This window comes from Silene latifolia, chromosome 1 (assembly GCF_048544455.1).
Source record: "Silene latifolia isolate original U9 population chromosome 1, ASM4854445v1, whole genome shotgun sequence".
In the NCBI taxonomy this organism is placed as follows: domain Eukaryota; kingdom Viridiplantae; phylum Streptophyta; class Magnoliopsida; order Caryophyllales; family Caryophyllaceae; genus Silene; species Silene latifolia.
Genome location: NC_133526.1, coordinates 162545582 through 162617670, shown reverse-complemented (window position 1 = coordinate 162617670; position 72089 = coordinate 162545582). Strand labels below are relative to the sequence as shown.

At 36.5% G+C, this 72089-nt stretch overlaps 2 protein-coding genes across 5 annotated transcripts; one reads left to right on the top strand and one right to left on the bottom strand.

Moving 5' to 3' along the window:
• Window positions 1-17878: 17878 nt before the first annotated feature.
• LOC141611109 (protein KINASE OF THE OUTER CHLOROPLAST MEMBRANE 1) lies at window positions 17879-24265 on the top strand. 2 transcript variants are annotated; one of them, XM_074429530.1, is made up of 5 exons: window positions 17879-17966; window positions 19635-19999; window positions 20462-20553; window positions 20658-21131; window positions 23030-24265. In XM_074429530.1, exons 2-5 carry the CDS (start codon window positions 19640-19642, stop codon window positions 23970-23972), a joined length of 1869 nt encoding a protein of 622 aa, XP_074285631.1. In that variant the 5' UTR covers window positions 17879-17966; window positions 19635-19639; the 3' UTR covers window positions 23973-24265. The 2 variants fall into 2 exon arrangements, with proteins under 2 accessions (XP_074285631.1, XP_074285642.1); XM_074429541.1 differs by having other exon boundaries at window positions 17892-18066.
• A 7515-nt stretch (window positions 24266-31780) lies between these two features.
• On the bottom strand, window positions 31781-43850 carry LOC141611088 (protein transport protein SEC24 A-like). 3 transcript variants are annotated; one of them, XM_074429505.1, is made up of 14 exons: window positions 43527-43850; window positions 41922-42890; window positions 41687-41825; window positions 40985-41175; window positions 40304-40411; window positions 40005-40208; window positions 38079-38310; window positions 36918-37067; window positions 36663-36819; window positions 36328-36455; window positions 35933-36255; window positions 35642-35836; window positions 34714-34963; window positions 31781-32231 (listed from the first exon to the last, which is right to left on the bottom strand). In XM_074429505.1, the coding sequence occupies exons 2-13, from the start codon at window positions 42834-42836 to the stop codon at window positions 34730-34732; spliced, it is 2976 nt and encodes a 991-aa protein (XP_074285606.1). In that variant the 5' UTR covers window positions 42837-42890; window positions 43527-43850; the 3' UTR covers window positions 31781-32231; window positions 34714-34729. The 3 variants fall into 3 exon arrangements, with proteins under 3 accessions (XP_074285606.1, XP_074285621.1, XP_074285614.1); XM_074429520.1 differs by having other exon boundaries at window positions 41922-42995; window positions 43479-43786; XM_074429513.1 differs by having other exon boundaries at window positions 41922-42921; window positions 43527-43786.
• Window positions 43851-72089: the final 28239 nt, after the last annotated feature.

The following is a 72089-nucleotide window of genomic DNA, read 5'->3' as shown; positions in this document are numbered from 1 at the left end:
TGGTCAGTGGTGGCGGTATAGGCGGCTGTGGGTGGCGAAAATCGAAGGGAAAGGAGGGGTGGTTGAGTCGCGTATGTTGTATGTTGTGGTTGGTGTTTGTTGGTCGTGTGTCGTTGTTATGGTCGCTGATTGATGGGTCCACCGTGGTCAGGGGAGACCACGGTGGTGGATGGTGTCGGCAGGAGGGGGAGCCGGTGGTGACTGGTGGTTAGGTGTTGGTGGTGTTTGGTGTGTGTCGTGTGTGTTATCGGGTTGTTGCCGTGGCTGTTGCGGGTGGCGGGAGCTGCTGGTCGTGGCCCACCATGGCCGGTGGTGGTGTCCACGGTGGCGGCGGTGGCTGCCGTGGTGAACAAGGGAGTATGGGTGTGAGTGAGTCGGGTTTTTTTTATCGTATAATTAATGGGTTATGAGCCGAGATTCGGATTTAATTATATAATTGTATTATTAATTTGATTAGTTAGTAATTATATTTAATTATCGTAATTAGGCGCCGACTTTATGGAAGTGCACATTTGTATCCGGTTGCTTTATTGTTTAGCGGGATTTGCTAAAAGGTAGGTTAATCCTACTTAGCTTTAATATATTTGAATGGTCATGTAAGTCGTGTTTTAGTAGTTAGTGCATTATAACATGTTGTCGTGAATTCATATATTACGGGAAATGCATTATGACATGGTATTGGTTAAGATGACTTGATGAGTCGGTAATTGGTATATTGTGTGGTATCTTGCATTTATTGTATCTGTCATGTGTATTGGAGGATATGACAGTTGTGATTGTTTGGTTGTTATTGAGGAGATGACGGTTGGGAGACCGTCTTCCACTTGAGTCGCCTCTTAGAGCTTTCCACTCCAAGAGAGATGTGCACATTAATGACTTGAGTTTGGAGGGACTCGTGTAGTTGAGACAAGACGTTTGGCAGGGGACCCGGTTGGCTTCCGGGCCCGGTACGTCTGGGCATGTCCCGGTACCTATTTGTGAGTTGTGGTGTCCTGGGCTTGTCCCTAGCACCGGTGGTTCTGGGCACGTCTTGGCGTGTCCCGGTACCGGAGTTGTGGTTGTTTGATAGTGTTTCATTCATGTCATAGTCATGTTGCATATTCACACACTTGTGTCATGTCTCATTTTATTTATTGAAACTGACGTGTTGTGTGTCTGTGTAATTGTCACCTCTTTCCGGGGTGGCCTGTGTCGATCCATATGATATTTCCGATCATATGGGGAGAAGGTTGAGTACATGTTTTGCTTGTTGACGTGATCGGGATTTGGGCCGCGCCTTGGACTCGGAGTCGAGTAGCGTAGCATAGATGGCATAGATGGTAGTCGACTTGTAATTTGTATAGTTCACATTTATCATTTGTTTACGTTTATGTAATCACTAAACTTGTTATTTATAAAAAGAGTTTCTTAATTGTAATTACGATTTAAGGCTAACTTTTAAAATGCACTAACTTTTAAAATAAAATTTTTTATTCAAAGTAGGTTTTTTTTTTCATTTATTAGCTTAAAATAAAATCTCATATGTTATTTTATTTTCTAAACTAATATTTGAATAACATTATTGATAAAGATTAAGTTACATTAGCTAAAAAAAACGACCTTAAACAAGCTTCTGAGTTAAGGCTTACAATAAGTATTGCTTGTGAGTTGTGACGGGTCGGATAGTACCGTATTATTGGAAATGATAGGGACCGTATGGGAGGTGTGGACCGTATATGAGGGGTATATAATATAAAAAGTGTGAGTTGACATATTGAGATTTAAATATGCATTGGCGGTTTCCCATGCAACTTATTAACCACATAGTCTCCCAACCTCCTTTCTCCCTCTCCCATTTACTGTCACTAACTGCATCATTTCTCATCTTCACACTTTTCAACTGCTCCTTCTCTCTCTAATTTGAAATTTGCATTTCCAATTTCTAATCCTTCTTCACATACCCAAGCAAATTACCCAGAAAGTCATACATTAACACAAAATTTGGCGACATGGTAAAGAAACAAGCAGTAAGGAGGGCGGCACCTAAACAGACCACTACAAGGAAAAATGCAAGGGACGATGTCATAGAAGGTGGTATCATTTTCATAGATCTGTATTTGTTTCAATTTATGTGTTGTTTTTGTTTTTGTTTACGGATAGTACCGTATTATTGCAAATTTATCTGTATATTTTACTTTTTGTTTGATTTTGATTTTCGTTTATGGACACATGTAAGTGATTTGTTCTTTTTGTCGTTATTTATTTGTGGTTTAATAAACGACACATGCTAAATTTTTTTCAGTTTATTTGTTTATTTGTGTATTTTTTAATTTTTGTTTGATTTTGATTTTTGTTTATGGAACATGCAAAGTGATTTGTTCTTTTTGTCGTTGTTAGATGCTGACGAATTGGTGACAACTGAGCCGATTGAGCAGTCAAAGCCTCAAGGAAAGAAAAAAGTGGTGGATGCAAGGATGGGTGGTCCGTGAAATGGTCACTGTTTAGCCATGTTTGTGGGTGGTCCGTGAAAGGGTCCCTTTTGGGGCATAAACTTTTGCACAATTGTTCCCACAATTTGTCAATATGTAACCTGCTATTGAATGGTTACATTTCCATTAAGAATATAAACTAATTGGCAATATATCTTGGTTATTGAGGAATATTAGAATGATTACATATTAAAACACAAGTGTTCATAAATTTAATAATTATGTTATCATTTTGTGTATGGTAACATATTTTTCAATAATGGCAACGTATTTGTGTACATATTACAAATATATTAAGCATGCATGTCAATTCTTTACATATTGTATTCAAGAATATGAACACAATTGTTTTTAATTTTAACAATTATGTTACCAACTTGTATATGGTAACATTATTTTCAATAATGGCAACAGTTAAAGTTCATAGCCATAAGAAGTACATCTCGTAAATAAGTTTCCACTTTTCTGCTTTCATTCCCAATAGTTACTTTGAATAATCTGCCACAAGTTGACAGAGTGACATTAGTACAGAAAATATAGACATTCATTAGATATACAACAACATGTGGCTTCAAATAGACTGTACCTACACTAGTTGAAAGGGTCACATTAGAACTAAAAGTAAAGACATTGTTGAGATATACAAGTGCATTTACATAATCTGTCCCACTGGTTGACAGGGTGACATTAGCAGAAAAAATGGAGAGATTAAAGAGATGTACAATAATATGTGTATTTAAATAATCTGTCCCAATATGTAACGTCCTTTGAGATGGTGACATATTCTACAAGAATGTTAACATAATGGGCATATGTATTGCCAAAGAAGATACGGCACAAATGATAATTTGTTTACATTTTTATCTGTTATGTTACCAATTGCAATATGGTAACATATTGGGTGATAATGAATACATTCCTTAACATATGTAGTACCATATATGATTCACTTCTTAAAAAAAAGGTCATATATAGAATGCTATAGTTGTTTACGTGTTTCAAGACAATGTTACCAATTTCAATATGGCAACAGTTTGTACAAGAATTATAACATTAATTGTAAAATACACTGCCATGAGAGATATACCAATAATGTCCAATGTTCACATATTTACCCAGTATTTTACCAAAATGTAAATGGCAACGTATTATGCAAGGATGAAAATGTTACTTGTAAAATACATTGTCATAAGAAATACACTAAGAATGTCAATTGTTTATATATTTATCCATTATGGTCGTAAATTGTATATGGTGACATATTGTGCAAAAATGAGAACATTACTTGTAAAATACACCGCCATAAGAAATACGCCAAGGATGTCAATTGTTTACATATTTATCCATTGTGTTACCAAATTTAATATGGTAACATATTGTGCAAGAATGAAAATATTCATTTACTGGCCCTCCCCATATAATATGTTCCCATTTTTCTGCTTTTATTCTCAATAGTGATTTTGAATAATTTGTACCTGCACAAGTTGACATGATGACATTAGGGCCAAATAAAAGTAGAAACATTCATCAGACATACGAGAACATGTGACTTTGAATTAATTACGCAAGTTAACAGGGTGACATTAGGGCCAAAAGCAAAGACATGCTTTACATATACGAGAACATGTGACAATGAATTAACTACGCAAGTTGACAGAGCGACATTAGGACCAAAAATATGGACATTCATTAGATATACGACAACATAAGCTAGCAAACAGACATATTAGATATATGACAACTAATGTGTTCTACTCTAGTTGACAAGGTGACATTAGAATTAAAAATATAAACATTCATTAGATATTCAACATGTGATGACAACTAGTTAACAAAGTGACATTAGCACCAAAAACTATACTCCATAAGATCTAAACATATTTACTACATTTCAAACCGTTACAACAATATTCAACTTCGGATCAATTGATGAAAACACTCTTTAATGTTGCATTTTTTAAAACTTAACATCTTATGAAAAGTTTTTTAAAACTTAATACCTTAATGTGCATTTCATTCACATTTTTGTACCTTAAGTGGATTTAAACCAAAAAAATGGAATATTTCGGCCATTTTTTAAAGACATGACGACGTATTTATGATGCACTATGTTCACATTTTTAACCTCTTCCCTTCCCTCTTATAATTACAAGTCACGGTTGATTCAATCTCGACAGTATTTCACATTTTTTTTTGGCCTAAATCCACTTAAGGTACTAAAATGTGAATAAAGTGCACATTAAGGTATTAAGTTTTAAAAAACTTTTCATAAGGTGTTAAGTTTTAAAAAGTGTAACATCAAAGGGTGTTTTCATCAATTGATCCTTCAACATATGAATAATCAAACACCATACTCCAAGTTCATATTTACTTCATTGATCAATATGTTATCATCTCCCAAGTTCCGTAAAATCTCTAAAATTGGTTTCAAAGTATTTTAATATATAAACAAGCTAAGTGAACTCGATATGGTAACATTATCTTCTGTTCTTTAATCAAAATTTCATAGCAACTAAAAATGGGAACAATTTTGGAATTTGATAAAAAAAACATTTAACAGTAAAAATAAAAATATAAAGCAAACTCAATGTTTACATTCAAATTTCATCATGTTAAATCTAAACATTCAAGGACAATAAAAAGAAAACCCAATGTTTACCTTTAATCTAGTACTAGTTTTAAACCCGTGTATTCTAATAGTAGAAATATATTTACATGTAAGACTATATTTAAGATATGAATATTAGATAATAACCTCTATGTTTTGTAATAGATTGCTTCTAAATTTTATGAATAATGGCAATCAAGTTATTATTATTTCTATGTTATTAGAGTTTTATTAAATACTCCAATCCCTCCGTTTTTGTTTATGACCTTTTTTTTCGAGGTGATCCATTTGACTTTAATTTTTAAAAAATATAATATTTTAAATGATATGGAAGAGGGAGAGAGTGTTTGAAAAGTGAGAATGACATATATGAAAAAATAGGGATGTAAAATTTTGACATGTTAAACGCAAACATTGATAATAAAAATATTTTGACATGCTACATACAATAATGTTAATTAATAATTACGTTAAGACTAATTAGTGTTACATAATGCAAATAATTCATTATCAAAGAACACAAATCTCGGCCATTTGCTTTTTTTTTTTTTGTGCGAAAGAGGGGCATAGCCCCGAATCTCGGCCATCCATAAGAGTAATATAAATGCAAATAATGCATTATCAAAGAACACAAATCTCGGCCATATATTTTCTTTTTGTGCGAATGAGGGGCATAGCTCCGAACTCGGCCATCCATAAGAGTAATACAAAGCAGTCCGTTTTATATAAAACAGTGCAAAGGGGTCTCGAGTTAAATACTTCTATTGTGTGTGCGTTCATTTGTGTGTTCATATCCGGATTATATATTCATCCAGTCATCCTCCTCTATCATCCACCTTATACTAAAAGAATAAGAGATCTCCAATATTTTCTCGCCTAAATGAAAACTACTCTACAATTGGGCTTCATTATGTCGTATCTAAAATTGGGCCATATTATTTAATTTCATATACGGAGTAATAAATATATAATTCTAGCCCATTTAAAAGGGATAATATTTTCAATTTGATTAGACATATTAACATAATATTCTTATTATGTTACATAAATAAAATTGTACTGATTATAAGTATGATGTGAAAGTAATATTTTATTATTATTATTTCTAAAACGAAACTTGATGACTACAATAATTACTTAACGGTTATATTACGCCTTTAGTGGATATAATAATATAATAATAATAATAATAATAATAATAATAATAATAATAATAATAATAATAATAATAATAATATTGTTTTAAAACAAAGTTAACAAAATAGTTCGAGTAAAATCGGCAATCTTATACGGATTAAAAGTGTTAAAACTACTCTTTTCTACCTTTTAATACAAAACATTAATATACTAATTTAAATTTTATAATTAAATGTGAACCGGAGTTAAATACTATTAATAACATTATTATTTTCTCTAATTTTCCCATCTACAAAACCGCGCATTCGCGCGGGATCTATACTAGTTAATACATTAACCTATATACTAACCCTAATTTTGCCGCTCAAGTTAATAATGTCACAAACTTTCACATCCTGCCTTTACTTCTCTCTACATGCTTCACTATCTCTCTCAATACCTCACATCTCTGCCACAGCCTCATTCTCACTCGCATCTCACAATCCGCTTAAGTTAAAGTATTCTCCCTTGACATGTTATCCCTTCAAACATTATCCTCAAGTACATCTCTACCGTCGCCTCCTCTCCGTAAGTTTTAATTGCCTCCATGCTACGTCACTAAGGATCGACACAGCTCTATTCAAATTACAACATTTTTGACTACGAAGAAAGTCATACTCGGTAATTATATTGATTTAGTTATAGGAATATGACGATAATTATTTCATATTGTAACAAAATTTAAAAAATATGTGTATTGTATTTTTTTTCTTAGTTTCAATTTTTTTAGCACGATACTATTTTTTTAAAATTTTAGGTGACGGCTGAAATTGAAATCAAAGGGTGATAATGTAATACTACGGTTTAATGAGTCTTTGGGTACTCTATCGAGTGGGGCTTACTCTGTCGAGTAAGTAGTTTTTGACGCAAAACAGTAGTCTGCCTGTAGGGTACTCGATCGAGTAAGTTGGGTACTCGATCGAGTAGGGGGCACTCGATCGAGTAAGTGTGTTTTACGGGTTGTTTTATCCGGGTTTTGTTAATAACGCGAGATTTATATAAAAGGCTTCCGTCATTGTTCTTAATCATTTTTACTTCTTAAAACCTTTTAAGAGAAGAGAAAAGAGTTACGTAGTTCGCTTTCGTCACGTTATTAACAAGTCTCAAAGGCTAAAGTGGTCGGATCGTCGTGTTCTTTACGTCGTTGAGTTCGTCGTGTCGAGGGTAAGATCCTTGTATAGTTTTTATGTTGTTTCTTTAAGTTTGATTAAAACCCTAATTTGGTAGATTTGGGGGTTTTGGGTATGTTGTATGGATTGGGTGATAATTATGTGAATATGTGTTGTAGGAGGAGGATTCGTAGAGGGACATTGTTGTTTAGCTGCTGTGACGGTCTTGTGGCTGCTATTCTAGGTAGGGTTTCCCTACTCAGCATTAGTTATATGATGTGTGTGGTGATTGTGTTGTAGATGGTAATTATTGGTTGTTTCAGACGGTTGTGATATTGTGTTGTTGATTGTTTCAGACGGTTGTGATATTGTACTGTTGGTAATTGTTGGTGTTGGGACGGTTGTTGTTTATTTGTCGTGCGTTTTGTTGTTGTATCTGTCTGTGTTCTTGGGGTGCGTCCCTGGGCTGAGTGGAGTCACTTGGGAGTGGCTTCACGCCCTTGATTCGCCTCTGTGGAACCCGCCACAGGAGGGATGTGCACATTAATGAACATGGGTTTATCGCTCGATGGAGATGAGCGAGGCTTAGGTGGGAACGGCTGCGGTCCCCCACTGGCGGCGAGGAGTAACCTGTTGTGATGGGTACTCTAGCAGGGCTACACACTTTAGTGTGTAGTCGATTGTGTGGAGATTGGAGATGGAGACCGGGGGGTTGTGTTGAAATTGTTTGAATTTGTTTGTGTACTTGTTTCATTGTGGCATTGTTTTTGTGTAATTAGTACTGACCCCGTTTAAATGTTTTAAAAACTGTGGTGATCCATTCGGGGGTGATGAGCAGTTATTGAGCAGGTATGATATGACGCGTATGGGATAGCTGGGATGAGTCATCACGTGGCGATTAGAAGTCTTCATTGTGTCGACGATGTTTTATAGCTTTGATAGTTTTATCGATGAGACCGTCCCGAGAACCTTGTATTTCGGTTTAATGATTTTGGTTTTGATCATATAATCACTTTAAACTATATTGTTATTTAAATTATGTTTCTTCATTGTCATTTGATTATCATTGCCTCGGGTAACCGAGATGGTAGCACTTCCATGCCTTGAGTGGTCCTGGTAAGGCACTTGGAGTATGGGGGTGTTACAAAATGGTATCAGAGCGACGATCCTGAAACCTGTAACCAATGAATCCAATGAACATAGGGAGTCAAATAAAATGAACCCGGGGTAGAAGTTTTAGGAGCTAATGCAAAGACTTGGGAGACGTCCTAAAGTCGCGAACTCGCCCTACAATTTTGAACCGGTCACCATGGGATATGTGTCGGGATCGTTATGTGTTTATTGTGTGCTTTGTGTATCTATATAGTAGTATGTTGTATAAATTGATGGATGCATGCATGTTGAGGATGGGAGATCTGAGTTGAAAGATGATGATGACGTGAATTGTATGTTGGTTGATTGTAAAGCATGAAAGTATAATGATTGATATATATAATTTGGCATGTTATAATTATGAAAGGAAAAGTGTTTTGTTTATATATATATATATATATATATATAAAGCGATGCGTAAGTATATATGTTGTTGTAGTCGTTTTGAGTAAGAGTATAGAAAGTTGGGAGTGTGAATTGAACATGTGTTGGGTAAATATGTTGAACGAATATGGTGGATAAATATGTGGCATGATGGATGAATTATTGGAAAAAGATGAATAATCGTTGTGTGATAATATGATTTATGATTAAGCATGTTATATAATAGAAGTTATTTTATAATGTTGTTATGCTAGTAACATGTGAATAGGGGACTTGATGTCATGTATTTGTGATTTTGTTTACGAAAAGTGATAGAATAAAAGCATGTGGGTAAGTCATGATTGGCAAGTTAAATAAATTATGTGCATGATGAATGTTGTTGCTTTGCTTTCGAAAATAGTAACATGTGATTGGGACTACTGGTTTTATGAGTATTGGGTTGTTTTTGTTTACCTTGTTGTCGTTTAAGTTGTTTGGAAGTAAAATCAAGTAGTTGTGTTTTTCGATTATAAAGAGGTTGTCTTTAAACTGTTATAACTTGAGATGTATAAATGATTTTAATGTGATTCCAATTGGAGGTGATAGCTTGTTCTTTTACAATTCTAACGATAGGTCACACGCCCAAAACGACCAAGAAATGAGTGAGTTATGACCGTTTTACGAAAATTGGACAGTGCTGAGAAATGCGTAGGGTACTCGATCGAGTGGCCCTCACTCGATCGAGTGCACCTTGGTACTCGATCGATTAGCCCTGGTAATTTTTTTATACGTCTCTGACTTTAACCTACTCGATCGAGTAAGTCATTTACTCGATCGAGTAAGTCATTTACTCGATCGAGTGGCCTGTACTCGATCTAGTGACCTCTATTTTGGGTCATATGCTTATCTTTGACTTCGTTGCATATTATGTTTAATTCAAAGGTGTTATTTTGCTTCTTTATGCATTGTTTTATATCTATGTTGAGCCTGATGCGTAAGTTACCCAATCTTATGATGTAAGGAGTGGCACCTGTGGTGAGTATGAGTTCGGTGGGAGGACATGAGTTATATGTGGTTGTGATAGATAGTGGAAAAAGAAAAGGAAGATCGTTATGGCTTAATTGAGACATAGAGCATGTTTTCTGAGATGAGATGAGTGATATGATTGTGTGTTGAGTAACGTAAAAGCAAGTGAATATGGACAAGGGATGATGTGAGTCTAAGGAACGTGAGAATAAAAAGATTGAAATTAAGGATGTGGATAGTGGCAGCTTGAGATGTGTAAAGAATTATGGAGGGAGAAGGTTAGGAGTCGTGTGGGTTAAGGATATATGTAGTGAAAGTTCGTTTTAAAGGGGTTGAGAAGAATGGTATATAGTGAACTTTATGGAGACATGTCGCGAGGTAGATTTGTACACAGTGAGTGAGTTTGGGAGATTTGGTTTATTAAGAGATGAAACTACTGTGTGATTTCCTTGGGCAATTAACGGTATGAAATGAATTCTGATTTCTAGAGAGGTACAAAGGAGATGCAATTGTTTGAACAGTGAACGTTGATTTTATGGATAGATTAGTGGCAAGTGTGAGTGATAGCATAATAAGAGAAGATCCATGGTAAGAAAGAGTGAGATGATATCGATATAAAATAATGGGATTTGAGTTTTGGAGCGATGAGAAAGTAATTGGAGCACTAAAGAGTTAGGTAGAAGTAATAAGGAGTTGAGCTATTAAATGGTATTGTTGAGTATAAAGAGAAAAGAAGGATAAAAGTAAGCTGAGGAAAATGTTCACCGGAGTTATGTGACATAAAAGTAAGGAATCGTCGAGATGTATGATACTATCAAGAGTAAGTAAGTTAATGGTGATACAGAAGTTTCAGGACAACATGATTAATCATGAGTTTCGAGGAATTAAGGGAGTATGAAGTTGGTGGAGTATTTGCACGATACGAGATTTTTGGTGGAGAGTTAGATGATGATACAATTAAGGATAGTATTGGGAAGACTGTTGAGGTAATTTTGTTGATGGATTCGATGTTCGTTATTTGGGATGTTAACCAAAGATAAGAAAGAAATCGTGATGTTTAGAAATGAGTGTAAGAGGTTTAATGTCCGGGCAGTAGTAGTGTTATGGTTTGTGACTAGTGGTTAAGGGTGATGGTATATTAGAAAGGTAGCAATTCTAAAGAGGTTGATTTTGTAGAGACCAGATTGATATGTATGGTTGTGAGAGAGTATAAGATGTGGTTATATGAGGCGGTTGTTAGTAGTTGAGTATTAATGGTATGGTTACAATTGGCAGGGGGTGATGGATATGCGAATGGGAGAATATGTTATGAGGGGTATACGAGTTAAGCTCGGGTGAGAGGTAACTTTTATCAGGTGGTAACTTACGTGATCAGGATTGACTAATTGGATGTGATTACGTGTCTATGATGTGTATAAATGTTTATGTGGGGTTCTGACCTCACGGGAAGTGGTATGGTGTGATAGTTATAAAGCTGTTATCTGAATGTTCTGTAATATATGTTGGATACGGTAACCTAGTGGAATGATGATTAAAAAGGTAATAATTTGAGTGATCTGGCATGACTGGTTATACTTGTATGTATTCATGATACATGTTAATCTGTGATATGGTAAGGGGATGATATTCATGAGGTTATTATCTGTTTAATTCATATAATATGTTGCGTTGTGATTTAGTAAAGTGGATTTGAGTAAGTTTTTCTTGTCTGAGAAGTTATTCTGAGTCAGTGTTTATGCGAATTGTATGTAGTTGTGATGTCTATCGATGTGGTTGTTGTGCCTCGGGTGGTGATCCAGGCACGGTACTTAGTGTTGTGATGCGGATATTTTCGCACTCTGGTGTGGCTGTTGGTGACGATGTTGCGATGCCGTTACCGGTTGTGGTGGAGTAGGCGGGATGATTATGATTCGAGTTTCGAAAGTACATACCAGTCATACATAGATTGTTGTTTTGTTTGATGTTGCTTCCTGTGAGTTTCAGTTTGTACAGATAGACAGTTGTTTTGTTTATTGATGGGTCTTACCAGTTTAAGTTTGGGAATGAGGGTAAAGTATGATATGAAAGAGAGTTGTGTCTGTTTTCGTCGTTGTCGTGGTATAGTGATATTCTGTTGATGGGACACAGTTGTGAGAAGTTGTTACAGTACATGTGATCTTGTTGTAGATGAGGCATTAGTGCACATAGTCATGGCAAGTGATTTGTGGAACATGTGTTGTCGATATGGACGCCGCAGAGGGTTCATAATCGATTTTGGGACGATGAGTGTAGGGTGTTTGGAATTAGTGACATGTTAAGTTATGTATGAGTTTTGCGAAGAATGAAAGAAAGGAACTTGAGGATCTAGTGTGAGTGTACGTAACAGATGTGGATCGTGAGTTATGCTTTTGGTGATAGGAGTTTTATATAGTTTATATAGAGAGGTATGTCGTGTTGCGGTAATGTGGAAGAGTTAGAGTGTCTCTTATGATCAGGATTTTGTGGTATTGGTTAGATGGCATGCAGAATGAGTTGAGGTATGAGAACTGTTTAAGTAAGAGAGCCTTGGAAATAGGAATGGTTATAAGTGTGAGGGTATAGGCGGTTATCTTTGACATGTGGTGGTGATGGAGATAATGAGAGGATATAGCTAAGGATCTGGTATTAGTGAGTTACGAGGACGTAACATGTGTCTTAAGAGGAGTAGGATGCATCAAAGAGCATTTGAGGGTTGTGCTTGTCGTAGTATAATTGGAAGTAGAGTGTTGGTGTAGCATAAAGTATGGATTTGTATATATTGTGGTTGATAGTGTTAAAAGGTCATGGACGTGCTTGTAGTAGTTCGATGTTTAGGAATGGGAGAATACTTCGATAGTGTTGACAGTTGGATGATGATGTTTAGGAGTTCGAGAGTGTTGACAGTGGGATGATGATGATGTTTATGAGTGTGGGTAAACTTCGAGGACGAAGTTTCTTTTAAGGGTAGTAGAATGTAACATTCCGTTTGATGTTTATGAGTGTCTTGATATTGGATTTTAAGGTGGATAATATGTTAGTGAAACGGAGGTAGCAACGTTTGTGGATGGTAGTTGGTAGTGTATGGAGTTAGTGTCGAGGGAGACTATGATGTAGTTGATACTATATCGTGAGCCATGTTGTGGAGGTAAACATAGTTGGTGGAGTTGGTGTTAAGAGTTCATGTTTTATAGGGTGAGGTTTTGTTTTGAGTTCTTAGTTGCGTTGTTGTGTCTTAGTTAAGTTGGTAGGTTTGTTTTTATGTATGGGTTGAACTTCAGGGACGAAGTTCCTTTTAAGGAGGGAAGACTGTAATACTACGGTTTTATGAGTCTTTGGGTACTCTATCGAGTGAGGCTTACTCTGTCGAGTAAGTAGTTTTTGACGCAAAACAGTAGTCTGTCTGTAGGGTACTCGATCGAGTAAGTTGGGTACTCGATCGAGTAGGGGGCACTCGATCGAGTAAGTGCCTTACTCGATCGAGTAAGTGTGTTTTACGGGTTGTTTTAGCCGGGTTTTGTTAATAACGCGATATTTATATAAAAGGCTTCCGTCATTGTTCTTAATCATTTTTACTTCTTAAAACCTTTTAAGAGAAGAGAAAAGAGTTACGTAGTTCGCTTTCGTCACGTTATTAACAAATCCCAAAGGCTAAGGTGGTCGGATCGTCGTGTTCTTTACGCCGTTGAGTTCGTCGTGTCGAGGGTAAGATCCCTGTATAGTTTTTATGTTGTTTCTTTAAGTTTGGTTAAAACCCTAATTTGGTAGATTTGGGGGTTTTGGGTATGTTGTATGGATTGGGTGATAATTATGTGAATATGTGTTGTAGGAGGAGGATTCGTAGAGGGACATTGTTGTTTAGCTGTTGTGACGGTCTTGTGGCTGCTATTCCAGGTAGGGTTTCCCTACTCAGTATTAGTTACATGATGTGTGTGGTGATTGTGCTGTAGATGGTAATTGTTGGTTGTTTCAGACGGTTGTGATATTGTGTTGTTGATTGGTTCAGACGGTTGTGATATTGTACTGTTGGTAATTGTTGGTGTTGTGACGGTTGTTGTTTATAGTCGTTGACTGTTGTTGTATCTGTCTGTGTTCCTCGGGGTGCGTCCCTGGCTGAGTGGAGTTACTTGCGGGAGTGGCTTCACGCCCTTGATTCGCCTCCTGTGGAACCCGCCACAGGAGGGATGTGCACATTAATGAACATGGGTTTATCGCTCGATGGAGATGAGCGGGGCTTAGGTGGGAACGGCTGCGGTCCCCCACTGGCGGCGAGGAGTAACTTGTTGCGATGGGTACTCTGGCAGGGCTACACACTTTAGTGTGTAGTCAATTGTGTGGAGATTGGAGATGGAGACTGGGGTTGTGTTGAGCTGTTTGTGTACTTGTTTCATTGTGGCATTGTTTTTGTGTAATTAGTACTGACCCCGTTTAAATGTTTTAAAAACTGTGGTGATCCATTCGGGGGTGGTGAACAGTTATTGAGCAGGTATGATATGACGCGTATGGGATAGCTGGGATGAGTCATCACGTGGCAGTTAGAAGTCTTCCGCTGTGTCAGACGATGTTTTATAGCTTTGATAGTTTTATCATGAGACCGTCCGAGAACCTTGTATTTCGATTTAACGATTTTGGTTTTGATCATGTAATCACTTTAAACTATATTGTTATTTAAATTATGTTTCTTCATTGTCATTTGATTATCATTGCCTCGGGTAACCGAGATGGTAGCACTTCCATGCCTTGAGCGGTCCTGGTAAGGCACTTGGAATATGGGGGTGTTACAGATAATGATTTACATTATATTTGTATTTGTTTTAGTTGATTCTATTTGTAATTTTTTTTATGTTTACAATTTATTTGTAACATCATTTATGGATTTGTATAGGTGAGGGTATGTTTTTGTATAGTTGATATTAAAGAAAATGTAGAAGTGGTATATTAGTAGAGCAATATGAATAGAAATTAATTAAAGTTCCGATAAAATGTGAAGAGAGAGGGAAAGCATGAGATGGGTAATTAAATGTCTACTAGTTTTTAAACCGTGCAAAATTGCAGGGGTATGTAATTCAATATTGTAAATTAGCAAGATTTATAGAAAAAAACATAATTACATTTTCTCTGTAGATTTGAATTATAAATTACATTTGTAATTATCAAACGGGACGTAAAATACACGACGTTTTAAGTTTATTGTCCGAGGACGGATTAAATTATGATTTGTTCTCTTGATAGTTAACGTATGAATACCTACTTAACATAATAATCGAGAGACTGAGTAAAAGCCGAGAAAAAATGAAAGGAGATTTTTTTATGAAGATTAACATCTTTTAATGAATTTATGTGAATATGCGTGAAAATTAATTAGTGATTTTGTTTATTAAATATTTATAATTGACAAAGTTAAAAAACAAAGTATGTACTTGTTAATATTTAACCCAACTGAATCTATTTTTCCTTGGTCTTGACTCGTGAAGGTTGAATGCTTGATATGTCGATTAACTCGAAGTAACTCATTAACTTAGGTCGAAATCCGATCCACTATATGACTATAACTGCCAGATTAAATATAAGTTTATCTTAATATAAAATATAGTATAAGTCACAACTATTATTAAAGTATTAATAGGAAATTATTATGTTTTCATAAAAATAGCTTCTCTATTTAAAAATGGGATTTTGTTTTTACAGTAAAAATAAAATGGCAAAATAAAAGTGCCATAAACTTAATTAACTTATTTACTGACTGTAACCCGTCCCCGTCATGTAACTCATGTGACAAATTTGCCTCATGTTATAGAGTTCCCAAATTTTGAGTTTTCACCCACCCGAACCGTTTATATTTGAGTCTAAATAAACTAATTAATTATTTATATTTGTGTTTATTCATTATGTAGACCTATAAAAATTTGATTGACCCGAATTAACCTAACCTGTTAGTTCCAAGGTCAAAACCCGTAAACCTTAACTCACAACTCGACACGGACGTAAAATAATTCGTTATTTTAGGGTCGAAACCCTGTCCAGCCTGACCTACTCGACCCGATACGTCATTAATAAGTTGATGTTAAATATGAATCCAAAAAAAATATTAAATTTAGTACTGTAAATTTAACAACAATTTATATAACTTTGATATTATTTGATGATAAAATAACTATTTTTTTTTTAGAAAAAAAGATAATTCACTTGCAAAACTCAAAACGAACCGTTCCCATTTTAACACAAACTATTATGTAACTCTGTTTTTTTTTTCCTTTTTTTATTATTCTTTTCAAGAATTGATGAAAAAAGATTTGTATCTGATTTAATGTAATTCAAATATTTAATAAATATAATAACAACTTTTAGTGGGTAATTATTATCAAATTTAATGTAATTTAGATGTATAATGGCAATAAATAATGAAAGCACATATATTTTTAGTAATATTGACCGTATGTTTAGTAATATTGACTTTCTTTATTAATGAAAGGCCATAAGTTCAATCGCATTTCAATTTCAATTTTCTTCAATTTATTTTTGATATGTATTTTTATGATCTTTAATGTCTTTATTTGGTAGTTGCTACTTGCATTATATAAAAGTTAATGAATTTTTTTTTATTTAATTATTAATTATTCGTTATTCATTAATATTTATATATGTATAAAACATAAACGTAAACATTTACGTACAAAATATAAACATGGTGGTTTTTCAGAAATTAAATCCAAATTATTTGCTTCGGGTCTCACATTTATTGTTTTTTTTTTAAAAAAATGTATGTGATGATGTGGCTTCATGAGGATGGGTTAAATGTTCTTACTTTCATAAAGATAAGATTGTGAACGTGGGGTTCCTCACTAAAAAAAAGATTTCACAACCCCTAAATTTAAGGAACCAATAAAATCAAGCTAAATGTTTTAGCTTTTATAGATAGGGGATTCCTTCCTAGATTTTGCTTCATTTGGTTATGAAGATGATATGTTTCTAGTTTTTGTTGGATCTTGAATATGATGTTTTTCTAGTTTTTAAATTTTGGATGAAGTCATGAAGATTCATGTCAGCCGACCCCAAATCATTTTGGGATTAAGGCTCTGATGTTGTTGTTGTATGAAGTCATGAAGATGAGTATAGAGAGATTTTTTTTTTGTTAAGCTTTTCTATGGAAATGAGAAAGAGCAAATAAAATGAGTGTGGTTCAAATTGTCTTGAAGCTATAAATAAATATCATTTTTTTAATATGGTGTAAGTATAAAGTAGTGATTAGAATATTGTAGATATTTGACACCCAACTTCTATCTGTTACACTAATGGACCCGGTACCAATTTTAAACAATATGCTATATATGCGACGGGTATCTTCGTCGCAAATAAGAATTTTGTGTAAGGCTTAATGTGCTTGGACTTAGTTAGGTTTGAGCTCAGCTTGGCTCGAGCACAAACTCGAGCTCAGTTGACCGATCTCGCCTACCTAAATTTGACCAATCTCGAGCTCAGTTTACTCTTAAGTCGTTTGCTTTAACCCAATTGATTACGAGTACTTATCAAACGGGATTAGCTTACTTACGTCCCCAAGGACCCTAACTAGCACAAATAACCCGATTATCACTCTTAGGTAGATCTGAAAAAATTGACCTAAGCGGAATAACTTGATCGAACACCCGAACTTAACCCAACACGAATGTTTATTGTTGTAAACTGATTATTATCCACAATAAACCTGGTAATGATTAACTAAAATGACCCGAATCCGACCTAATTGACCTGTTTATCAATTTTTCTCTTAAGTGAGCCTCAGCACAGTGATATCTAAGCTTACTCTATAGGTCAAACATTTGAAAACCTGAATGGAAAAATCAAAGCAAGTTGTAGAACCAACGTGGTTTATGAATATGGTGCCACCCAAAGCCAAAAGCCACCACCTGATTATGATTATCTACGTATCTGCGAGTAAGAGTCGTACGTGAAAGAGTAATACCTTTATTTAATCCCTTGTTTTTCCACTTCTTTCCTTTTCCAATTGATTCCATACATTCAGGACTCCCTACTTGTCGTCATTTCTTCAACCTTATTATTTCAACTCCACATGTAACTTCTCCTACACCCTTTTTCTTCTTTCTTTTAATCATACCTTCTCACTTTTCTTACGTTTCTCCATTGAATTTGCTGTCATCACTTGCCGATTCCCGTGAGTTTTCTCTCTTTTCTTCTAAACTATTACCCGCAAATTGCGGGGTACCCTTGTGCTAGCAATACAAAGCCATTTACTGTTTTCTAATGACCCAATATGGAAAAAAAAAACATATGGGTTTTTTCAACTAATGATGATGTATTCTCATATGGGTTTGGGTTATTTCTTATAATTTCTTCATGTATTATCTGCTTACTTTGAATCTTGGCTGAAATTTAGGGATTTTCTGAAGCTTACCTTGACTGTTTTCTACGGAATAATATACTATCTAGTTATTTATATTAGACTCAGTGTGGTTGTGGACTATTTGCTGGCTTGTTCATCTTATTGTATTCTGTAAATGGTAAAACAATCGGACAGTAATTCAATTGGGTAATTCCAAGTCTAGTAATTTGGCATACCCACAACATAGGATTGTCCTTTGTGCAGGATATTACTTCATCTTGATGATTTAATTGAGCTCCTAAATTGTGCCATTTTTACAGCCTGCTGGTTAATGTAGGATTTTGTGTATGTCCAAGTGTTTTAGGCCCTGTTTGCTTGCTACTCAACAGATTATTATTTGGACATATTAGATTGACATGTTTGACTAGTATTTTTAATTAGCATATTTAATAGAAGTGCTTGGTAGTTAGGAGATTTAGGTTAGTAGATTGTTGTATCTATGTGTAAATGGTTGACAGATTTATTTTTTACAATCTACTAAAGTGAATATGCTGCCGGGGGAGCATCATATTGTAAAATAGTAGATTGCATCTCAATCTACTATTTCAATATGTTATTTACCAAACACCCCAAACAGCACATTGACGAGTCAAATATGCTAAATGTCCTCGATATGCTAAAAATTCATCAATCCGTTGTTTACTAAATACGCCCAAGTGGTACACCTCATTATATTACTTCTTGTTCGTAATGAAGCAGATCACATCAGTTAGTTGTTGCTGGTAACCACATGACTGAAAACATCATGTATTTTTAGATTAGAAGTGAAGCCAATCAGAGCACCTTTTTTAGAAGTAGAACTGTTTTACAAAAAAATACGGCACTAGGAAATTTAAGGTGTTTTTGGAAAGTCTAGTAAATGTCAGCTTTGACAGTAGATGTCTCAAGTTTTTGTGTTTTTTATTTGTGTTGTTTCCTTCTTCCAGTTAAGTCTCCTGTCCTCAAAATCGTTACATATTTCACTTTAAAATACTCCCTCCCAGTCGTCATAATGTTCCCCTTTGATAATGGCACGATACTTAAGGAAAAGTATTAAAATAGGAGTAAAAGAGATGTGTGGGGTTGGTGATAGGAGAGAGGGATGGATTATTAGTAGTTAAATAAAGAATTGTGGGGCCAAAACATAAAGGAAAGTAATAAAATAGGAGTAAAAGAGTTGTGTGGGGTTTGGTGATAGGAGAGAGAAATGAATAAAATAAGTGTAAAAGTTACTAAAAAAGGAAAGGGGAACATTACCTGAATAATCCGTTTCGGGAAAGAGGGAACATTATAACGACTGGGAGGGAGTATAAGATTGTGACTTGGCTTTTTGCAAGTAACGAAATGCTTTCTGTTTTCAGGAGATATGGCAGATCAGCTTGTAGCAAAACCAGCCCCTTTTGAATTTGTGTTATACGAGGGCGATGCTGAAAACATGAGAACTGTTACTGTGACACCAAATGAAGCTAGCCCATGGATTGATCCTTCATCTTTGAGACTTAATCACAGAATTGGAAGAGGCCCATTCGGTGATGTTTGGTTGGCAACTCATCACCAGTCAGCTAAAGATTATGATGAGAATCATGAAGTGGCTATTAAGATGCTGAACTTGATGAAAGAAGACAACATCAAAATTGTTTTGGACAAATTTGCTAATATATTCCCCAAGTGTCAGGCAGTGAAAGGGCTTTGTTGGCTGCATGGGATATCAGTTATAAACGGGAAGGTAAATTTATAATATATTCCATCTTTAGCATATGTTACTTGGGATTTGGTAAAAGTGCTGTACACAAGTGCATATTTTGATGCCAAATTCACCATGACTCGATTATTTAGCCTATGGAAGTCTATTCCAAAATGAGGAATGGGTGCACATCGTTAAAAGTCAAAAACATAAATATAGTTATATATTTGATATTTTCAAAAATAATTAAAGTGAAGTATAGTTAACAACCACATTATCACGTGGTCTCCCCTTTTGCCTTTTATAGATATAGAAGTAACATGATGGTAAGACCTGGGTAAGGATTCCACACCCATATCCTTGAGTGTCGTGTTGTGTCGTACCAGACACACGTAAAAGTGCGGTCATAAAGTGAAGAATCTATGTAAATAGTCTGTAGATATGTTTGACTTGGTCTTCTGGTTCATAACCATTGCTTTCTTGACCCATGGAACACTTGAACAGATTGGCATTGTCATGAAATTTTACGAGGGATCAGTTGGGGACAAGATGGCACGTTCTAAAGGGGGAAAAGTTTCCATACCAGATATCTTGAGGTACTATAATGCTAAAGTTGCCAGTTCACAGTACTAATGATTTGCCTTCATTTTACAGAAAGCATGTTCATGTTTATTGATTGTGGCACTATTCCTGATTACAGGTTCGTCATTGATCTGGCACAAGCAATCATAGAGTTGCACTCACAAGACATTCTTGTTCTCAACCTTAAGCCTTCTAACTTTCTTATAGATGATGATAATCAAGCTATATTAGGGGATTTTGGAGTTCCCTATCTTCTTCTTGGATTGCCATTATCAGACTCTAATATATTAGTAACACAGGGAACTCCACACTATATGTCTCCAGAACAATGGGACCCAAAAGTAAGAGGCCCAATATCTTTTGAGAGTGACACGTGGGGATTGGGGTGTAGTATCTTGGAGATGCTGACCGGTGATCAGCCTTGGTCAGGGAAGTCAGTTCAGGAGATTTACGAGTCAGTTGTTTTGAATCAAGAAAAACCACAACTTCCAAGTGGTCTCCCTGCTGTGATTGAGAATATACTGTCTGGTTGCTTTGAATTTGACTTCAGAAATCGTCCTTTGATGACAGACCTATTGCAGGCTTTCATGAGGTAATTCATTCTGTTCCATTATTCTCTTTATGAAATGACCCTTATTCCTCAGTCCCTTACCCCAATGTGAATATGTAATTCCTGCAATTATCCCTTATTTCCTTATCTGAACTTTGAAAAATATATGGAAAACATTTAGAAGTCGTATAACGTCGACATGTAGAGTAAACTAGTTAGCATAAGTTATGGAATATAACTGTCCGTGTCTTACGACCTGTTATTAGCTCTCTTTGATTTTTTTGCCCCCCTGTAATTCCTAGATACACTGAATAGAAGTAAGCTTTTAGTGTTTGTATGCTGTGAAATATCTCCGAAGGAATTATCTAGAGTAAAGAGAAATGCTTCGAAAGGGAATTCATAACTTGGACTAAAATAGTGGCACTAGTTGTACCCTCCATTTATTATGATGCGACAAACTATTGAGTTTCAAAGAACCATCTCAAACTCCTGTTCCTTTATCTTAGGTGTATATCATGGTTATGGTAGAGGATATAGGGTTAAAAATTGTGGATAGTTAATTTGTCACATTGATGAATTATGACAAAATTGGAGGATATACTTTAACTAATACTCCGTTATAGCCTACCATCTTAGTAAGATGGGAACTTCCTAGTGAAGTAATATGAGGAGTTCCCTGGTGAGCCTTTTCATCGTACCATTATTAGACAACTCATGGTTATTCCGATGGCAAAGATTCTTCGATTCTTAATATTTTTAGTGGGTTCCAATATATAAACAATGGAATTATTTCTCATTTGCGGAATCGAACAATAGGATTATGGGTGAGATATGGATGAATCATCTTAAATTCTTAATGTTTTGACTATTATTTTGAGTTAAGTTAAATTTAGGGTGTTGAGAATTGAAAGTTTGTAAGTGGGGACTATGGGTGTTTGTAGGCATTTTGGTGGGTATATTTGACTAACGTATTTATATACTACAGTATATTACTATTGTATTTCGATTAAGTAATTGGTGACCATGTTACTTCATGACTGCCTTTATCTCTGTCGAGTCATGTAACTTTGTTACGTAGGAATTATAAGATGCCCAAAGATCCCTAGAATCTCATTCTGAAGGTTGTTATGCCAATAATGGGAAAGTAGGCAATGGTCCATTTGTGGAGCCCTTCAGATAGCTGTTCTAATTGGCCAATGATTCCCTGTTTCTTGGATGTTTGAGGGGCTCTATAGTATGCAACCATTTGCGATAATAGATAGATCTAGAAGTTGCAGGCAGTGTAAACTTCTGCTGTGTATCCTGTAAAATTGGTATTTCTCAAGTTTGTAGGATGCTTAATCCCACTACCCTTACTTACACAGGATCTAAAGAGTAAAGGATGCTTAATCCCATGTTGCATTATTCATGGTTTCATCTCTTCCACCATAAAAGATTGATTTATGCACATTAGTTAGTTAGTTGGTAAAGTCACGAGAGATGGTACTCTTGGCCTGCGTTTGAATCCAGTCAACATCAAGACTGCCCTCGTGACACTCCCTTCACACCAAAATAGTAATGATACATCTATTGAAGCATAAAACTGAAGGATTGAATGGAAAAGGCTACTAGCTAATCAGCTAATCCTTAATCTTGTTAATTTCTTTTTGTCCTGTAAAGCTGTAAGCCACATGCCTTAGAAGTGTCTTGTATTCAGTCTGTCTTCTGATTCCTTGGTACTTCTGCAATATCAATACTTGCCCAGATGCACATCACCCCTTAACATTTTATGTTAAGGAGTGATGTCCCAAAAGAAAAAGTTAATGGAACATTCAATAGGACATAAGATCCGCTCTTGGAATCAAATGCTTTACTTAAACAGAAGATCGTCGTGCCTGCAAACGACTAACATTGTTTTATTAATATTCCTGATGTTTGGTTCCCTTGAAAATATCTGGCAGCTATAAGGATGCGGCTTCAAATGAGGAGGTGCCTTTTGTTATGGGTCCCAAACTGAGTATTGATAGACCAAAAAAACTTTACTATACAGAGTGGTATCTTTCCAAGGATACCCTCCAAGAGGGGGACATAGTGCGTTCTCGGAAGTCACCAAATTCGTCCAAATTGGAAAACATGCTTGTTCCTGAGGGGAAAGTTGTCGGTCAGGAAGGCAGTGATGGGCGAAATGGATGGGCCTTAGTAAGAGTCCATGGGATTCATGATCCATTGAGAGTCCGGACATCTACCCTAGAGCGGGTCACCAATGGCTTTGCTGCTGGAGATTGGGTGCGCCTAAGGGGAGAGCAAAAGCATCATTCAGCAATCGGGATCCTTCACACCATTCACCGTGATGGAACTGTAGTTGCTGGCTTTATCGGGTTAGAAGCATTATGGAAAGGGACCCACGCGGAACTCCAGTTAGCCGAGCCATATCATGTCGGTCAATTTGTACGACTAAAACCCAACATCTTTAGTCCTCGCTTTGAATGGCCCCAAAAGAGAGGAGGGTGGGCCGCGGGTAAGATTGCCCATATTTATCCAAATGGATGCCTTACCGTCAGTTTTCCCGGTCAACTGCCGTTTGGTCAAACACGAGATAAATTTTTGGCTGACCCGGCTGAAGTGGAAGTAGTCTCTTTCAATACTTGTCCTGGAATTCTGAAGAAGTATCAACATCTAGAGGATTTTCACTGGGCAGTTAGGCCGCTACTTGTAGCATTAGGTCTATTCACAGCCATGAAAATGGGACTTCTTGTGGGAAAGAAGATAGCTAAACCTAAAATGAAGAAAGAGCAGGATGTTATTGCACCAAAAGACGGTCAGCCAACTGATGGTACCGCCAATTCAGTGTGGCTTCCGCCTTCTGTTGCCACAATGATTTTCCGAGAAGGTACTTCTCGTTAATTTGTCGACTTTACCAAGAAATGTGTTCTTAGCATCCATGTGTGATAGCTACTTACGTAATGTTTTAAGCTACGATAAGCTGGATTTCTATGCTTAAAGAAGTTGTTTAAAGTGCTGCTTTGTTATATAGCTTCCATGGCTCGATGTGGTCTAAGGATGTTAAATGGGCATATTTGCTTTCCGGTTGTATTCAGCAATGTAAATATACTGCTTGATTCCAGGTCTATATTGGCACATGCATTTGAACGTATCTCGAGTTAAGTAAAACTTGCTTGTGTAGTGTTTTTTGTATGAAACATAGAATGGATAGCTATCTTCAATGGGAGAACTTTCTATTTTTCAATATTCCGCTTTGAATGGCTATAGAGCATGAGTCGAACTATAGAAGCTAGGGCAAACAAGTTCGATCCAGCAGAAAACAGTTCCGCAGACATCATAGCAAGGTCTCCTTGTGATGCCAGATGAAAAATACAACCAGCAGCAGGGATGCGCCCTGTAGATATCAATTATCATATTCAGGATCCATCATATACCAAAGCGTTAAAACTCAGGTTGCTATGCCGGAACCATCATACGCCAAAAGTTGGGTAGGGGACTGGCAGTATGAAGCTCCATTGCACCGATTTGAAGCCTGATACCAGGTATCTCAATAGTAGGATGCTAATATCAGCAGAGCATCCTTGCTCGCCAATTAGCCTAATCATACCGGTCTGGGATATTATTAATCCCCAAGTATTATTGCACAGGAGTATAAGACCACCCTAAACTACCAAACCTAACATCATTAGTCCAGGACTATAGCAGCAAGTCAGCAACGTGAAGATCCGAATTGGGCTTCAACCAATGTCATTTCAAATAAGTCTACCCTTAAGACGGTCTAAACTTAAGACAAGAATGTAAACATTTTATAATAAAAAGTGGTCATTTAATGATAAAATGTTATAACCCAATTGTCACTTTTTAATAATAAACTGATGGTAACATTTTATCAAGAAATATTTGCATTTTATCGTAAAATGGTCGTATTTTGTCCCGTCTTTATTTCGGACGGAAAAATTCAGTCTAAAGTCTGTTTGAAATGAGAATTTGTTATTGTCGAGATATTGGAGGAAATGACCATTGTTTAAGATAAGGCAAGGAGGATGGACTGCGGCGCCGGATGGTTGGTTAAAGTGAATGTAGATGCGGGTGTGAAAGATGGAGATGGGGTGGGTGTCGGTGCGGTGTGTAGGGATGGCCGGATGGGAGTGGGAGGTTGCTTTGGGGCGTGGCAAGGGCGTGGAAGGAGGAGTGGGAGGCAAATGTGGCGGAAGTGGTGGCCATGCTAGAAGGTCTAGAAGAAGCGCATAGGAGGGAGATTGCAAATGTGGTGATCGAAAGCACCGTCTTTAAGTGATCGAGGCGTTAAGCAAGAAGAAGAAAGGAACGAGTAGCTTCTATTTAGTTCTCGATGATATTTTGTTTTTAGCTAATTCATTTAGTCTGTTATTTGGTCGTGTTTTTTGGTCGTATACTCGTAGACAAAACAATAGCGTAGCACACGCTTTAGCTCATTTATTTCCTAGAGATTTTGATGTCGTGTGTAGTCGACTGTTTTACCTCTGATTGTGAACAAGGCTGCTTTGGCTGATTTATTATTAATATATAGTGTATCCTTTGGGTGCTTTTCTAAAAAAAAAAAAAAAAGTTGCTCTCTTCATTTTGTTTTTGTTTCGTTTGAGGTTCTGTCTGCTTACCGATTTTAGAACCAACACTTAAGATGGCAGTGGGCTGTGCTGGGCCGGCCCATCGTGCCACCAACAAAATTTGGCCCGGCCCAGGCACGGTTAATGGGCCCATCGTGCCGTGCTTGGCCCATCTTCTCCATCCCTAGCCGCGGCCCGTCTGTGGCACGCCCATTTTCGTGCTGGACCGTGCCTGGCCCATGGGCTGGTCGTGCCTTGTTCATGGGCCGGCCCATCGTGCTATTTTCCTTTTTTTTAAAAAAAAAAAAAAACAAAGAACTTTTTATAATAATTGTATGATTTTGTACTTTTTGTTTATTAATATAATAATTTAACTAAAATATATATTTTATTAAATATTAATGTACTTGATTACTTGTATTTTTAATATATTCGATTTAATCAAATAATTAAGAAACGATGAAAAAAAGAGTTTTTTATTAAACGATTAAGAAACAATGTTTAAAAAAAATACCTCAATCTTTTATTAAAAAAGCATGAAACGATGTAAGTACACGTCTACAAGTTTATTCAATTAAAAAAACGATGAAACGATATTAATCTAATATAATAATAAGAAAAAATACAAAATACAAGTTTATTTAATATGATATGCAAATATGCAACTATGAATCTGACGAGGTGCTTGTTTCGTCGGAATCAAGCTCGTGCTCATGATCGACAAAGTCTTGTTGCCGATTTTCGGCATCCATCCAATCCTTATAGCACACTAACATTTTAAGTGTATCGGATCTTAGACGAGTTCGTTTTTCATCCAATACCCTTTTTGCTCCACTAAAGCAACTTTCGGATGCAACGGAAGACACTTGAATGCTTAAGAAGTCCCTTGCTATTGCCGACATCACCGGAAGCGACCTCCTTTGATTTCGCCACCATTGCAAAAGGTCAAGGTTGTTGGACTCTTCTTCGGTCATACCTCGCATATAATCGTAGCTAGTGTACATTTGATACTCGGCCAAGTTGGATGTTGGAGTAGATTGTTGTCGACTCGGCCTTACTCGACTCATCAAACCTTTAAGAGCGGTCAAGCTCGCTCCTTGAATAGCACCACCACTAGTACCTGCACTAGAAGTAGGATGAGAAGAAACACGAGTGAAGTTGCCAATAACAGACTCGTAATGATTATATACAGTAAAAAATTGCGAACTAATTCTTTCTCTATATTGAGCTTCGTCAAACTGTAAACGTAATAGACTCCTATAAACACCAACTAATTGTATAGTTTCCTCTAATTTTCACCTAGGGTCTAAAATCATACAAAAAACGTAAACAATGGGAATATAGGACCAATACTTGAGCCACTTTTGCTCCATTTTTGGAAGAAACCCGCTAAACATAGCATTTTGACGATAATTGTTAAAAAGTTGCGCAATAGGAATAACATTACCAACGAAATAAGGAGCGGTAGGTTTATAAACATGTGAAAAAGAGAGAGTTGCAAAGTTAAAAGCACCTAATAAATCAATATACAATGAAATTTTCGTCCAATCCTCCTCTAATAACAAGTTATCGGGAAAGGATCGGTTCCAAAAAGTAATAAGAGGTTCTTTATAGGGAATCATAGCACTCAACATAATGTACATAGAATTTCACCTAGAGTTATTTTCGTCGGGAAATTTTATGCATTTATATCCTACGGGCTACGGCCTCGCAAAAATCTTTCCATTGTTTAAATCTCCACTTTGCCGAGTTAAAATACATAACAATATTTTTAAATTTCGCATGATAAGTTTTAATGCCTTCAAGACCATCTTTAACACATAAGTTTAAAACATGACATGCACATCTAACATGCAACAAATCACCATCTAAAATAACATCATTTAAACTAGCTTTTAACTTGTTAGCAACAGAATTCATGGTAGATGCATTATCAAAAGTACAAGTTAAAATTTTAGATGCAAGTCCGTAATCATTAATACCGTTCATGATAATTGCATGTGTATTTTCGGCATTATGAGCGTATTCTAATTTAGCAAAGTCAATGATTTGTTTTTGCATAGTCCAAGTGTCATCCAACCAATGAGCGGTAATGCATATATACGAATACTCGACGCCCGAATCCCACCCATCGGCAGTTATACTAAATTTACATTTAGTCTTTTCAAACTCAGAAATAAGGTTTTGTCTTGCCGTCAAAAATAATACCATGCCTTTATTTCTAACGGCCCGTCTACTTGTTTCTTTGTGGCGGGGTTGATTTGTTTTAACATATTCGTTAAAAGCACGATGTTCAACTAGTGCAAACGGTTTTTCCGTTTGAATAATCATTCTAGCCAATTGGGTGGAACATTCATCATAATTATAATTGGACGATTGGTTATCGGGGTGAGTCACGAATTGGTCCATTGTAGGTTGGTCACTTTGGATTCGTTTAGTGCAACTTTTCAAATGTCGATTTAGATGACCGGTACCACCCGTAGTAGCACAACTAAATATGTGATCACAATATCTACATTTGCAAACCGGTCTAGTTTTACACTTAAAAAAATGACTCCATGCTTCACTAGAATGACCCTTTTTATGTATTTCGTCCATTTCTTGTTCGGTACACCATACATCTACTACGGGTTGTTCAGGTTGTGTTTGGGGTAGTGATGTCTCGGTAGATGACCCATGTTCGGACGGTGGTCTTATCCCCCCGTCACAAAAGGTGGTAAAATAGGCATTGTACTAGGTCCTTCAAAAGCTTGATTTTCGAAAATAGTATTTGTAAAATGCATGTTTTCAAGTGGTGACGGATTAAAATTCATATATTGGTTCATGTTTAATGGTGGTTCGGGGTTTGGTGAATCCGACTCACTAATATGATGTGGCCTCTTAGACGAGTTTTGTGAGTCCATAATTATAATTAAATTTTTAAAAGACAAACTAATATTTAAATAGAATTAATTAACTAAATTTAACTCAACAAACAAAAATTAAAACAATATAATAAAAAGTAGAGTTAGAAAATGCAAACAAAGCTATCAGAATTCGGAATATCGAAATGAAGAATTGAACCCTTGCTTGAACCGAATACCCGATTCAACAAACCTGATGTTATAAAACCCAATTGAACCCTTGCTTGAACTTCCGATTCAACAAACCCGATTAACTAATTACTTTATATAACTAATTATTTTATATTACTAATTATTTTATATAAGATTTTTATATATTTATAAGTTATATTGTAAAATTATAAGAAGTATATAAGAATAAAGATAAGTAGAAGAGAATAAGAGATGGATTGAATTGTGAAGAAATGAATTGAATTAAGGTAGTATTTATAGAGTTTGTAATTATAAAAAAAAAAAAATAAAAAAAAAAAAAAAAAAAAAAAAAAAGATGAAATTATAACCGTTCAGCAGACTAGCAGTAGAAGAGCAACGGTACAAAAGTACCAAAACAGAGCAACGACTATAATTCCATCAGCTGCCAAGGCCGTCGTCTATAATTCCATCTGCCACCGTGCCGCCCATCGTGCCTGGTGCGTGCCGTGCCTGGGCACGATGATTTCGAAATTCGGACGTCGGAGCCCGGTTCTAGCACGAACGGGCTGGGCTCGTGCGATCTCGATTCTGCCACCGTGCCGGGCCGTGCTCGTGCCGACTGCCGTGCCTGGCCGTGCCGCCCACCGTGCCGAGCCCGAACTGCCAACTCTACCAACACTACACAAATACACAGTACACATGCAAAGAAGCCCACTTATGAAGTGTACACATATTTCCACACGAGGATTGTATATTTGTGTGCCTTCATACTTTTTGGTTGAGATAAGTATGCTTTTATCATTTGAGTTAATTCTTGTTCTCACCCAAATTCTACCGTTAAGAATAACATGCAAACTCTTTACATGCAACTTCACTACTCGTACTACTTCCTGCCTTTAATTTCATATGCATTTCTGTTCGTCCGAGGTTGTCTTTTTTTTTTTTTTTTTTTTTTTTTTTTTTTTTTTGATATATTACCTAGTACTAAAAATCTATCAGTCCGTTTTTCTTAAGACCATTGTTTTTGGTCTGAAATAAGACGGGTAACATGTCATCATTTTACAATAAAATGTTGTTAGCTTTTGATAACATGTTACCATTATTGTTCACATCATTTTCAGGGTAGTAAATAACACCTCTAGTCATAACATTTTATGAATTAATTGGTTACATTTTCTTAAAAAATGGCAACATTTTATCCGTCTGACAAATAAGACCAAAAGTATCGGTCTGAAACAAGAATTTGTGAAAATCTATATGGTATCCCTCTGCTTTTCAAAATTCTGCTGCATGCCCCTCAGTAATAATTCCGTTGATTATTCCGTAAAGTATTTGAAGTTTCACCATCTTCATCATCATCACTTACAATCTTCCTCGTCTTCACCCTCTACCTTCATCATCTTCATTATTTTAGGACACCATCCTCATCATGATCCACCACCACCACCACCATTTTCACCCTCCAACGAGTTCCATCATCTAAACTTTTATTTTTGACCTAGGCCGGCACCTAGCATATTCGCACATGACATCTCCTTCGCTCCGAACCCAAGCATTCTCAATTTCACAATGAGATATCAAATGTAAAACACAAATTCTCATTGAAAACGGACACTATCCGTCACAAGCTGAAGACGGATAATGCCCCTCTCACAACATGCAAGTGACACTATTCATAAGGTGCTCCATTTCCCTCCCACTTGCCCTCTCACTTGCCTTATTGTGAGAGAGACACTAACCGTCTTCAGCTTGTGACAGATAGGTATCCGTCACAAGCAAGACTTATTGAATGTAAAAATAAGCCTTGAAAAAGCAATTGTTGAAACATTTGTTGTTGACGATGCTTGTGGTGGTTCCCAGATGAAGAGGCCACAAAGACGGCTCCAATTAATGTTGAACTTTTGACTAAGGGTATGATTATTGGTAAGACTCAACAAAATTTTAAAACACCGTCACATCAGCTTTCTACTAATTTTTATTATTTTTTTATTATTTAGACTCTATACATTATCAGTCAAATTCACCTCAGACTCAACTTTTCACTTCAAATGAGAAAATGTGGGGTTTAAATAAAAAAAAATATATAACACGTGAAATCCACTCATTGGATAAATTCCCCTTGAAAGTGGAATCGAGACTATGGTAGATTATTGAGAGTCTTGAGTGAATCTTATCTCAAGACTCACCAATAATCTTACCCTAATACGTCTGAAGTGATTGGTAGTTCACAGCTATCAGGATAGTCATGTTGGTTAAAGGTGGGCATGAGCAACATACGTAGTCGATCACAGGTAGACCTGTCAAACGGGTCGGGTCCCAAGTCAGGTCATATGGGTTGGGTCAGAATATGGATTGGGTCGAATACGGGTCGGGTCATAGGGGTCACGGATCGGGTTAGGGTCAGAATACGAGTCAAGAAATAATTTCTAACGCCTTTTTTAACGATTTTTGTGATCAAATGTTTTTTTTTTTTAAATGTAACATATTTAAAATCAATATTTTATCATATTCAATGTTTACATTAATTGTATTGAGTCATTGACATAATTATTGAAATAAAGTTTTTTTAATAATTATTTTATTATTAAATATTATAAAAATTATATAAAATTGACTTTTTAATTATGTTTGTATTTTTAAGTAATAAAAAAATAATTTTTTTAACTATTTTTTCAAATATAATATATAAATATTAATATTTTAATAAAATTATGGATTTACATCTGCCCCAACGGGTCGGGTCTCGATCCTAAAATAACGGGTCATTTAAGGTTTGGGTCAAACGGATCGCCTGGTCGAATTTTTCGGGTCTTGACCCTGAAAAACGGGTCGGTGGGGTCGGGTTTACCGATGGGCCAGAATTTGACAGCTAAAATCGTAGATTCTTCATAAATTTGATGATACAGGGGCTATGGAGGTGGTACTTAACTTTAATAGAAGTCAACAGAAAATTTGAGCATGTGACATAACCTGTGTTACCCCAACTCTCCGATCAAGTGTCGTGTCGGTGTCGACACGGTAGGTATCAGGCACGTGACACGGTAGCTAAGTGAAATGTCGAAGTAACATAGGACATAACTGAGGGGTATTTTAGAGAATATAAGGTTATCATATAGAATTTCCAAAAATGAGGGGTATTTTGTATGACTGCAAAAGATACAGGGGGACCATGCCGTAGTCCAAAAAATAAAATGTCCACCTAAAAAATGTCACACCTGACCAACATTTCCAGATATCACACAAAAATATGATCCCTAGTCTCTACCTAATAAATGAAAAGAAACGTTTGCTAACAAAATTTTTAGATAAAACACAATATAAGATGATCACTGGTAAGAAGTACACCTCCGTAATTGGTATCATAATTAGAGGGAAAACAGAAAGAAAGAAGAAGAATTTGTGCACCAGTATCTCAGCAGCTAATCACAATGGTGTTGGACCCCTTGGAGACAATGGCGGTACAATTCCAATATATTCACACTTTAAATCTCGAGTGCTCATATGCTATCTTGGGAGTCCATTGCAGAAGAAGCAAGCCACTACAATTCCATAAGAAAAATAATTTGGTCATTGAAATTTAGTCACACCGAAGAGGGCACAACATCAGAACTAAAATACGCTCAAGCACAAAAGACAGGGAGGAAAATGTTGTCCAAGGCTACCGAATGCGCTATTTACTTGATTATTTAGTACTAATAACTTCAAAAGTCATAAGAAGTGGGAGTGGAACATCTATCTCATTGCGAGTCCCATTCACCTCTCCTCTCAACACGTTACCAACAAAAATATAGGAGTATTTTACTACAGCTTATTTCATGCAAACAGAAGTGTCAAACGAGAAAAACAGAAGGTAGAACACAAAATGAGACCGAGATACTTATTATCAGAAAGTCAGAAACTAAATAGCCAGAAGGACCCTAAGGGCAGATCTAACCAGTAATGCAAGAAAAAGTTATTATGTCAACAAGACAGCTAGTGGTCAAGTACTCCGTACATAAGATAGCATCATGCAAAGAATAACTCAAATAACCAATAGTTTCCTTGTTGCGGAAGCACTTGCTTTAAAAGAAGGTATTTTAGCAGCTAAATACTTAGGAATCTCAAAGTTAATTGTGGAGGGTGATAACTTATGTGTTATTAACTCGATTCGAGGTACTTGGCAAATTCCATGGGAAATTTCTAGTATTATCAAGGATGTGAAATTAGATCTTCATTTTTTCGATGAAGTGATAATTAAACATTGCTTTCGTGAAGCCAACAAGGTTGCTGACTTCATGGCTTCTGTTGGACATTCATGTCCAACTCTTTCGAGGTGGTTTGATAGCCGGTGGCTTCAACTTACCTCCCTCATTCGAAAGGATGAGATAGGTTGGTCCTACCCTAGAGGATCAATCTAGTTTTCTTACCTAATCAAAAAAAAAAAAAAAAAAAAAAGAATAACTCAAATAAGAGTAGCTTCACAAACAGCCACAAATATATCTTCAAACTTGGAGGCATGTTTGGGTTGTCAAATTATGCTGCTATAATATCAAATCCAAGAGATCGCCTCACAGAATATCCACTAAATACTACTCCCTTTGACCCTGCAATACCTTCCATTACACTATTTGGTTGTCTCTGAATTACTTTCCAATGCCCCCCTTGCATTTCATCTCAGCCACACATTTACCCCACTTGCATCACTATATGTGGTCCTTATTAGTTACATTTATACTCCTTAAATCGTACAACTTTCGTATTTTCGAAAATAATTGTGAGTTGGAGGGAGTACATGGTACAATAAAAACTACCAACTGTTCCACTGCCATGGCATAAAAAAAGACGCGGAGGAGTAAAGTAGTGCGTGAAGGTTACGGTATCCCATAACATTGATGTTTAAGAACTTCAACATCATCCGATCACTCAAAAAAGGTTACACTCAAAAAAGGTTACAGGATAATTTCGATAATTTTAACTCAAATGACGACAAAGGGGTAACACCACAGGATATAGCAGGACGTCCAAATATCTCATAGAAGGTGCTAGCAAGCTAGGTAGCACAGACACTTCTCTTAATCAGCCGTCCCGTGTCGGACACCGAGAGTCGTCGGACACACGCCTAAACGTGTCGGATACTTATAAAGTCGTGTCCAACTTTCTACTTTTATTTGGGCACGTGTCCGACGCGTGTCCTTGGTATTTAGGCACGTGTCCGACGCGTGTCCATGATATTTGGACATCATTTGGGGTGAATGATGTTCTTTAGACGAAAAATGAGTTGTCGAAAGAGATTGATTAGAAGATGAGATTGGCTGGGAAATGAAAATGAGTTATAATCAAGGCCAAGTTTTACCTTCACTTACTTAAATTTAATATCAAATACTTTTACAAAAATAAAATCGAACGTTTTTAACTATAAAATATATTTTTTATTAAATTTAAATAACGTGTCCCGTGTCCTAAATTTCATGGGATGCCGCGTTACGCGTCCGTGTCCGTTTTGGTGCTACCTAGCTAGCAAGTTTGTACTTCCTTGATATTACTGGAACATGGCTAATGGTTTTCTGGATCTTATACCCCCAGTATGCAAGTAGTGTCAGGAGAAGAGCCATCATTAATTAACTTGCTTTTAACTTACTTTCCAAAAAGGCCGAAAGCATGTACGGCCATCAAATAGGTCTGGACTCTGGACAGGATTAAATAAATTTCCAAGCCTCAAATTTATGGCTAATCTGAGAAAAACAGTATGAAAAAAAAAATTGAGTTTGTTACAAAGGTTTAGGGCTAGGTTTGGTGGCAGTGACAGGAATGAAGTGTGGACACTTTCAAAATATGCTTCTAAAAACTACAAGCTTCATGGAGACAGGGCACAAATTAAATGACATGTCCATGAAAATTACAGATCAATCAATCAAAAAAATTGTATTATCACACTGGACTTGTCTCGAAAATGGAGCACAAAAGCGTTGACCGAGAAATCTAGGGACAAATAGGCAAAAGATGAAAAACAGGCAATTTTACATTTACAAAAATATTGCTAACCTTAACTTCCCGTTAATCACGCATTTTGCTGGACCTGGCGATGAATTTGCATAACCCAATCAGCATAGCCACTTGTACCTCCTGTTTGATCCTCGATGAGATTTGCTAGAAGATAGAAACCTTCCCTAGGTTGTTCCCCCTGCCTCACAAGATGACAAAGTTGATAGAAGACTGGGTTACTCTCTCTCAGCTTATTAATTAGACCCATTAGCCTCCTTGACATTTCGTGCTCACTTTCACAAAGGTTGACCTGACAATTCAAAAAAACAATTGTTGAAAGAACTGTCAGACTCCCATTATCTCCTTAGTGTGCAATTGGATAACACTAAAGAACGACAAACTAGCAGCACAGAATCTTCATTGTCGGCAGCATATATTCAAACAACAGTTGGCAAAAATAGTCTCAGCAACTCAGAAATCGGTGATAATGGATTTGGAATTTGCAGGAGCAATTCATTTCGATTTTCGAGACAAACATAAAAAAAACATTTGCTGGGCAGAAAAATTTATCCAGAAAATGTCATCACAATAGAGTGCCTCAACGACACTTATCGGCACATTTGAAGGAAGAAGAGTAAAATAGAATGCATCCAACCAGTAGAGAAAAATTTGAGCATCAAAGCAAAGGAAAAATAAGAGATAATAATAAGGTGGACTGGTCCTGTGACGGTGCTCTTAACTCTTAATGATTAGCCAGCAACATAGCAATAACTAACAATTTAACAAGACTACTGTTATCCTGTGGATGTGAGTCGACTTCATCACTTTCGCACCACTAACCAAGTTACCAAGAAATGGCAACTTGATGAAACATTCTAGTGCCAGTAATGCATAGCAAGCACAAAACAAGATGATTTATAAAACTAAATGGACCAAATAAACTTGCTAGTTACATTTAAGGACAATGAGCAATTATTCAAGGAACTACCTGTGAGAGATCTGAAGAATAGTCAACGTTCAAACTCCTGACAACATCGGGAGGTAGCATTCTGCCAATCCATATGACAAAACGAAAACCATCATCAAAAATATAAAGGCCTCTAGGATCCAAGCTGTCAGCTGTTAAGGGTAACCAGGGTAAGCTCTTCTCAACATCCTTAAAATCAATTGCCGGAGAAGACACCTAAAGAAAATAAACATATGTGAAAACTCAGATACGTGTTGACCACATAAATATATCTGTGCAGTGTTCTTAACCGCAAGAAATCGTTTAAAATACCTTCAGTAGGAACTCATCCACACGAAATAAACTGGGATACAAAAAATTCAATAGACTTTTAACAGGCAATGTCATCAATGTTGACCCAGCTGCACAGCGTTCATCTAGCTGAACATCTGCATATCCTCCACGAAGAGGTGTTGATTTACAAAGTGCTAAAGCATACAAAGGCAGAAACTTCAATGATTCTGGATATATCATCCTTCCAGCTAAACGATGTTGTACCGCATGGAGATTTCGATATTCTCTAAGCGCTTTCACTATTGTCTTTAGCAAATAAGTCCGTGCATCATCCAACTTACTGGTTAAAGTTTTCTCGATTGCTGTCAGAATATATTATGTTTAGTAAATTGTACTTAGCTCCAAATAAGAATCATAAGGGGTGAAAAAAATACCTAGCCGGCCTAGCACTGAAACAATAGCACCAGTGTCAGCTTGACGATACATCTCTCCTAGATCTGCAACCACTGGTGCAGCAGCTGTGTGAACTCTAATACGTCTTTCTCCACATGATGCCGTATATCTATAACTTGTCAAGGAGAAGTATGGCATCAATCCCTTTCCATAAGTCCTATTTCCTACCAACAGTGTACTTAAGACATTAATATCAAATGATCAAGAGAGTGAAAGACTCCTCTTCCTTCACGAATTTATCAGTCTGTGTCAAAATCTGTAAACCCTTCTACAACATATTTAGCAGAAAACACCTAATCCCAATAATAAAGGATACAACAATGCAACTTGGAAGTACACAGTTTGGGTCGTCAGTAACGTTTCTTCCAGGGTTAACTGCATGGCAAAGGCCTTATCACAGTCCACAGCTGGAAGTGCTAGCAAATCCGTGGACCGCAACATGAAGTTACCATGGTAAGAGCTGAATCTGACACCTGCAGTCATAATTATATCAGAAATGAGAATGCCATAATAGTTAACAAGTGGAAAAACAAACAAGAGGTCATGACAAGTATATAGAGTATAGAACAACCTTTTCCACATCTGATGCGCATAACAGCCTCCCATGCAGTCTCTCTAGTGAGGTCCCTTGCCAATTCATGCCTCAACTTGTCTTTCTGAAGTGCTGATTTGAAACTGGGATAAAAATAAACCTGCCCGCCAGTGTATTTTGAAAGAGTTCCTAGAGGAGAGTTTAAGTGAAGTTGTTTAAAAAAAATCACAGCAAAATAACAAACAATAAACTGATCTGATTTCCATAAATATATATACTCCAAATATCCCAACCACTAACTTTTAACGTGCTCGACTCAACACTACCTTTTAAACCATTTCTTGCAAATTGCTCTCTAGCAAACAGCTTCAAAATGTCTTAACACTCCAGTTTAGCCAAAATGTCAATTTTCTGGTATTTAACACCAGAATACATGTGAAACTTGTTTCGCCTCCTTTTTTCTGATTTCCATCCAACCATTTTTGTTTCCCCTTTCATATTACATCCTAAATTTGGGTTAATTACTAACAAGATATAGATAAAAGTCTCTATTTGATGGTTTGCTAAATACATGGTGCAGACTATGTGCTAAAAAAGAGTAGTTCATACCAATTATTCCATTACAAGGTGGTATTAACCAAATAATCGAGGCAAACTAACAAGAGTCACATTTTTATGGTATTCAAAGCCAGAAAGTTGGCTTCTTTTTTATTAAATAGAGGATCTGGTCAGCTGGGGACTTGGGGAGTGTTTCACAATAACAATAACAATAACAATAACAATAACAATAATAATAATAATAATAATAAATTATTATTATTATTATTATTATTATTATTATTATTATTATTATTAAAATAAATGTTTTTAAAGGAAGGAGTTTGCAAGAAATGGACAAAAATGGGAATGTTCCGCAAATTTCATGTTTTAAAAGGTATTCCCTCCAATACTTTGCAATTGCTCCATTTTCTTTTGCACAAATATTAACGATTGTCAACGGGTGTGAGTGGATGGTGGGTCTCACCATACCAACGTTGAATTTCAGTGGGCTGAAGACAAGTTCAAAATAGAAATGGAGCAATTCATGAATAGGTCTAAAGTAGAAATGGGTCAATTCCTACAAATTAGACTACTAGAGGGAGTAGAATAATTGATACCTATAGATATTTCATAAGGTGAACATGATTGATAAGCACCTACCTAATGAGGCTACATCGGTGAACTTATCGCTAAATGCATACACATTCACTCCTATCTGGTACTTTGTAAAATCAGCAGCCATTTGCTTGTAGAATGGATCTTCAGCTACTCTCAAAGAATGTTCTTTATCAGTTCCATAAACCCGAACGTCCTCACCACGCAATCTTAACCGACCAACTCCAATCGATGGGAGTGAGTTTTGGAAAATCATCAGTTTACCCCCTAGTTGCCCCTGTGAACGAGCAATTTTAGATCTCGTTAGACATCACCAACGTATTACAGAAATGATGATTGTATCCCAGAACATAGTTTTATTCAGTACTAGGTAGTATCCCGCGCTTTGCGCGGCCTGTTTTATAATTTTATTATTATAATTGATGAAAAATAATATAATTCATATATAAGCTTTATTATTTTACTTTATAAATAAAAATAAATTATTTTTTCTCAAATTATTTCTTTTAGGTTTAATTTCAATGTTTTAAAATAAAATACATAAAATTTTAATTAAAACTAATATGTGATAATTAATTATGCATGATCAACGTTTTATAAGTAAATTTGTGACTGATCAAATATCATATTAATTAAAATAAAATTTACTCGAATAATGCAACAATCAACACTAAGTTCTCAAATTATATCATTTCATGATACATTATGATCAAAATCAATTAAAATTGTTCAAAATTATGTGAATAGAATTTTATGTAATTTTTAATTTTTTATGTATAAAGTGTATGTGATATTTATGTATCAAATATATAGGGTCCAAACTCAACTTATTCAAATTTTTTGATTGTGTCTTGCATGTGATATGTGTCAAACATATCTGCAAGAAATTTGCACCTTTTATTTTTTTAAAACAACTTATATAATGATGTTTAAGAGTTTACCTATAAATAAAATAGGTTGAAATTTCTCAAATAATATTATTTTTTGAGGTTTAACTTCAAAGTATTTAAAAGATAATAACATATAATATATTTAACTAAAAGTAATATTTTAGTTAGTCATAATCAATATTTTATACTTGACGTATACATATTTAATTGAAAATATTAAAGAAAATTGTAAAAGTGTGTTCTACTTTTTCATGTCGTTTATAATACTATATTACTTAATAATTATTATTTTGTTTTGATTATTCAAATGCAACCGCGATCACTGTATACATACATACATACTCGTACACATACTCGTTATCACACTATATAAACCTACCAAAATCTCGATCATGTGTATTCAATTTCTCGCAATATAATTTTTTTCATTCCCACACTATAAAAAAAACATACTCCCTCCATTCAACAATTATCACCCCATTTAGTATTATATTGAAGTGGGGTGATAAAAGTTGAATGGAGGGAGTATCTCTTAGTAGGTTTCTTTAAGTTCTGTTTTTAATAAATACAATGACTCTTACAAATATATTTTTCTTAATGGATTTAATGGTCTAAGTTTTATAACTTTCACAAAATATTTTTTTTACGTAAATGTAAAACATTGTGAGACACTCACGTTAATCATCTCTACATATCAAAATATTTCAATAAATGTAGTGAAAATTATACTCATATGAAAGCATTTTTAGGAATGAACTTATTTATTTGCATTTTAGAATTTTTATCAAAAAATTTTTTATATAAATTTAAAATCAAATCACCATAATTGTTATATCTAATTTTATAATACATTTATTAAACTCTAATTAATACTTTGCTGAGATTTATATAGCATTTATTATGTTTATATTTAATGTTGAGTTGTAATTAATACTTGTAGTTAATGCTGGGTTGACACGTGGTGCATCCACAATGCTTCAACACGGTTTTTTATATATATATATATATATATATATATATATATATATATATATATATATATATATATATATATATATATATATATGACAAAGTAACACACCATAACCATCGAAGCAGCTTTGAGAGCTGGGCCGAAAGCAGATTCCACATTTGTAGTGTCTTGAAACATGGACGGTAGACTATCCAAAAATGATTCAACCACGATTCTTGATTCAGAAAGGTTTACAAGGAGATCGTCAGGTAAAGGAAGAAATACATCATCAACATCAGACATCACCATCATTTGGGGTTGCGTCAAAGTTGACTGAAAAGGGTATACAAAGATGGTAAGCAAACGAAAATTAAAAAAGGAAAAGTAGAAAAAAAAGACAAACTTCTATATGAGAAAACTTCACTTGCCTTCATGTTATAGAAGTGTATAGCGCTGTCAAATGTTATAAAGCCAATTTGTGTTCTAGGGAACCCAGGTAAATTATCCAGACAGGACTTGATAGTCTGAGCCACAACCTGTAGGAATCAAAATTCAAAGCTTGCTAAAATGGACTTCACCAAGCAATACATGAAAAGAAACGAAAAATCTGGAATAGACAAGTTTACGCTCTCAAGCTAGACAGACTAATACTAAAAGATACCCCCAACCAAGAGTTCACATATGACTGATGATTCACATGATTTTTCCAAACTATGCGTTTACCAAAATGTGAGAGCACTATTTTCTAGCCAAAAGTCCATGCTTCACTGAACAACATAGTTTTCAACAGGATTGACAATCAATACAATAGCAAGATAAAGAACCACTACAGGGAAGAGAAGAAAAAGATAGAAAAACCAGGAGAGAGAAGTGAAAAACTGAGGTAAGGAGAAAGGGTGAGAAAGGAAAGAACAGGAAGGAAGAGCGAGAACTAGAAATAGAGTAGCCAAGTAGTACATTTAAGGAATTGCACAATTGTAGGCAAAAATATCAATTATGATACAATGCCAGTTTACAATGGCCCAACTTAGGGATAGAGATAAGAGGTCAACTTCAAAAGCAACTAACTCACATGAAAACAACGATTACTCTCGGTGATGAAAGCTTACCTCAAGCATACCACTCTTGACTGCTGATACTGACACATCGATGAGGAAAAAGTACAGAGGTGGCATTGGTGGACGCACCATGTATTCGGTTGGTGCAACAAATTCAACACTACCTTTGTTAAGCTCGGGTCGTTGATCTGCATCAATTCTTCTGCCAGTGGCGTCGAGTTGGGCAAAATAATCACCAGAAACTACAGAAAAACCTTGAATGTAACATATTGCGCATGACAGATTGACAGATATACTCTTCCGCTAAAAGAAGTAACTCCAGACCCTCATATGAATGGAATCTCCTTATACACAAAAGTGGAGGTAGATACATCTACAGATAGGTTACAGTTTCGTTCATTCCCTAGCAAATTGCGAACTCACTCACACATATTTCATATTTGTATTACAGTGGAAAAATATTTTGTTTAAAACCCATCATATACGACGTTATTATTGCGTATTGTGCGTATAGTTTATGCTTATTACTTACTCGTATCGGGGCATATTACGAATTAAGCATCCTACGATAGATAACTAAGAAGTGCTACCATTATAGACATGCTAGAAGTAAGCAGTTAAAGCATCAAGTGATCATTTATCAGATCACAAAAGACTTCAAAGGAGACACCATGTCATCAGAGGAAGGGTTCGACAGTGTACAATCTTAAATTACATTGGTAGGTAAAATATATTACTAATTTCAAGTATTACCATCATTAAGAAGAGCGCACAAGTTGCAGCGCCACTTTCTTCCACCATCTGTGAATGTGACGTATGGATTTACATATGTGCGACACCTTCTGCAGCGAACAACACCTGCATTGCCAAAATTCACTATCGGTACTTCTTCCTGAAAACAAATATAGGACTCCATGTCAAGCATTAGCAAGAAAATAAGTTGACACAAAAATTGCCGAATAAAACATATATTAACAAAAGCACTAACCCCTTCAGAAGCTTGAGCAAGGGGGCAAACAACGGCTCCAAGTGGTAGATGCCACCTTGAGGCTAGTGACCGAGAATTTGGAATGCCACCAGTAGTAAACCGCAAGTATTTTGAGCTACAATTAAATGGATACATTTCAGTAAAGGCTCTTGGCTCCACATCCCCCTCTAGAGGCCTCGGCAATGCTTTAGGATCAAGTGCACTATCCATTGATCCAGGAACAGCACCCAAGGCCAGAGAGCTGAAATCTTCAATCAAATCTTGCATAGAGCTTGAAGGAGGAGCAGAGAAGGCTTGTTGCATCCCATGCATGGCTGGCATACCTTGATGTGCATTAGGCTGGATATAGCCTGGCTGAGGTGAATAATATGATGGAGGTTGTGCTGGTGGGGCCTGAGCATAAGTTTGAGGAGGGGGTGCCATTTGAACAGGTGGTGTCTGAGACGGAGGGCGAAAATTAACAGGTGGACTTGGACCGGTGACACTGGGCCATTGGATTGGTGGGCCCATAAAAGGTTGTACTGGTGGTTGGGCCATATTAGGCGGCCCAACAGGAGGCGGACCGGCAAGAGAAGCTTGAGGTGGCCCAGGATATTGTGGGGATGAGAAACGCTGGAACTGGTTCAATGTAGGTGGAACCTGTGACGGTGGTGGCCCAGGTGGTGCAAGTGGTGATGGATTAACAAAACCGCCAGGTGGGCCAGGCCTGAATGTTGGAGGTGTTGGAGATCCCACCAAAGGACCATTTGACGAGAAAGGCTTTGTGGGTGTGGGACCTGAGATTGGAGGAGGTCTAACACTAACGCCATCTGGTCTACTCGCCACATGACCAGATGCTACAAATGGACTCGCAGCAGGAGGTGGTGCTGCCGCAAACGGGCTAGCAGCTGGTCGGCCTGGATTTCCAGTTGCCATTTTAGACCAATCCTCTTCCCCTCTTCCACGAATTACACACGTTTAATCAGTAACCTAACCAACAAATAAGCAAAAAGCTGAGAACCTGCTTGAACACAACACGACACATATTCAACATTTGCTTCCGGTTTTCAACTATTACATAATCATCCCAATCATCTATAAAGTTAGGCATACACCTAAAGTTTCAATCTTTCACCACAAATTTCCAACTTCACACTAATCATCTCTCTAATTCAGTTGCTCAAATCTTCAAAAGCCAATGCATTTAGGTATTAGACCAAAACTAGTCTAATCACATAGCGATACAATTCGCATTAAACAACTCTCTTTGTCCCACTCATTTGTCTACCTTTGATTAAAATACCCTTCACATAGAATATGAAAGGATAACAAATGATTGGGACAGAGGGGGTATTACATATCATATGAATCATCAAATAAATGTATAACTCAAACTCGATTGCAAATTATCTAATCAATGATGGTACTAGATTGCATCAACTATATGATTTCCAGAATCAAGCATCACAATTGTGATCAAATTAAGCTCAATTCCTTTAAGATCACGTAGTCCGTTTAGATCATTAGTGGTATACAGTTCGGGAGCTGTGATCGGCGAAACAAAACCCTAAATCTTACATCAATATAATTTTTTTTTTTTTGGAGAATTAGGGAAAAATTAATTACCTGAGAATTGTACAGAAGAAGAGGGGGAACAAAAAACAGAGATCAGTGATGCATCTACGGCGAAACGAGGAGGGAGATCGACAAATCTAATGTGTAAGTTGCCGAAAGTCGCAATTTAATTTTAGGGGAGTAATTGCATCTGTATCTGTATCCGAGAAAAAACAAATCAGTATAATTATTTCCAGGGTGTAATTATTAGGGTTTTCTTTTTAATTTGGGGATTTACTTTGATTCTAGCTGGAATTAGGACGTGAGAGGGTGAAATAACTAACTGTACCTAGAATTGTTTTATTTAGTTCAGTTCAATTGAGGTTCGTTCAGGTCACAATTCAATGTAGTTTACTTCACTTTACTTTACTTCAGCTTGCTTTTTTCTTCACAAATTAATTCTTTATTTCAGTTCAGATTCATTCAGTTCAGTTCAGCTCTAAGTTCAGTTTAATTCAATTCAGACGGTTTCAGTCCAAAAGCATAGGGCCTTCAACCGGGTAAAAAATGCACGGATTACTTCTAGAATTTTATTTTTCAAAATTACTTTGCTCAATAAAATTTGCGTTTATAATAATAATAATAATAATAATAATAATAATAATAATAATAATAATAATAATAATAATAATAATAATAAAATGCACGGATTACTTCTAGAATTTTAGACTTAGTTTTGCTATTGCTAAGCGAGTGGGCGCCCAGATTGTATCTTGACTGCCCACCAATTTCTTGTAAACTTTTGATTGATTAATAAAAGTTTGCATTTTTAAAAATAATAATAATAATAATAATAATAATAATAATAATAATAATAATAATAATAATAATAATAATAATAATAACATATGCTCATTAGGCAAATGTTAAGAAAACAGAAAAGGAAAGAATAAATTATGTTTTTGTGGGAAATTGAAACCATAATAATAATTTTTTGGTGAAAGGTAAGCTCTTCTCATTAAAACCATTAACAAGCTATTACAAACTACCAACATTCGGTACAATTACAAATGGGTCATTAATCTAAATATTTTGATCCAAATCTTATCACGACTTGATTTGGTATAGTTGAGCCAAAAGATCATGCTTCTCACTTCCTCCATAAGTCTGTTAGGAGAGTAAGATATCCCGACCCTCCAATCTTACCGTGTTCCTTTGCTGATCATGGTTTAGCTTGAATTCAGTCCAGAGTATTTTCAGCAGGTAGCATAATATTCAGAATTCGACTTAGCCAGCATACCAACATTAGAGTATAGAGGCATTGCTGAAACACGTGATCATGTGATTCAAGTGAACTGCCACAAAGCAAACAGGTATCATCTTGGCGAACCCCCAACTGCATTAATTTGTCTTTCATTAATAAAGATTTCCTAGCAATAAACCAATTAGTGAAATTATGTTTAGGAATGCACCATGAATTCCAAATGATTTTATCCCAATGAACAGAGGGTTACACCTTCCTACACTAGTTATAAACATTAGAAACAGAATACCCAGCAGGGTGAGGCAACCATTGACCAACATTATAACCATGATGTAGTTTGCCCTTGACCTTGCAAATGGTCTTCTAACCCCAGGTGACATCAATCTTTGGTGAGTAGGTGCTCCAATCTTCCCCTTTTATATATAAGTGATTCACGCATTTGACCCAAAGACTATCTAAAGATACCCAGTATCTGTTGATTCCCCAATAAACACCCGATGATTATCGGACTACAACATGCTTAGGAATCGCTACGTTTAATCGACAGTTTGTATAACTATACGCCGGAAAACGCAAAACGATTTCGAAAACAAAACATTTTCAAAACTTTTCAAAATTACCTGGAGTGTTTTATGCACGACGACGGGGTCACAATAACACTAACTAGAGTCAAAACCGACATCGGACCAAAAACCGACTCAAAAATTCAAATCTCGACTCCAACAACGAGTTAAACCGAGTCAAACACAAACAACAAACATCACAAAGCTTTCGTGTTAAGTATGCACGCTATACTTGAATGGTCAAGTACAACAATCATACCATCCAAAACCTAGGATAGAACAAATGATGATTTCAAATGCGTGATAGTGACAAGACAGCTCGAAGACCCGCGAAATGGCTCGCGCCTCTTCGAGTAGCCCATGCGGCCACGTCTCTCAAAACTGATAGGCTATCGTACACCTATGCAAAGATAATATTTATACTCCAGGTAACAAATTAATGTAGTACTTAGAGGTCGAACCCAAAGGAGACGGGAGTTTATAATTTAGTTGTTATGGATTGAATTTTACCTTGGTAGATTAACGTTTGCTTTGGTTGATTGGTTTGATGTTACGTAAAAACAATAATAAAAAGAATGTCTAGGGAGGTCGGGTCACACACGCAAACTACGTAAATGCTCATGTCAATTTAGGAAGTTGATTTTACGATAAATGTTTAGGCTTAAAGACACCCACCTTACGGTATTATTGTCAACCATAGACCGAGTCCTAGAGAAACTCTCGTCCATGACTAGGTCGTCCTACTACACATGCTTAATCTAATTCAATTCTGTGTCTCTCGACTTTTAGAATGAATGAACAAACTTAATCAATGAATAAGGCCTTTAAACATAGATTAAACGTGACAATGCAAACATGTGATAGAAATAATTTATCAATTTAACTTAGCCTTATTTTAACATTTACAATTTACTTAGTCATGCATGGTTTCCCTTACTCCTTAGACAAATGTAACTACTCAAACATGATAAAGATGTAAACTACACTAATGATAATTAAAATGATAAATATAATGGAAATGTAAATCGAAATTACCTTGCAATATGGAAATGAACTAGAAATGGAAGAACAATGCTTGTAATGAAATAACTTGAAATGAAACTTTGGAATATAACTTGAATGAAAATTGTATTGAAATGTTTATAACATAAAGTAAATCTAAACTAAGCTAAGCTAATAACTAAACTAATCTAACTACTAAACTTAGAGAGAATTATGAGAAATTGTGTATGTGAATGGTGTGTATTGAAGTGTTGAAGTCTACACCTTTTATATAGAAAATGAGGGGTGAAACTTAGAGTAAATACAAGGGGTCAACCCCAAATATTTTCTCTTAATTGCTTGAGTAATTGCCTAGAGAATCTCATATGAGCCATTAATCCCATCTTTAAACCTTTGGTTAATCACACAATTTAGCATCCCATGAGCATCCAAAGTTGAGCATCCCATGTTGAGTTTGTGTGGACTTCTTAATTTAGGCTTCATTTGTGATTTCATTTGTGCATCAACCCACTTCACAATTCTTCATACTTGGACTTGTCATTTTCATAATATCCTACCATGGTCCATCTTGCTTCCACAGTACACTTAGCCTTGATTCTAGTTACTTGCAAATTTGTTAGAAATAAGCTCCTAAAAGCTCAAGTTCCTACAAAATGTGACAAACCATGCAAAGATAACTAGAATACAATATTAGCTCATAAAATCACTAAGGTTAGTGCAATAATCAAATATATTAGAGCTAAAGTAAGGAGACAAAGTCTATATAAAATGGACTTATCAAAAACGCACACAACCACTTAATCCTCTATAAATACCCCTCAAATACCACCATTTGAAGGTACGCGAGTGTCTGCCCCTTCATTTCTCCCTTAAAATTCTAGACTCGACTTCTCAAGTCACAAACCGACACGTATTTTCAACCTACCGATAAAAAATACAAGCCATACACATTGTTTGGTACCGTCATCGTGCATTAAATCACTTGACCAACCATTTCGACCAACTACACAATCACTAAACTAAACAAAACACTCTTTACCTTGCTAAAACGGTTTTCAACCGAGTTTTCCGACCTAACAAGTTTTTACACTTCCGTCGATTTCTCGTCTTCAACCTAGCATGTAAGTATGAGGGTGTAATTGTAATACCCGCCCTTTTAGAGACCTTTTGACCGGTGTTGACTGACCCTGGGTGCGGGAATAGTCTTAGAAATGCGTGCCAAAACTATCTTGAGTTACGTGTTAGGAGTGGTACTCGATAGAGTAGAGGCTACTCGATCGAGTAGCTAGGTTACTCGATCGAGTAGGGGGTCACTCGATCGAGTATGTTGGGTACTCGATCGAGTACCGAGTTTTCAGAGAGGGTTTTTAATCGCGTTTTGTTAAATCCGCAATTCATTTCCGCCTCATTCTTCCCATCCATCAGTCGCCTCTTTCCCTTCCCTTCACCACAAAACCTCCATGGAAGTCCTTTGAAGGTCCTTGTGCCTTAGGAGAGCGTAGCTTTAGTCGGGTAGCGGTTTTTTGACGGGTTTCTCCTTATAGGTATGTCATAATCATCATCACTATCCTCATCTTTGCAATTAGGGTTTGCTTGGTAGTAATATATGGTCGTATTGTGCTTATAGGCTTTGCTTGGTTGCTGGTTATGGCATGTGTTGGCATGGATTGGTTGCAGTTGCTTAAAGGTAGGGTTTTCCTACTCAGTATTAGTTACATAATGTGTGGTGATTGTGCTGTAATTAGTGCTTGTTGTTTGGTTTCGTGACGGTTGTTGATTGATTGTTGTTGATGGATGTGATTGTTTGTCTCTGGTTCTCGAGATGCGTTCTCGGCTGAGTGGAGTCACTTGCGGGAGTGGCTTCACGCCCTAGTTTCGCCCTCCGTGGAACCCGCCACGGGAGGGGATGTGCACATTAATGGGACATGGTTATCGCTCGGTATGATGAGCGGGGCTTAGGTGGGAACGGCTGCGGTCCCCCTGGCGGGTGGTCCGGTGGACGATCGGTGACGGAGATTGTTTGGAGTGGGTGCGATTGTGTGTGTGACTGATTGTGTTGAGTTGTGTTAATAGTTGTTGTTGATATTGTTGTATCTTATCTCAGTACTGACCTTGTGTGATTGTCTTGTTTGTTTATGTGTCTGCCGTGATCCCTTATGGTGAGCAGTATGTCTTAACAGGTGTTGATATGGTTGATAGCTGGAGTTCGGGCAGGGATGAGTCTTCACGAGATTAGATAGTTATAGCGAGTAGACTTGAGTTGTATCTTTATATCATCAGTTGGTTTTAAATCACTTGTAAAGTAACATAATAGTTCTTTTATCGACATTTGATTATTACTTCCTCGGGCAACCGAGATGGTAACGCCCTTATATGCTAAGGAAGGCCTAGTTAAGGCTCCTCTGAATATGGGGGTGTTACAGTAATTAATCTTCTTCTTTCATGTCTTTTTATCTGTATTTATGACCTTAACATGCTAAAACATGCATAACATGGTCCAAAATACGGATCGAATGAGCCAAAATCGAGTTTTGATTGGAAACAGAAGCCCCTAGTCACAACTAGGTGGCTCGCGCCTCAATGGGCTACCCAAGTCAGAACTTAAACGTGTTTGAGTCCATCCTTTCCATTTCCATTTCATTTTACAACCGGTTTTTTACCATTTCAAATCATTTTTATGATAAATATTTTTAACCATAAAATGTATTCACCATTGGTTCCATATACCATGACGGTTTAATCCGTGTTTTGGTGATAATATTTGGTTAATTACATTTTAAAAGATATTTTAAAACCCTTTATTCATTTGTTTACACTTTCAAAAACAACCATATTAGTCATGCATGCATAATCATCCTTGGTTCCACATACCATGTCGGTTTAAACCCGAGTACGATGATGAACATTGACTAATTACAAACAATGAACTTAACACAATTAGTTCATAATAAATGTTTTTCAAAACTATTCATGTCAAGCTTGCAAAATCGAACCCGACATCGAATATCGTCAATACAATGATGATTATTCAAGTCCCGTTCTTCATATTGACACAAAAGCGGTCTAAACGACCTTTTCAAATGGAAACGGGTTCAAATACCCTCTTACAAGCCGTTTCACAAACATCTTCAACAGTCAGGAGACGTCCCTTTGGATCGTCTGTTGCCTCGCGCCTAAACAGGCTAACTGACTTCCAGTTTTCAAACCTGGACAGGGCCATATGCATCGCCCTAAGGCTCGCGCCTCAATAGGCAGCCTAATGCAGGTCTTGCTTCCTTTTCAGCACTTGCCTAGGATGATCCCGACTTCGGTTAACCCGAATACAGGACGGATAAGATGGCAGGCCTGCCCTTTTACTTTGTATTTGTGAAACGCCTTTCTAAGACAAATGGATCACGTTATGCACCATAAACCTAACTCGATAAATGGATGTTTAATTTCCGTCTTGCATGCAAATCAACTTTAAATCCAACTTGATATCAATTACTTGATATTTGGATAAACAACCGCCATAGAAAGCTCACATGTTAGGTTTAAACTTGTGGATGCGCATTCATGCATTTACCCGTTTTATCAACTTTTGCATGTAACCAACCAAGATCGATCAATAGAGGCCGCTACCGCAGGCGGGATTGGGTGTCCGATTAAAGGGCTTCCCAATACGTACCTTCACGTCTTACTCAGAAACTTTGGATAGTGAATGACCTTATCCAGGGCGAACGAGAGTCATTCTAGAGATATGATGCTAAAGAGGGACGACTCCCTATCTTTAGTACCTATGTCAAACACTGCTTTTTGCCTTGGTTACCTAGGTATAAAGTGGATTCGAACGGTTTCCAAGCATCCCAAAATTTCTTGGTGGCGACTTCGAATATCTCTTGCATCGTTTCGATACCCTTGCCGAGAAGAAACCAACCGATCTAAAGCGATCCGGTCGAAAGCATCTTTACGCCACCGACAGATTAGCTTGGCGCGCAGGTGGCCCATGTCCACAGATTGGCGACTCCGCTGGAGATAGTTAGGACACTTGTGTCTTTATGATCCCTAGATGGTGAGACACGAACGAGGTCTTGGTTGAAATGCATTAATTGATATTACGGTCATAAGTCAGGTTCCTTTCCGGGCCCACAACCTAACCTTTATCGACCAATTGGCTCGTCCCGTCGGCGTGAGTTTTCTCATCCCCGCGTTTCGAATCCCGATTGCGTCAAGCATACCGTTGAAGTTACACATTTCTGTTTCACCAAAGAGCATTCATTTCCTTCGTGCACGAGGCTAGGGCACCCTCCTTACACATTTTGTTTGGATTGGTATCCCTCTCGAAAATAGGGGATTGATCGCTTGGTGTGTAACCACCCTTATTAAGCCAAAACCAGTGTCAGTATTATGCATAATATAATGAACTGCGAATGCTTATGTGCTATATGATCATAAGTCCTTCCGTGTCATTTCAAACCTTTCAAAACACCCTTTCGCGCCGTTATTATAGCCATTTCAAACCTCGGTCTTTCGTCGTCCATTGCACGCCTTTTTAGGCCGCCGTAATGACGATTTTCAAACCCGATTTTCTACAACCATTTCAAAAAGCACGCCTTTTTAGGCCATCGTAACGATGATTTTCAAACCCGGTTTTCTACAACCATTTCAAAAAGCACGCCTTTTTAGGCCGTCGTAATGACGATTTTCAAACTCGGTTTTCTATAACCATTTCAAAAAGCACGCTTTTTTAGGCCGTCATAATGACGATTTAAAACCCGGTTTTCTACAACCATTTCAAAAAGCACGCCTTTTTAAGCCGTCGTAATGACGATTTTCAAACCCGGGTTTCTAGAACCATTTCAAAAAGCACGCCTTTTTAGGCCGTCGTAATAACGATTTTCAAACCCGGTTTTCACAACCGTTTCAAAAACATCTTTTTACGCCGTTATAATCGCCGCGTCAAGACACGGATTTTAACCCGTCTCGCGCCGACACAATGGCTCTTTCAAAACCCAAAAATGACACACACCCTTTCAAAAACATCTTTTTACGCCGTTATAATCCTGAGGACCATACACCGTCCCCGGTACCACAACCTTTTTCAAACCTTTCAAAACTCGATTTTCAAAATACACGATTTTGAATTTTAATGCCGTCTTCGGAAACAGCACATTGTTTTCAAACCGCTACAACTCGAACTCAAACCGTCTTTTGAAAATAAACTTAAGACAACTTTTCTACTGGTCGACCTTTTGAAGATCCCTACTCTTCAGAAGCCGTCCATAAAATGACAAATGAATCGTTTTGAAAATTTCTATTTTCGAAAATTTCAGTCTACCATTCCAATTTCGCCTCGTGTTTATCGAGTCAAAGCGAACGTACTTATGGATCTTTACTTATGAGTCGTCTTACCCCGAGACTCGTTCAACAGCGTCACGCCATTACGTTGAACGCGAGTCAAAGTCCAGTCAACACCGTCACACCATAAATCGAGTTAGCACCGAGGCACCATATACGGTTGCCCTCGTCTCGTTGGGTCCAAAAGTGTCTTTCCGTCTTTCATGTTGTATGTGTTTATTCGTTAAACCGTGTCGGATTAGGATGTAACGTGAGCCATTTTATGCCTCAGAGCCATGGCCCCGTCTTCAGCTTCATCCAACAACAACAATGACAACCAAGATCTCACAACTGCTCAACTAGCCAGCCTGCTCACAGCTCTTAAGGTCACCCTGGACCGTGTCGAGACCCGTATCGACACCTTGTAAAATAAGGAAACCGGAGAACACAACACTCCGCCTTTGACTGAAACTGAGAAAAGGCTCAAGCTCTTGGAAGAACAACTCGTAACCCGTGGTAACAACATCCACCTTGAGAACAATCGAAGATTCGAACCCGTTGGGGATCAATTGCCCGACAACTTTACCTTGACTGATGTACCCAAGTTTAAGGGGGTGGAGGACCCGCTCAATCACATTCGGGCCTTTAAGGACTACATGTCCATCAAGGGGGTCAAGCAAGAACTTTTCACCCGGATCTTTCCATCATCCCTGGAACCAATCCCCCGCCAATGGTACTACTCCCTCGACCCCAAGAGCATTACCACTTGGGACAAAGTCGCTGTTGAAATTGCTAAGCAGTACGCCGACAACGTCGAAATCCAAGCCAACATCCGAACTCTTGAGGTCCTGACTCAGAATGATAAGGAAGGGTTCACAGAATTTCTGAACTGTTGGAGGAGGGTAAACACCCAATTGGTCAGTAAGCTGAGTGAATCAACTCTGGTGGAGAAGTTTGTCAACAACCTCCGTCCAGTTTATGCCAACCTACTGAGATATCAAAACATCAAAACCTTCCAGGACCTGCAAATCCTCGTAACTCGCATTGAAGACGACCTACGCAAAGGCGTTCTAGCCAAAACCACCAGTAGAGGCTATCAGGGATTTACGTCAACTGGATCTCGTCCCTACGGTCAGACAAACAAAATTGATGAGGTCAACCTCCTTGAACCAGCCACAAATAAAACTGAGCGTCCTCAAAGGGTATTCACAAACTTGGAAACAACCTATGCAGTGCCCTAAAAATACTCATGGACCAAGGGAAACTACAGCCAATTGGGCCCACTCCGGACCCGTCCAAGGCCAAAAAAACCCGTTTCTGGAATCCCAATGCCTATTACCAATACCACCAGGGCAAAGGTCATGACACGGAAGCCTGCTTTAAGCTAAAACACGCCATTCAAGATATGATTGAGAAATGGGAATTACCGTTACCTCCGCCAACAAAACCAAATAACAAGACAAACCCCTTGGGAATCCATGCCATATCTGATGACGAGCCAACCCTGGATTGCTCACACCTCATCCTACCTATCGAAGACGAGGTGAATGCCTTGGAAAAGGACACCTCGGACGGGATGTTCGTATTTAGCGCAGCAACCATGCTCACCATGTTCCAGCAGGTTGAAGAAGCCATAGCCAGTCTCTCAGAAAGGATCACCCGACTTGAGGACGCCTACCACCGACTGATTTTCAACCCACCAACACCAACACCACGCCCAAGGAAGGGTCCTCCGAGCACCCAAAACTCCCTATTCCAGAAAGGATTGCTCCCGCGACCATTCTGGCATGCACCCCACAATAATCAATCCCACAATAATCAACCCCATAATAATCAAACCCACACAAAAACTACCCCCACAAGAACATCCCCTACAAAAGCTATCCGCCAAGGAATACCCCTCCAAGGTATCCTGGCGATCCCGAAATCAACGCTATCTGGAGAGACGACGCGGAGGATGTCTACATTGTTACGGGAAAAGGCAAACGGGCGAAAGAGATTGGTCACCTTACCCGGTCCGGACGCCCCTACCAAAGTCCGAAAAATTCAACAACCATTCCAACAACGAATGACCAAATCGTTCCGGATGTGGATATTCAACCCAGGGTTTTCGAGAACTTGATCCTTAAACAACTACAAAAGGCAAAGGCTGAAATTTCAATTTGGCAACTGATTGCTACATCCTTCGAACATCGTCAGGCTTTTCTGCAAGCCTTGGAAAAGTTAACAGTTCCCTCTACCTCCTCTCTTGAAGAAGTGGTATCACACATGACCAGGATGTCCCTGGCCTGAACAACCTGGTCATCTTCTCCGACGAAGATATCCCTCCATTCGGAGCCAGCCATAACCTGGTCATGTACATCACTGTGCAGTGCCTGAAAAAGAACGTACCTATGGTTCTAATGGATGACGAATCCGCGGTTAATGTCATCCTCCTCAAGACGGCTCATAACTTGGTATCAAGGAAGCTGACATGGGCCCAACTAATTAAGGAGTACGCGCCTATAACGGCACCCGTCGTAAGGCACGAGGCTCATGACTTTGACCATTGCAACTGGACCGCTAGAGAAACAAGCCAGTTTTCAGGCGGTCGATATCGACGCCTCTTTCAACATACTTCTGGGACGCCCCTGGATTCACGCCGCCAAGGCCGTCACCTCAACCCTTCATCAGAAAATCAGGGTCCCTTTCAACTGGAAAACACTCACAATTCCTCCATCGTCGATCAAGGCTATCATGAAGAACGGAATAGCCTCTCCGGTCATTGAAGAGGACGGCAGTGAAATATGGGGGTTCCAAGCTGTGAATGCCCTAACCAGTGAATCAGCTGCCTTTGATTGTGACCCATTCTTAAACCTTATAGTCAACCGCATTTTGATGCGCCAGGGTTATTTCCCGGGCCTACCTCTCAATTCACTGAAAAGCACCTTGCCTCCCATGAAACAGGCTAAGGTCCCCAACATCCCCTTCGGGATAGGCTATGAGCCGACCAATGAAGACATCCAGGAAATGAATCTCCTGGTACGGAAGCGCAAGAAGCACGAAGTCATCCTCCGACCCTACCACTTGACCCTCAATGGATACTTCGTCTCCGAGGGAGAGTCCAAGCTCTACAACGGCTTTCCTGAGCTAATCTACGACCCCATAGCAAAGGTCAAACACCCGGGCGTAGAAGTCTTTTAAGACTGCTACTTTATCCCCGACAAACATCAAAGCCGCGTCAACCAAATCTGAATCGACCCCTTGCCTGGACGGGCAAGCCGTGAGTCTCCTTTTCGGAGAAGACAACATCAAGCACCTCGGCTATGAGGACATCATCAACATTTCTCTGAAGGATAACCTGTTTGATCCCACTGCCTTAGTCTCTGGTGCTGACCCAGACAAAGCTACACAAGCCTGGAGGAAAACTGTCAAGTGGACTGATCGTCAAGGCCGCATTCTTAAGATCACAACTGGAGAAGGCCCTGTGTTCAAAGTGTTGGATATATTCATTGTGGTTGACACTCCATCGACCGCCAATAGCAAATGATAAACTTGGATAAAGATAGAATCACGAATCGTTTTCCTTAAAGAGTATTTCGACCCTTACATTTGCCTTGGGTTGCACGAAATCTCTTGTAGGATAAGACTATCGATTCCCTCTCGTTCTAGGAAAATTGAATCGAGAGAATACAAATGAAGTTTTGTAATTAGTTTGTTCTTTCAAAGTTGAAAAGTGTATGATTTTTCTCATAATTTTCATCATGCACACTCGTGTATATATATACAAATTATCATGCACAAAATAACAAGTTACTTCCCAATAGGTACCTTTTGGGACAAATATGAAACAATGCAACATGGTTTATAGCAATTAATTGCAAAAACCCGATAAACATCACTCACCCCGATCGGGGTTAGTGTCCCCGATCGGGGACGTAGTTTTCCCAAATTACGTAGATAAAACTTGTTGAAATTTGGCTATGCATCATCAACCCCGATCAGGGCTAGCAACCCCTATCGGGGTTAGCCTATTTTTCATTTCCGAGCTACGATAACATCGACTAATTTGCATTGTAACCTATTCTTTACAACGGTCAAACTTGCTACGATTTTTGGCCAAATCCCGATTGCATTCAAATGACATTGTGATTAACTTAAATCACCAATATTCCTCCCCCATTTAAATGCAATCCTTGATTCAAAACAACAAACCAAAACATACTCATACATAAAGTGAAAATATCATGAAGATTGAATTTCCACCTTAGTGCACTATGCATTCTGCATTCGAGTATCGGGGTGTCTCTATGGATTGAACCCATCAAGTCATATGAATAAATGAAGATAGAACACATACAAGTTCAAGACAACTCCATATGTTTATTACCGACACTATTTTACATGGCCTAGTGTCCTTATCCATTCATGAGTGCTTACAAAGCCAAGCCCGAGCATTAAGAAGCGGCCACACTTCACACTCATATAGGTGGACTCTTTTTATCGTGCCCTACAAAACACTTTTTCAAAAGATTCATTAAGAAGATAAACTTCACCCTAACTTATCATGCAGGTCCGAGCACATACTTTCGGGATAATATAATTAACGTGCTCCAATCTTTGATAATAGGCGTTCCACATTGAATTCTGCCTCTAACGTCATATTAGAGGGGAATTGGGTGTCCTACCACCAAAGATTTATATAGGCTTTAAACATCCCGACACCGACTTATGAACCAAGTCCCTAATTGACCCTTTATGCAAAGTGGTCAACTAGTCATTGAGATCTCTTAAAACAACCATATCATCCATATTTGATAGTTTATATATCACGTTATAATAATAACGTCCCAGTGCGGCCGTCACCATAATTCACTTGACTATAAACTTAGCCAAGTTAGTATCCCCTATCAACATGGGTAAACTCGGTCTCATTCATAAATGAAACTCGTAGACCAATTTTTATAACCCTTTAGCCCTTTTACCGGCTATAACTAACACTACGAATTTCTACTCCTATTTCAATCTTATAATGCAAATTAGTCTTTTGGAAACCCATTTAATAATGGTGCCTTTCTCAAGTAAAGATACACTACCATTTGTAGAAAATAACTATCTACAAAAGTAATACCATTTGCATACAACCATTCTTCTAAAACCGAAGAAAACCGACATAAGAGTAAACATTAATCATGACTAACTTTTATACTTTCACAAATCACACTTGTCTTAATTCTTGCCAAACATGAGTACTAATCTTATTCAATCTTACGAATTGCATAAATAATACAAGTCCATATGAATACTCGAGATATGACCCCGGTTTTACCATATTGAATATAAGCGTCATACTCGATATATGGAAGTACTTACCGGAGAATAATTGTCATATTCTCACACTCAATCCTAATAACAAGGATCATAAAATAACGAAATTTATATTTACCTCCTCATATCTTTTATAGAAAAACATGATGACAAATCAAACTTTATTATTAACCACAACACAATAATTCAAATCATGATTTTATCATTATATCAAATGACAACCATATATATCATACTATTTAATGATGTACGTAAACTACATTAAAGAATAGCAATGTAATTATATGTACCACCCACATCAAAAATTACCATAAAAACATCAAAACAAGTTCAATACAATATGGTCTTCTAGCATATGAAAGTCCAACACGATCAAGTCATTATTAAAATAATTGATCAATATTCCCATGATATGATAAAGTGGTAATAACTAAATTAAAATGTCAAGAACAAAGGATTCATGGTAGTTCATCAATCTTACCCAATAACATTTTATCGAGTTTATGAGACAGAAAACAATACTAATATGAAAAAACTATGAAACAAAACAGTTTCCACTCACAATCATTTGTCGTATGGAAATAACATGGCCAAAATCACTAACATTCATGTTAATGAATGTAAGCACATTTAACACAATATAGATCACCCTAATCGATACATACGTCAACCATTTTATAAATATATTTAACAAAGTCCATATCATTATATCAATAAACCAACGTCGAATATTAGTGCAAAATTTGTGGGTACCGAAAACAACTTGCACCCCTACACCATTATACATTCAACAATCAGAGGGACCAAAAAGATTATTTGAAATGAAGGATCAAGAAACATCATAGATCATTTATACGGCATCGTTACATACGTAATTCAAGAGCATACAAATAATAATCACTTATCTGGTTGGTTGCTTCATAAACAATAATGGTTTCTCAGCATTAAACGCAAGTACACATTATTGTTATCTCCATACTTGGGTTTCAACAATACTTATCGACAACCAGATCAGACCCCATTTCCAATTTCTTCACAACCACCTGCTTTATAAAATTTGAAGTCCTCGCATACCGATTCGATCATCATCCAAGCGAAAATTACACTTTAAGAATGTTGGAAATATACATGGTGGTTGACACTCCGTCGACCGCCAATAGCAAATGATAAACTTGGATAACGATAGAATCACGAATCGTTTTCCTTAAAGAGTATTTCGACCCTTACATTTGCCTTGGGTTGCACGAAATCTCTTGTAGGATAAGACTATAGATTCCCTCTCGTTCTAGTCAAATAGAATCGAGAGAATACAAATGAAGTTTTGTAATTAGTTTGTTCTTTCAAAGTTGAAAAGTTTATGATTTTTCTCATAATTTTCATCATGCACACTCGTGTATATATATACAAATTATCATGCACAAAATAACAAGTTACTTCCCAATAGGTACCTTTTGGGACAAATATGAAACAATGCAACATGGTTTATAACAATTAATTGCAAAAACCCGATAAACATCACTCACCCCGATCGGGGTTAGTGTCCCTGATCGGGGACGTAGTTTTCCCAAATTACTTAGATAAAACTTGTTGAAATTTGGCTATGCATCATCAACCCCGATCGGGGTTAGCAACCCCTATCGGGGTTAGCCTATTTTTCATTTCCGAGCTACGATAACATCGACTAATTTGCATTGTAACCTATTCTTTACAACGGTCAAACTTGCTACGATTTTTGGCCAAATCCCGATTGCATTCAAATGACATCGTGATTAACTTAAATCACCAACACAAATAGGGAAGTGAAGATGAAAAGGAGTCTGAGTCTGATTCTGAGTCTTTCTTAGCTCCTAGTGCTCATGATGTCCCAGTCAAAGTCCCCTTTCCACTGTTTTATCACAAACTTGTGGCTGCCTCAAAGGCTGATCAACTACGGTCATCCCCACTCCCGCGGAAGGTAGCAATCTAGAGCTTGTTCCAGGGGCCACCTCCTCTACACTGTCGCCTCTGACTGCCCATGAGATGTCTGTCCTATCCGAGCTTTTCGCTCAGGTCGACTTCATGAACGCTAAGTTTGCTTACGACTCGTCTCAATTTAACTGCAATGCAATTCTGAACGAATATGAGGAATTTGACTTGAGTGACTACCCACCTCACCTAGCCAAAGAACTTGATAAACGAGAGGATATGACACCCATCATTGAGGAGACCGGACCCATCAACGTAGAGACCGACAACACACCTCAAGAACTTAGGATAGGGACCACCCTGTTGGAGTATGTGTCCTCGACAATAATGCGTTCACGCGTTTAAATCTCATGATAAGAATACATGAGGGAAAGTTATACTTTATTGTCAACTAATCCACATTTATCGGTAATGGTTGGCTGACTAGAGTTTGACATTACTGTCGTATGACGGTGGTGATCAGTTGATCCCTTAAGGTCATACGTTTAGGGTAACACTCTCAATCGATAAATTAATTAATTGTATGATGATACGAGTTAATTAATCCTTTTATTTAGATGATGTTTTTATTGTTTATGAAACAATTATAATTAGAATGAATAATGTATTATAATTACAAGATGTTGTGAATTATAATTAAACTAGTTTAGGACCCGTGCAAAGTTGCACGGTCGTGTATAGATTGTATATATAAACTTTTCGTAAATTCTTAGATTTACAACATTGTATTGGTTTCTTATTTAAGGTAATTGATTTACCATATGTTATATGGAAATTATATATACTTGACAACTACAAATACAAATACAATACTTCTATAACAGTATAATCTACAGATTTATATAGTATTAATTTTTTTTTCAAAATTACATTAGTATTAAGAGAGTATTAATTGTAAAAACATAGTTACACTCTTGTTGTATATCATGCTTACACCCGTCGTATCTCATATCTTTGATTAGAGCATGCATATGCCGACATGTTTACACCTATGTTAAAGCATGTTAATAATTTCAAATATCGACAAATTTTACCATATATGATAAGTTTTGAAATGTTTGCAAAAAAATTAAAATTGAAATGAGGACAAAATAAAAAGTAGAATTACGAATTAAGTCAAAACAATATCAGTTAACATATACACTTGAAAACTTGGCATAAAAAGAAAGAACGTTTATGAGATTATGAGTTACACATTATGATATCTCTATAAATTATTTTCTATTTGATACTAATCAGTATATGTAAATGACCATACTAAAACCTCTTTGAGCTTTTGAAATTATTTTACGACCCGTTAATCGCGAAACATATTTGGTCTCTATCTCTCATAACATTACTCGTGTCTCATATCTTTTGATGCACACATTCAAAAGTCATAAACTAAGTTGAATTTATTTTTTAGTTTCAAGGTATTCAATATTTGACTAATAGAAATTGGTACAAAATTAATTTGAAAATCAATTTGATGTTCATTTTTGTTAACATGGTGGACTCATTTTATAGTCAATATTAGTCGTGTTTGAGTTAGTAGATATAAATTTGATGATCATTGTGGGCCATTTGATTAGTTGGCTAATGAATTTTGGTAAAATTATGTTTAGTATGAGGTGGGTAATTATGCGAGAAATTAAAAAAGATATTTATGGTTTGTGTTTTATTATTTATAAGAAATAAGAAATAAGAAATTGGTCACTTTTATCAATGTAAGTAGAATGTAGACTGATAAAAGTGACCAATTTATAAGAAATAGTGACATTTTGTGTAAAAATGATTGTTTTTTTTTAAGTAGTCAATGTTAATAACAAAATAGTGGTAACTTTTAATATCAAAAGCTAAATTTTTACCATAAAATGGTTACTTTTATCTGGTCCCACCATATTAGAGTATCATATCATAGTATAATTTGTGATTGAGAATTAGGCCCTTGACACTTTAGAATGTAGACCCCTTATTCATGTTCGCTAATGTTAAATATACATCCAATCAAAACTCTCTAATACATACCCTTTAAACCTTTATTAATGTTTAAACAATGTCAACCTACTCATAATCAAATTTCATTCTTATAAATTGCATTAACTAATAAAAAAATTTGAGGAGAGATCGGAGATAGCCTCTAAATAAGTTACTGATATAACATTGTACTCATTTATTCGTTTTCATGACCATTATATAATTATATTGTTAATTATGACTTGAAACGACTCTTTAACTTTGTATATATTTTTATAATAAGTTTACTCATTTTATTTTTAACCATGTTTTCACCTGTTTTGTTGCCCGTGGTACTGTTTTGTATTATAATTATAAAATAAGCTCATAATAAATTTATTGCTTTTTATCCCACATTTCAGATCTAAAAGTGAAAAGTTGATTAAAATTAATTATCTCATACTTTAATGGTCATATTTGATAAAACCGATAAACCGCAACGATGTTTTTCTCGAAAATTTTCGAAATTTTTAACCTAAGTTTTGAATATTATGAGTGTCATGGTATTTTTATAGAATGTTCATGAGTTTGAATTTCAAATTTTGAAATTATTTGAAATTATTATAATTTAATTTGGAGTTTATAACATAAAATTGTATTTTTGGGTCCATTATGAACAATATTAAGAAATCAAGTTGAATTATTGTCAAAATGTTAGTGAAGACTAAGTTTTGAGTCCTAAGATGGTTAGGGTAATTAACTTGAACATAAATATGAATTTATGTAACATATTGTGATTTTAATAAGTTAAATCACGCAGATCCATAAAAACCGATGTAATATACGATATTGGCTCTTAAAAGGCGATTTAGCATAAAATTAAGCATGTTCATACATATTATAATGCTGCATTTTATTTATGATTGTCATATTTTTGATTTATATAATTTTTGAATTATGTAATTTTACTTAGTATGGCCTTATTTTTTAATTGGTATTACCCGGAATGTATGGGAATATCGATTCGGTTGTAATTATTGTGATCTCGTATCACCGTTTTGTAATTTAATAGATTTAATTTTTATTACAAATGTATAATAGGAAATTATGTAATTTTTAATTTTTACTTGTAATTCCGGAGATCCTTGAAGACGATGCCATTAGGAAAGGCGTTCCGACAAGACCGTGTTGCCTTGGATTGCGTGCCAAGTGAAGTTCAAAGGACCAATGGAGTTGGTTTTCGAATTTGTAATAGTTAATTAAATTTTCTTTTTAGGAAGGCCATACTAGGATTTTATGTTTTATGTTTAGCATTTATTTATATGTTTGCATGCATTCGCTAAATCGCCATAACTAAACATGCAGTTTATTTAATCGAGTCATCGACCGTGTCAATTATAATTATCGTAGTTCACCGCTTTAGTTCACTTAAAATGTGTTAGATAATAAATTGACAAGACCTCTCACTAAATAATAATTGAGATTTAGCCTTACCAAATAGCAGAAACCATGAATCCCAATTTCATAAGGGAGTTAATCCGGCTTCACCGTAATACAAACCTTGTTACGTTGGGTAAGTGGGTAGTAAAATGTTATTACATCGAAATTTGGATTAAGCTCAACGGAAGTATTCGAGACCGTAGTCGCATGTGTTCCGGGTTAAAGATAAATATTAGAGTAATTTTATCGACCGAGAGTTCTAGAAGTAGAATCAATTAAAGAGTTAATCGACCGAGTTATATTGATAAGGGATGAATCGGCTCACCGTGCCCGAGTTAATATGAATTTGGATCTCGGGATCATTTATAATAGTTGGGTGGAGGTCACTATATAAATGTTTAAAACTTGTTTAAAAATGTTTGCAAGTTTGATCAAATGACAAATGTTAATATTTCCTTTACCTCCATGTTTGTAGTTTATATATCGCAATGGATCCTACTAATGAATGCAACAACACCTATTACCATTGAGTCTTGTCATAACATATTTGACGATATTTTCTCCAACAACAATTTCGATACTACTAGAGAGCTTCATTTTAGGACCGGTTCCGATGGAAACCTTAATTTCGTTACTTCCTCCATTCCACCTGCTATGACTAGATCTTTTGTGAATGTGTCTCGGGAAGACCATCTCACTAAATCTATGGGATCCTTATCTTTGTAAGAAAGGGATATCGAAACTAGTGGGAGTCCTAGCAAGCAAGTTCTTGCCATTAAAGGAAAATGGTTCAAAAGGAAGGGAAAGAAAGGTAGAAAATTCAACAATGGAAACAAGATGGCTAGTAGGACTACCAAAGGAGCCAAAGTTGATGATGAATGCCATTATTGTCATGGCATGGGACATTGGATGAGGAATTGCCCCATATATTTGGGAAATATTAGGGATGGACTTGTTATTCCACTCGGTAAAATTCCTTCTGAAATTTATGTTATTGATGTAAATTTTACTTCCACCACAACGTGGGTATTAGATACCGGTTGCGGTTCTCACCTTTGTAATCATTTACACGGGCTAAGAAACGTGGAAAAGCTAAGCAAGGGCGATGTTGATCTCCGTCTTGGGAATGGAGCTAGGGTAGCGGCTATATCCAAGGTAACTTATGTGCTTGTTTTAGCAAATGGATTTGAGTTGTATTTGCATAATTGTTTTTATGTACCTTCTCTTTCTAAGAACATTATTTCAATTGCTATGTTAGACATAGAGGGTTTTAATTTTGCCATTAAAAACAATTGTTGTATTATTTCAAGAAATGACTTGGTCATAGGCCGAGGCTCTTCTATTAATGGCATTTATGTTCTAGAAACTTCTAATCCAAGTAAAGAAATCTATAATATACAATCGAAGAAACTCAAATCAAGTGATCCAAATGAATCATACATTTGGCATTGTCGATTGGGTCATATCAACGAGAATCGCATCAAAAGATTAGTTTCCACTAATGTTATTAAACCATTTGATTTTCAATCATATGGTATATGCGAATCTTGCCTCCTAGGAAAAATGACTCGTAATCCTTTTAGTGGTAAAGGGACTCGAGCTAGTGAACTATTGGGACTTGTACATGCCGATGTATGTGGACCAATGACTATCACCGCTAGGGGAAATTATGATTACTTCATAACCTTCACCGATGATTTAAGTATATATGGGTATATCTACTTAATGAAGTATAAGAGTGAAGCTTTTGAGAAATTTAAAGAATTTCAAAATGAAGTAGAAAACCAATTGAACAAAAGGATAAAGGCACTACGATCCGATCATGGTGGAGAGTATCTTAGTAATGAATTTGATTCACACTTGAAAGGTTGTGGCATCGTGTCACAACTTCCTCCACCCGGTACACCGCAACTTAATGGTGTTGCCGAAAGGAGAAATCGAACCCTACTAGATATGGTTCGATCCATGATGAGTCAAACCGAGTTACCCGACTCATTTTGGGGATTTACAATCCAAACCGCAATCAAATCATTAAATAATAGTCCAACAAAGGCAACCGAAAAGACTCCATATGAGATGTGGAAAGGAAGGGTTCCTAATATATCCTATATGAAGATTTGGGGATGTAATGCTTACGTCAAGGCAAAGACCGACAACAAGCTTGCCCCACGATCTGAAAAATGCATCTTTGTAGGTTACCCCATTACCTCCCGAGGATATTACTTCTACAAACCTCAAGAAAACAAAGTGTTTGTGTCTAGTGAGGCTGTCTTCTTAGAAAGTGAGTTTATTTCTAAGAGACATAGTGGGAGAAATTTTGAACTTGATGAAGTTCAAGAGCCACAAACCGAAATAGAGACGCAAGAAGAGTAGAAGACGTTCCTTCGTCGTCTAATTCTGTTATCATTCCTCAACCGAGGAGGTCGGGTCGAGTTTCTCGACATCCAGATAGATATGTTGGACTTATCCAAGAGGATGAGAGTCTTGATGTGTTACTTCTTGAAAGTGAGGAACCCGCCACCTACAAAGCTGCAATCTCTAGTCCAAATTCAGCTTTATGGCTTGAAGCCATGAGATCCGAAATGAGTTTTATGCATGAAAATCAAGTTTGGAACTTGGTGGATTTACCTGAAGGGGCAATACCTCTTCAGTGCAAATGGATCTTCAAAGTAAAGAATGGCATAGAAGGACATGATGATGTCTAGAAGGCTAGGCTAGTGGCAAAAGGTTTTACTCAAGTTTATGGTCTTCACTATGACGAAACCTTTGCCCCCGTGGCTATGCTAAGATCAATTCGGATTCTGTTAGCGATCGCCGCATTTCATGACTATGAAATATGGCAAATGGATGTCAAGACCGCTTTTCTAAATGGGCATTTAGAAGAGGAGGTGTACATGATACAACCCAAAGGTTTTGTGAATCCTAAAAATCGTAACAAAGTATGCAAGCTTAATAGATCCATTTATGGTCTTAAGCAAGCATCAAGAAGTTGGAACCATCGATTTAATCATGTCATAAAAGAAAATGGTTTTACTCGAAGTATTGAGGAACCATGTTTATACATTAAGTTCAGTGGGAGCAATGTTGTGTTCCTAATATTATATGTGGATGCCATACTACTTATTGGAAATGACATTCCTATGTTGTCTTCCGTCAAGGAGTGGCTAAGAAATCATTTCCAAATGAAGGATTTACGAGAAGCACAACGCATATTAGGTATCCGGATCTATAGAGATAGACCCAAAAGGATATTGGGATTAAGTCAAGAATCTTATATTGACAAGATTCTTCGACGCTTTAACATGGACCAGTCTAAGAGAGGCTTGATTCCTATGGGAAGTGGGATAATTTTGAGCAAGTCTCAATCTCCCTCCGAGCTCGAAGATGTTGAACGCATGAAATTTATTCCCTATGCTTCCGCTATTGGATCAATCATGTATGCCATGATATGCACTCGTCCAGATGTCTCATATGCTTTAAGCATGACAAGTAGATATCAAGAGAATCCTGGTGAGAGTCACTGGATAGCTGTTAAGAATATCCTCAAGTACTTGCGAAGGACTAAGGATTCTATCTTAGTGTTTGGAGGAGACTCTGAGCTATGTGTTAAGGGTTACACAGACTCAAGCTTTCAAACAGACAGAGATGACATGAAATCACAAGGTGGATTTGTGTATATGCTCAATGGTGGTGCCGTCAGCTGGAGAAGCTTCAAGGAAGCTGTGATTGCGGATTCTACTACGGAGGCTGAGTACGTTTAAAAGATCGAAGTCGCCAAGGAAGCTGTATGGATTAGGCAATTCGTGGAAGGGCTAAAAGTAGTTCCTACAGCCAAGGATCCCATTACTCTCTATTGTGACAACAATGGAACTATCTTTCAAGCTAGAGAGCCAAAGTCTAGCAATAAATCTAGACATGTACTCAGAAAATTTCATATTATTAGAGATTTTATTGAAAGAAAGGAAATTGCGATTTGTAAGGTTGGGACGGATGATAACATAGCCGATCCGCTCACCAAGCCTTTATCGCAGGCTAAACATGATGGACATGTTGTATCCATGGGGCTTAAACGCATGCCCAGTTTGTACTAAACTATTTGATATGAAATAAAATGTTGTTTTATTTGCTCATATAGAATAATCACATTTGTCTTTTAAATTTAATTTTTATTACTTTGTCATATCCAAATGGGTTGTTGAGACAATCTTGAACCCCATTAAAGTGAACTAGATTGACATAGTAATCGCCCATAGTTACTTACTGTTGGAATATGTGTCCTCCGACAATAATGCGATCACGACTGTTGATCATGATGATCACATGTTTAAGTCTCATTAAAATGAATACAATTGGGAAGTAATATTATTACTGTCAACTGGTCAACATATATCGGTAATGATTGGTCGACTAGAGTTTGACATTCGTCGTGTGACGGTGGTGATCAGTTGACCCCCTAGGTCATACCTAAAGGGCAACCCTCTTAATTGATTATTTAATTAATCGTATAATGTTACGAATTAATTAAATTACTTGAAAATTGACGGACGATTTTGGATGTAAAATTTACGTATCATATTGAAATGTGATTAAATGAGATACGGTCTGAGTAATTGAATTGTGTCATTACTCGGATGAAATAAATTGTTTAATGTAACAATTAAATTGAATGAATTGTTATAAATACAATCTGTTGTGATTTATAAATGGTAAAATATTTTGGCACAAGTAATTATGAAATTACTAAGTCAATTTTTGTGTGTGACGTATTTTTATTAATACGTTGATTTTTAATATGATAAAAATACATGAACAAATATATGTGACATGTGACATGTAACATATAGACAATTGACAAAAATAATATGGAGACCATATTATGCAAAGGGCCGAAAATTAGAAGGTGTTTTAGCTAATTATAAGTTGTGTGTAATTAGTGGAAAACACAATGATTAAAGGCAACCCTAGCCATGCATACCTATTGTTCCTTGTGAAGAACAATTTCTTCATGCATTGGCTCCCCTTATGTCCTCCTCTTACACGGTTTGGAAAAGCACAATGCCATCATTGTTTTTCTTATTATTTTCACCTAATAACACTAAAATGTTTTAGTGTATTCATTCATTCAACTCATCCAAAAATACAAGTTCTAGAGAAATAAAATCCTCTCTTTATCTCTCTTCAAAACCGAAAATACTTAAGTGTTTATAAATATTTTTGGTTCAATTTTCTCATAGATTAATATTATACTAGTATTGTAATATTAATTAGATTAAGTGAAAGCCTTGGGTATTAAGCTTAGGGAGAGATCTTGCTCTTAGATCTTTGTTCTTCCATTGGAAAAGCTCAAGAACAAGAAGAGATAGGTGATCTCTCTTGTGCCCTAATAGCCGAAATCCATTTTGTAAGGACATGATTTCTCCTCTATTTATTTTATTGTTTGCATGCATAAGATCCGTTTTAATTTATGACAAATTAATTAGACATATATGAGTATGTTAAATATGTATATGAATCTACATTTCCTTCAATCGGTATCAAGAGCCACGGTTGTTTGCATGCAAATTGGTTAAAAGTTTTTCCGAGTTATATGAATAACAAAATAAAACTTGTAAAATTTGTGTTATTATGATATATCACGAAATAATTACATGCATGTTAATATTTCTGGTCCTAAAGTGTTTTAGGATTTTTTGGTTATTTTTCCGGATTTTTATTGTTCATAATTTACAATAATGGCATTTAAATGTGATTTTATGAGTAAAAATGTCATTTTTAGTCGAAAATTAGCTATACTTCGAATTTTAACTTGGTTTTTGGATATGTTGTCACATATATTATTTTGAGATAACCTGTAATTTTTTCATAATTTTTGCACTTGTTATGCTCGAAAAATGAATTTTTCATTATTAAATATGGATTTAAGAGAAAAATAGGTTAATAAGAGTTAAATTTCGAATCTGGTCATAGAAAATTTATATGTTGTCACATGCAATTTTACAAGATGTGTGTAAAATAATTGGCTATAAAGAAGTCTTTTAGCATGATTTATGAATTTTTGAAGAAAAATGGCATAAATAGCGACATTATTAATGAAAATTAATAAAATATAATCTATGACTTAGGAAAAACGTCTAATGTTGCATTTTATTATATTTTTCAGATCTAAAATTGAAAAGTTAATGAAAATAATTTTTCCATGATTTTATGATTATTTTATTAAATATCGATAAACCGCAACATTGTTTTTCCGGAAATAAAATTTCGAAATTTTTAACCTAAGATTTTGAACATTATGAGTGTCATGGATTTTTTCCAGAATGTTCATGAATTTAAATTTCAAATTTTGAATTTATTTGGAATTTTTGGATTTATTTGAAGTTTAATAGCTTAATTTTGTTTTTTTTGGCCCTTTTATGAACAATTTTGTAAATAAAAGTTAATTATGGTCAAATTATTAGTGAAGACTATATTTTGAGTCCTAAGAGGTTAGGGTAATTAACTTATGCATAAATATGAGTTTATGTATTTTTGTGATTATAAAAATGTTGAAATCACGCAAATCCGTAAAAACCGAGTAATATACGATATTGGCTAATTAAAAGGCGATTTAGCATATAAATTGAGCATGTTCATACATATTATAATGCTGCATTTTTCTTTATGATTGTCATAATTTTAATTTATGTAATTTTGAATTATGTAATTTTACTTAGTATGGCCTTAGATTTTAATTGGTATTTCCCGAAATGTATGGGAATATCGATTCGGTTGTAATTTTTATTGTGATCTCGTATCACCGTTTTGTAATTTAATAGATTTATTTTATTTTAGTTACAAATGTATAATAGGAAATTATGTAATTTATTATGTAATTTTATTCATTCCGGAGTTCCAAAAGACGGATTTCTTCAAGAATGGCGATACATAAAGACGGTGTTACCTCGAGATGTGTGTCACAACCGAAGTTCAAGGGACCAATGGAGTTGGTTTCCGAATATGTAATAGATTAATAGTTTTTCTATTTTAGGAAAGGCCATACTAGGATTTATTTATCTTATGCTTGCATTTTATTTTATGTCACATGCATCGCTAAATCGCCATAACTAAACATGCATTGTCTTGTCTTATCGAGTTCATCGACCGTGTCAATTAGAATTATCGTAGTTCACCGCTTTAGTTCACTTAAAACGTGATAGATAATTAATTGACATGACCTCTCGCTAAAACAATTAATTGAGATATAGCCTTACCAAATAGTAGAAACCATGAAAACCTATTTCGCGAGGGAGTGCACTCGGCCTACTAGGGGTACAAACCTTGTTACGTAGGGGAAGTGGGTGATGAATGTTAATCCACCGAATTCATGTTGATAAGGGATGTATCGGCCCTACCGTACCCAAGTTGATATGGATTTGGATCATGGACACATTTATTCGAAATTTGGATTGACCTCAACAAAAGTTTTTGATAAGGGATGTATCGGCCCTACCGTGCCCTTGTCGAATGTGTTTTGGGCTAAAGATATATGTTAATGTAATATTATCGACCAAGAGTTCTAAGAGTAGAATCGATTAAACGTTAATCCACCGAGTTATATTGATAAAGGATGAATCGGCCCTACCGTGCCTAAATCGATATGAATTTGGGTCTTGGAATCATTTATCTAGTTGGGTAGAGGTCACTAGAAAAATGCTTAAAACTTGTTTAAATCATACATTTTTACGAGTATTATTAAAACGACAATTGTTTTACTCCTTATATTTTGTTTTGTAGACCACTTCTTTTTCATAACAAATGGCAACACCAACACCAACTCCTAATGCTACACCTCTCGCTACTTCATCTTGGCTCCGATCCTTTATGGATCGATGTAAACTTGAAAAGAATGGGTCAAATTTCTCCGAGTGGGATGCCCAACTCAAATTAGCCGCCGAGGGTGACGACAAGCTTCGTTACCTTACCGAGGCCTCTCCACCCGAGCCCTCCACTAGGTCCACCGCGGCCACTAGGGAAGCCTATGAGGCTTACCAAAAGGAGTCCGCCGCAATGAAAAATGTCCTAATATTTGCGATGGAGGCGGAACTCCAAAGGAGAGCCTTCAAAATGGGCAATGCTAATGAGATTTACTCCAAACTTGTGACCATGTTTTCACAAACTCCGCGGATCGTCCAATATGAGGCGGCGCGGCATTCTTTGATCTCGACTTCAAAGAGGGCCAAAAGGTTAGCCCTCATGTGCTCAAACTCATGGAGCTTGTCGAGACCTTGAAGATTCAAAAAGTTGAAATCCCCAAAGAACTCATCGTAGATAGGATTCTACACTCCTTGTCTAAAGTTAAGGCATATGTACAATTAGGGTGAATTTCAATATGCAAGACAAGGATGTGTCTCTTGAGGAGTTGCACAAGTTACTTGTGCAAGCCGAGAGGGACATGGGGTTAAATGTGAACCCTCCAAAGGATGTGCTTAACATAAGCACAAAGAGTAAGGGGAAGTTCAAGAAGAATGGGAGAAAGGGTAAAAAGCAAGCTCCCACATTCACCAAAGCTAAGTCTTGTGAAGCTAGCACCTCCAAAGTCAAGAAGGGTCCTCTTGACAAATGCCATTATTGTAATGGCATGGGACATTGGAAGAGGAATTGTTCCAAATACCTTGGTGATATCAAAGCTGGAAAGATCACTCCAGTAGGTAAATGACTAACCTTCTTTTATGTTTCAAGTTCAACTAAGGTAATATGATGCAAAGTTGTGATAATGTATCTCCCTTTTTATTGTAAATAGGGCCTCCACCAAGCAAAGACAAGGGAAAAGAAAAACAAGCATGATAAACCAATGAGAAGCTAAGGATAGCTTTTATGGAGCTTTGTTTTTCATTGTCTTATTTTAAGTTATATTTTGAATTTTAGAACTTTAAGTTTCCGTGTTCGACATGGAAAGGTATTTTGGATAATGGTTTGTATTTTGGATGATGGTGACTTGGTTTGCAACCCAAGTCACCCGTTTTATCATTTATCCTTATGTTCTAAAATTTCATCTTTAAATGCTTGCGTTTTGAAACATAAGATTATTCACTAAAAGTGATCTAATAGACAATTATAATGACGGGTTTCATTATATGTCCACATGCTTAAGGCTTGTGTATGATCATTTATAAAGTGACTTTGAGTCTATGAACTCTCTTAAAGGTATGTCAACCACCAAGTACATATATGAAATCAATAACAATTAGTCAACCTATGAGGTAGTTCTCCTTATACTTCAACATCATTAATTTGTGTCTCATATGCTATCTTTGAATGCTTAGTGTATTCATTCTAAAGATAGAGTGGGAGAAAAATGAGGACACAACACACAAGGCAAGAAATAATTGTGTACTTGTGTAAATGAAGATCTACGCAAGAGAGAATGATTTGAATGAAGGTATATCTATTTACATAGTATACCAAATAGATAAGATCTATAGTCTCAAGTTAGTTCCAAATGACTTAAGAGACCAAGTGAAGTAATCATAAGAGTTTATTCTCAAGATAACTACACGAGGAGACCAAAAGAAGTTTTGGAAGAAAAATGAGGAGACCAAAAGAAGTTTTGGAAGAAAAATGACTAAAGTAAAGTCTTAACAAGCTTTTGACTAAAGGTTATGAATCAATTGACCAATAGTTTCAATCATGAGTTTTACTTAAGAGCCTAAATGAATCATAGAAACATACTAGTTATGATCAAGTTGCAAAGATTGATATTCCGATATCTTCAATGGCCGACGTTTTAACCACGCAAATGTCATTGTTTAACCTCGCTATGAAATGGTTAAACCTCCTTCCGAAAGGGTATTCCAAAGGACCTAT

Excerpts from the sequence above, each read along its gene's own strand:
- LOC141611088 (XM_074429505.1), bottom strand. The coding sequence starts at position 42,836 with ATGGCAACTGGAAATCCAGGCCGACCAGCTGCTAGCCCGTTTGCGGCA. Across the intron at positions 40,412-40,984 it reads TCAAGAGTGGTATGCTTGAG|GTTGTGGCTCAGACTATCAA; the intron begins GTAAGCTTTCAT and ends TGATTCCTACAG. Across the intron at positions 36,820-36,917 it reads GCGCATCAGATGTGGAAAAG|GTGTCAGATTCAGCTCTTAC; the intron begins GTTGTTCTATAC and ends TTATGACTGCAG.
- LOC141611109 (XM_074429530.1), top strand. The coding sequence starts at position 19,640 with ATGGCAGATCAGCTTGTAGCAAAACCAGCCCCTTTTGAATTTGTGTTA. Across the intron at positions 20,000-20,461 it reads TATCAGTTATAAACGGGAAG|ATTGGCATTGTCATGAAATT; the intron begins GTAAATTTATAA and ends ACACTTGAACAG. Across the intron at positions 21,132-23,029 it reads CTATTGCAGGCTTTCATGAG|CTATAAGGATGCGGCTTCAA; the intron begins GTAATTCATTCT and ends AATATCTGGCAG.